Below are 72089 nucleotides of genomic sequence, written 5' to 3' on the forward strand. Positions count from 1 at the left end.
GTGACACCATCACACAGTGAGGGGGGGGTCAGTGTGACACCATCTCACAGTGAGGGGGGGTCAGTGTGACACCATCTCACAGTGAGGGAGGGTCAGTGTGACACCATCACACAGTGAGGGAGGGGTCAGTGTGACACCATCTCACAGTGAGGGAGGGTCAGTGTGACACCATCACACAGTGAGGGAGGGTCAGTGCGACACAATCACACAGTGAGGGAGGGGTCAGTGTGACACCATCTCACAGTGAGGGAGGGTCAGTGTGACATCATCTCACAGTGAGGGAGGGGTCAGTGTGACACCATCTCACAGTGAGGGAGGGGTCAGTGTGACACCATCTCACAGTGAGGGAGGGGTCAGTGTGACACCATCTCACAGTCAGTGGGGGTCAGTGTGACACCATCTCACAGTGAGGGAGGGTCAGTGTGACACCATCTCACAGTGAGGGAGGGTCAGTGTGACACCATCTCACAGTGAGGGGGGGTCAGTGTGACATCATCTCACATTGAGGTGGGGGGTCAGTGTGACATCATCTCACAGTGAGGGAGGGTCAGTGTGACACCATCTCACAGTGAGGGAGGGTCAGTGTGACATAATCTCACAGTGAGGGGGGGGGGGTCAGTGTGACACCATCTCACAGTGAGGGGGCGGGGTCAGTGTGACACCATCTCACAGTGAGGGGGGGTTAGTGTGACACCATCTCACAGTGAGGGGGGGTCAGTGTGACACCATCACACAGTGAGGGAGGGTCAGTGTGACACCATCTCACAGTGAGGGTGGGGGGGGGGGTCAGTGTGACACCATCTCACAGTGAGGGGGGGTCAGTGTGACACCATCACACAGTGAGGGGGGGGTCATTGTGACACCATCTCACAGTGAGGGAGGGTCAGTGTGACACCATCACACAGTGAGGGAGGGTCAGTGTGACACCATCTCACAGTGAGGGAGGGTCAGTGTGACACCATCTCACAGTGAGGGTGGGGGGGGGGGTCAGTGTGACACCATCTCACAGTGAGGGGAGGGGGGGGTCAGTGTGACACCATCTCACAGTGAGGGGGGGGGTCAGTGTGACACCATCTCACAGTGAGGGAGGGTCAGTGTGACATCATCTCACAGTGAGGGGGAGGGGTCAGTGTGACACCATCTCACAGTGAGGGGGGGTTAGTGTGACACCATCACACAGTGAGGGAGGGGTCAGTGTGACACCATCACACAGTGAGGGGGGGTCAGTGTGACACCATCTCACAGTGAGGGGGGGGGGGGTCAGTGTGACACCATCTGACAGTGAGGGGGGGGTCAGTGTGACACCATCTCACAGTGAGGGGGGGTCAGTGTGACATCATCTCACAGTGAGGGGGGGGTCAGTGTGACACCATCTCACAGTGAGGGGGGGTCAGTGTGACACCATCTCACAGTGAGGGGGGGTCAGTGTGACACCATCTCACAGTGAGGGAGGGTCAGTGTGACACCATCTCACAGTGAGGGGGGGTCAGTGTGACATCATCTCACAGTGAGGGGGGGTCAGTGTGACATCATCTCACAGTGAGGGGGGGGTCAGTGTGACACCATCTCACAGTGAGGGGGGGTCAGTGTGACACCATCTCACAGTGAGGGGGGGGTCAGTGTGACACCATCTCACAGTGAGGGAGGGTCAGTGTGACACCATCACACAGTGAGGGAGGGTCAGTGTGACACCATCACACAGTGAGGGAGGGTCAGTGTGACATCATCTCACAGTGAGGGGGGGGTCAGTGTGACACCATCTCACAGTGAGGGGGGGTCAGTGTGACACCATCTCACAGTGAGGGGGGGTCAGTGTGACACCATCTCACAGTGAGGGGGGGTCAGTGTGACACCATCTCACAGTGAGGGGGGGTCAGTGTGACACCATCTCACAGTGAGGGAGGGTCAGTGTGACGCCATCTCACAGTGAGGGAGGGGTCAGTGTGACACCATCTCACAGTGAGGGGGGGTCAGTGTGACACCATCACACAGTGAGGGGAGGGGGGGGTCAGTGTGAGGCCATCTCACAGTGAGGGGGGGGGGGTCAGTGTGACACAATCTCACAGTGAGGGGGGGGTCAGTGTGACACCATCACACAGTGAGGGGGGGGTCAGTGTGACACCATCACACAGTGAGGGGGGGGGTCAGTGTGACACCATCTCACAGTGAGGGGGGGGTCAGTGTGACATCATCTCACAGTGAGGGAGGGTCAGTGTGACACCATCTCACAGTGAGGGGGGGTCAGTGTGACACCATCTCACAGTGAGGGGGGGGGGTCAGTGTGACACCATCTCACAGTGAGGGGAGGGGGGGGTCAGTGTGAGGCCATCTCACAGTGAGGGGAGGGGGGGGGGGTCAGTGTGACACCATCTCACAGTGAGGGGAGGGGGGGGTCAGTGTGACGCCATCTCACAGTGAGGGGAGGGGGGGGTCAGTGTGAGGCCATCTCACAGTGAGGGGAGGGGGGGGGGGGGTCAGTGTGACACCATCTCACAGTGAGGGGGGGTCAGTGTGACATCATCTCACAGTGAGGGGGGGTCAGTGTGACATCATCTCACAGTGAGGGGAGGGTCAGTGTGACACCATCTCACAGTGAGGGGGGGTCAGTGTGACACCATCTCACAGTGAGGGGAGGGGGGGGTCAGTGTGACACCATCTCACAGTGAGGGGGGGGGGGGTCAGTGTGACACCATCTCACAGTGAGGGGAGGGGGGGGTCAGTGTGACACCATCACACAGTGAGGGGGGGTCAGTGTGACACCATCTCACAGTGAGGGGGGGAGGGGTCAGTGTGACACCATCACACAGTGAGGGGGGGTCAGTGTGACACCATCTCACAGTGAGGGAGAGTCAGTGTGACATCATCACACAGTGAGGGAGGGTCAGTGTGACACCATCTCACAGTGAGGGGGGGTAAGTATGACACCATCTCACAGTGAGGGAGGGTCAGTGTGACACCATCTCACAGTGAGGGAGGGTCAGTGTGACACCATCTCACAGTGAGGGGGGGTCAGTGTGACACCATCTCACAGTGAGGGGGGGTTAGTGTGACACCATCACACAGTGAGGGAGGGGTCAGTGTGACACCATCACACAGTGAGGGAGGGTCAGTGTGACACCATCTCACAGTGAGGGGGGGGTCAGTGTGACACCATCTCACAGTGAGGGGGGGTTAGTGTGACACCATCTCACAGTGAGGGGGGGTAAGTATGACACCATCTCACAGTGAGGGAGGGTCAGTGTGACACCATCTCACAGTGAGGGGGGGTAAGTATGACACCATCTCACAGTGAGGGAGGGTCAGTGTGACACCATCTCACAGTGAGGGAGGGTCAGTGTGACACCATCTCACAGTGAGGGGGGGTCAGTGTGACACCATCTCACAGTGAGGGGGGGTCAGTGTGACACCATCTCACAGTGAGGGGGGGTTAGTGTGACACCATCTCACAGTGAGGGGGGGTCAGTGTGACACCATCACACAGTGAGGGAGGGTCAGTGTGACACCATCTCACAGTGAGGGGGGGTCAGTGTGACACCATCTCACAGTGAGGGGGGGTTAGTGTGACACCATCACACAGTGAGGGAGGGGTCAGTGTGACACCATCTCACAGTGAGGGGGGGGTCAGTGTGACACCATCTCACAGTGAGGGGGGGTAAGTATGACACCATCTCACAGTGAGGGAGGGTCAGTGTGACACCATCTCACAGTGAGGGAGGGTCAGTGTGACACCATCTCACAGTGAGGGGGGGGGTCAGTGCGACACCATCTCACAGTGAGGGGGGGTTAGTGTGACACCATCACACAGTGAGGGAGGGTCAGTGCGACACCATCTCACAGTGAGGGGGGGTTAGTGTGACACCATCACACAGTGAGGGAGGGTCAGTGTGACATCATCTCACAGTGAGGGAGGGTCAGTGTGACACCATCTCACAGTGAGGGGGGGGGGTCAGTGTGACACCATCTCACAGTGAGGGGAGGGGGGGGGTCAGTGTGACACCATCACACAGTGAGGGGGGGTCAGTGTGACACCATCTCACAGTGAGGGGGGGGGGGGGTCAGTGTGACACCATCTCACAGTGAGGGGGGGGGGTCAGTGTGACACCATCTCACAGTGAGGGGGCGTTAGTGTGACACCATCACACAGTGAGGGAGGGGTCAGTGTGACACCATCACACAGTGAGGGGGGGGGGTCAGTGTGACACCATCTCACAGTGAGGGAGGGTCAGTGTGACACCATCTCACAGTGAGGGGGGGTCAGTGTGACACCATCTCACAGTGAGGGGGGGTCAGTGTGACACCATCTCACACTCAGGGGGGGTCAGTGTGACACCATCTCACAGTGAGGGGGGGGTCAGTGTGAGACCATCTCACAGTGAGGGCGGGTCAGTGTGACACCATCTCACAGTGAGGGGGGGTCAGTGTGACATCATCTCACATTGAGGGGGGGGTCAGTGTGACACCATCTCAAAGTGAGGGGGGGTCAGTGTGACACCACCTCACAGTGAGGGGGGGGGTCAGTGTGACACCATCTCACAGTGAGGGAGGGGTCAGTGTGACACCATCACACAGTGAGGGAGGGTCAGTGTGACACCATCTCACAGTGAGGGAGGGTCAGTGTGACACCATCTCACAGTGAGGGAGGGTCAGTGTGACATCATCTCACAGTGAGGGAGGGTCAGTGTGACACCATCTCACAGTGAGGGAGGGGTCAGTGTGACACCATCACACAGTGAGGGAGGGTCAGTGTGACATCATCTCACAGTGAGGGAGGGTCAGTGTGACACCATCTCACAGTGAGGGAGGGGTCAGTGTGACACCATCACACAGTGAGGGAGGGTCAGTGTGACACCATCTCACAGTGAGGGAGGGTCAGTGTGACACCATCACACAGTGAGGGAGGGTCAGTGTGACACCATCTCACAGTGAGGGAGGGTCAGTGTGACATCATCTCACAGTGAGGGAGGGTCAGTGTGACATCATCTCACAGTGAGGGAAGGTCAGTGTGACACCATCTCACAGTGAGGGAGGGTCAGTGTGAGACCATCTCACAGTGAGGGGGGGTCAGTGTGACACCATCTCACAGTGAGGGAGGGTCAGTGTGAGACCATCTCACAGTGAGGGGGGGTCAGTGTGACACCATCACACAGTGAGGGAGGGTCAGTGTGACACCATCTCACAGTGAGGGGGGGTCAGTGTGACACCATCACACAGTGAGGGGGGGTCAGTGTGACACCATCTCACAGTGAGGGGGGGTCAGTGTGACACCATCTCACAGTGAGGGGAGGGTCAGTTTGACACCATCTCACAGTGAGGGTGGGGGGGGGTCAGTGTGACACCATCACACAGTGAGGGAGGGTCAGTGTGACACCATCTCACAGTGAGGGGAGGGGGGGGTCAGTGTGACACCATCTCACAGTGAGGGGAGGGGGGGGTCAGTGTGACACCATCACACAGTGAGGGAGGGTCAGTGTGACACCATCACACAGTGAGGGGGGGGGGTCAGTGTGACACCATCACACAGTGAGGCGGGGTCAGTGTGACACCATCACACAGTGAGGGGGGGGGTCAGTGTGACACCATCACACAGTGAGGGGGGGTCAGTGTGACACCATCACACAGTGAGGGAGGGTCAGTGTGACACCATCACACAGTGAGGGAGGGTCAGTGTGACACCATCACACAGTGAGGGAGGGTCAGTGTGACATCATCTCACAGTGAGGGGGGGGGGGTCAGTGTGACACCATCACACAGTGAGGGGGGGTCAGTGTGACACCATCTCACAGTGAGGGAGGGTCAGTGTGACATCATCTCACAGTGAGGGGGGGGGTTCAGTGTGACACCATCTCACAGTGAGGGGGCGGGGTCAGTGTGACACCATCTCACAGTGAGGGGGGGGTCAGTGTGACGCCATCTCACAGTGAGGGAGGGGTCAGTGTGACACCATCTCACAGTGAGGGAGGGTCAGTGTGACACCATCTCACAGTGAGGGGGGGTCAGTGTGACATCATCTCACAGTGAGGGGGGGGGTCAGTGTGACATCATCTCACAGTGAGGGGGGGTCAGTGTGACACCATCTCACAGTGAGGGAGGGTCAGTGTGACACCATCTCACAGTGAGGGAGGGTCAGTGTGACGCCATCTCACAGTGAGGGGGGGGGTCAGTGTGACGCCATCTCACAGTGAGGGGAGGGGGGGGGGTCAGTGTGACATCATCTCACAGTGAGGGGGGGGGTCAGTGTGACACCATCTCACAGTGAGGGGGGGTCAGTGTGACGCCATCTCACAGTGAGGGAGGGTCAGTGTGACACCATCTCACAGTGAGGGGAGGGGGGGGGTCAGTGTGACATCATCTCACAGTGTGGGGGGGGGTCAGTGTGACACCATCTCACAGTGAGGGGGGGTCAGTGTGACGCCATCTCACAGTGAGGGGGGGGGTCAGTGTGACGCCATCTCACAGTGAGGGAGGGTCAGTGTGACACCATCACACAGTGAGGGGGGGTCAGTGTGACACCATCACACAGTGAGGGGGGGTCAGTGTGACACCATCTCACAGTGAGGGGAGGGGGGGGGTCAGTGTGACATCATCTCACAGTGAGGGGGGGTCAGTGTGACATCATCTCACAGTGAGGGAGGGTCAGTGTGACACTATCTCACAGTGAGGGGGGGTCAGTGTGACGCCATCTCACAGTGAGGGAGGGTCAGTGTGACACCATCACACAGTGAGGGGGGGTCAGTGTGACACCATCACACAGTGAGGGGGGGTCAGTGTGACACCATCTCACAGTGAGGGGAGGGGGGGGGTCAGTGTGACACCATCACACAGTGAGGGGGGGTCAGTGTGACACCATCTCACAGTGAGGGGAGGGGGGGGGTCAGTGTGACATCATCTCACAGTGAGGGGGGGTCAGTGTGACATCATCTCACAGTGAGGGAGGGTCAGTGTGACACTATCTCACAGTGAGGGGGGGTCAGTGTGACACCATCTCACAGTCAGGGGGGGTCAGTGTGACATTATCTCACAGTGAGGGAGGGGGGGGGTCAGTGTGACACCATCACACAGTGAGGGAGGGATCAGTGTGACACCATCACACAGTGAGGGAGGGTCAGTGTGACACCATCTCACAGTGAGGGGGGGGGTCAGTGTGACACCATCACACAGTGAGGGAGGGATCAGTGTGACACCATCACACAGTGAGGGAGGGTCAGTGTGACACTATCTCACAGTGAGGGGGGGTCAGTGTGACACCATCACACAGTGAGGGGGGGTCAGTGTGACATTATCTCACAGTGAGGGAGGGGGGGGGTCAGTGTGACACCATCACACAGTGAGGGAGGGATCAGTGTGACACCATCACACAGTGAGGGAGGGTCAGTGTGACACCATCTCACAGTGAGGGGGGGGGTCAGTGTGACACCATCTCACAGTGAGGGGGGGTCAGTGTGACACCATCTCACAGTGAGGGGGGGTTAGTGTGACACCATCACACAGTGAGGGGGGGTCAGTGTGACACCATCTCACAGTGAGGGGGGGGTCAGTGTGACGCCATCACACAGTGAGGGAGGGATCAGTGTGACACCATCACACAGTGAGGGGGGGGGTCAGTGTGACACCATCTCACAGTGAGGGGGGGGTCAGTGTGACACCATCTCACAGTGAGGGGGGGGTCAGTGTGACGCCATCTCACAGTGAGGGAGGGGTCAGTGTGACACCATCACACAGTGAGGGGGGGGGGTCAGTGTGACACCATCACACAGTGAGGGAGGGGTCAGTGTGACATCATCTCACAGTGAGGGGGGGGTCAGTGTGACGCCATCTCACAGTGAGGGGGGGGGGGTCAGTGTGACACAATCTCACAGTGAGGGGGGGGTCAGTGTGACACCATCACACAGTGAGGGAGGGGTCAGTGTGACACCATCTCACAGTGAGGGGGGGTCAGTGTGACACCATCTCACAGTGAGGGGGGGTCAGTGTGACACCATCTCACAGTGAGGGGGGGTCAGTGTGACACCATCTCACAGTCAGGGGGGGTCAGTGTGACACCATCTCACAGTGAGGGAGGGTCAGTGTGACATCATCTCCCAGTGAGGGGGGGGTCAGTGTGACACCATCTCACAGTGAGGGGGGCGTCAGTGTGACACCATCACACAGTGAGGGGGGGTCAGTGTGACACCATCACACAGTGAAGGGGGGTCAGTGTGACACCATCACACAGTGAAGGGGGGTCAGTGTGACACCATCTCACAGTGAGGGGGGGGTCAGTGTGACACCATCTCACAGTGAGGGGGGGGTCAGTGTGACGCAATCTCACAGTGAGGGAGGGGTCAGTGTGACACCATCACACAGTGAGGGGGGGGGGTCAGTGTGACACCATCACACAGTGAGGGAGGGGTCAGTGTGACATCATCTCACAGTGAGGGGGGGGGTCAGTGTGACGCCATCTCACAGTGAGGGGGGGGGGTCAGTGTGACACCATCTCACAGTGAGGGGGGGGGGGGTCAGTGTGACACAATCTCACAGTGAGGGGGGGGGTCAGTGTGACACCATCACACAGTGAGGGAGGGGTCAGTGTGACACCATCTCACAGTGAGGGGGGGTCAGTGTGACACCATCTCACAGTGAGGGGGGGTCAGTGTGACACCATCTCACAGTGAGGGGCGGTCAGTGTGACACCATCTCACAGTCAGGGGGGGTCAGTGTGACACCATCTCACAGTGAGGGGGGGTCAGTGTGACACCATCACACAGTGAGGGGGGGTCAGTGTGACATCATCACACAGTGAGGGGGGGTCAGTGTGACACCATCTCACAGTGAGGGGGGGTTAGTGTGACACCATCACACAGTGAGGGGGGGGGGGGGGTTTGTGTGACACCATCTCACAGTGAGGGGAGGGTCAGTGTGACACCATCTCACAGTGAGGGGAGGGTCAGTGTGACATCATCACACAGTGAGGGGGGGGGGTTTGTGTGACACCATCTCACAGTGAGGGGGGGTCAGTGTGACACCATCACACAGTGAGGGGGGGTCAGTGTGACACCATCACACAGTGAGGCGGGGTCAGTGTGACACCATCACACAGTGAGGGGGGGTCAGTGTGACATCATCTCACAGTGAGGGAGGGGTCAGTGTGACACCATCTCACAGTGAGGGGGGGGTCAGTGTGACACCATCACACAGTGAGGGAGGGTCAGTGTGAGACCATCTCACACTGAGGGGGGGGGTCAGTGTGACACCATCTCACAGTGAGGGAGGGTCAGTGTGACATCATCTCACAGTGAGGGGGAGGGTCAGTGTGACACCATCACACAGTGAGGGAGGGTCAGTGTGACGCCATCTCACAGTGAGGGAGGGTCAGTGTGACACCATCTCACAGTGAGGGGGAGGGTCAGTGTGACACCATCACACAGTGAGGGAGGGTCAGTGTGACGCCATCTCACAGTGAGGGAGGGTCAGTGTGACACCATCTCACAGTGAGGGAGGGTCAGTGTGACACCATCTCACAGTGAGAGAGGGTCAGTGTGACACCATCTCACAGTGAGGGAGGGGTCAGTGTGCCATCTTCTCAGTGAGGGAGGGTCAGTATGACACCATCTCACAGTGAGGGGGAGGGTCAGTGTGACACCATCACACAGTGAGGGAGGGTCAGTGTGATGCCATCTCACAGTGAGGGAGGGTCAGTGTGACACCATCTCACAGTGAGGGAGGGTCAGTGTGACACCATCTCACAGTGAGGGAGGGTCAGTGTGACACCATCTCACAGTGAGGGGGGGGTCAGTGTGACACCATCACACAGTGAGGGAGGGTCAGTGTGATGCCATCTCACAGTGAGGGAGGGTCAGTGTGACACCATCTCACAGTGAGGGAGGGTCAGTGTGACACCATCTCACAGTGAGGGGGGGGTCAGTGTGACACCATCTCACAGTGAGAGAGGGTCAGTGTGACATCTTCTCACAGTGAGGGAGGGTCAGTGTGACACCATCTCACAGTGAGGGAGGGTCAGTGTGACACCATCTCACAGTGAGGGAGGGTCAGTGTGACACCATCTCACAGTGAGGGAGGGTCAGTGTGACACCATCTCACAGTGAGGGGGGGGGTCAGTGTGACACCATCTCACAGTGAGGGGGGGGTCAGTGTGACACCATCTCACAGTGAGGGGGGGGTCAGTGTGACGCCATCTCACAGTGAGGGAGGGGTCAGTGTGACACCATCACACAGTGAGGGGGGGGGGGTCAGTGTGACACCATCACACAGTGAGGGAGGGGTCAGTGTGACATCATCTCACAGTGAGGGGGGGGTCAGTGTGACGCCATCTCACAGTGAGGGGGGGGGGGTCAGTGTGACACAATCTCACAGTGAGGGGGGGGTCAGTGTGACACCATCACACAGTGAGGGAGGGGTCAGTGTGACACCATCTCACAGTGAGGGGGGGTCAGTGTGACACCATCTCACAGTGAGGGGGGGTCAGTGTGACACCATCTCACAGTGAGGGGGGGTCAGTGTGACACCATCTCACAGTCAGGGGGGGTCAGTGTGACACCATCTCACAGTGAGGGAGGGTCAGTGTGACATCATCTCCCAGTGAGGGGGGGGTCAGTGTGACACCATCTCACAGTGAGGGGGGCGTCAGTGTGACACCATCACACAGTGAGGGGGGGTCAGTGTGACACCATCACACAGTGAAGGGGGGTCAGTGTGACACCATCACACAGTGAAGGGGGGTCAGTGTGACACCATCTCACAGTGAGGGGGGGGTCAGTGTGACACCATCTCACAGTGAGGGGGGGGTCAGTGTGACGCAATCTCACAGTGAGGGAGGGGTCAGTGTGACACCATCACACAGTGAGGGGGGGGGGTCAGTGTGACACCATCACACAGTGAGGGAGGGGTCAGTGTGACATCATCTCACAGTGAGGGGGGGGGTCAGTGTGACGCCATCTCACAGTGAGGGGGGGGGGGTCAGTGTGACACCATCTCACAGTGAGGGGGGGGGGGGTCAGTGTGACACAATCTCACAGTGAGGGGGGGGTCAGTGTGACACCATCACACAGTGAGGGAGGGGTCAGTGTGACACCATCTCACAGTGAGGGGGGGTCAGTGTGACACCATCTCACAGTGAGGGGGGGTCAGTGTGACACCATCTCACAGTGAGGGGCGGTCAGTGTGACACCATCTCACAGTCAGGGGGGGTCAGTGTGACACCATCTCACAGTGAGGGGGGGTCAGTGTGACATCATCACACAGTGAGGGGGGGTCAGTGTGACACCATCACACAGTGAGGGGGGGTCAGTGTGACATCATCACACAGTGAGGGGGGGTCAGTGTGACACCATCTCACAGTGAGGGGGGGTTAGTGTGACACCATCACACAGTGAGGGGGGGGGGGGGTTTGTGTGACACCATCTCACAGTGAGGGGAGGGTCAGTGTGACATCATCACACAGTGAGGGGGGGGGGGTTTGTGTGACACCATCTCACAGTGAGGGGGGGTCAGTGTGACACCATCACACAGTGAGGGGGGGTCAGTGTGACACCATCACACAGTGAGGGGGGGTCAGTGTGACATCATCTCACAGTGAGGGAGGGGTCAGTGTGACACCATCTCACAGTGAGGGGGGGGTCAGTGTGACACCATCACACAGTGAGGGAGGGTCAGTGTGAGACCATCTCACAGTGAGGGGGGGGGTCAGTGTGACACCATCTCACAGTGAGGGAGGGTCAGTGTGACACCATCTCACAGTGAGGGAGGGTCAGTGTGACACCATCTCACAGTGAGGGAGGGTCAGTGTGACACCATCTCACAGTGAGGGGGAGGGTCAGTGTGACACCATCACACAGTGAGGGAGGGTCAGTGTGATGCCATCTCACAGTGAGGGAGGGTCAGTGTGACACCATCACACAGTGAGGGAGGGTCAGTGTGACACCATCTCACAGTGAGGGAGGGTCAGTGTGACACCATCTCACAGTGAGGGGGGGGTCAGTGTGACACCATCTCACAGTGAGAGAGGGTCAGTGTGACATCTTCTCACAGTGAGGGAGGGTCAGTGTGACACCATCTCACAGTGAGGGAGGGTCAGTGTGACACCATCTCACAGTGAGGGAGGGTCAGTGTGACACCATCTCACAGTGAGGGGGGGGGTCAGTGTGACACCATCTCACAGTGAGGGGGGGGTCAGTGTGACACCATCACACAGTGAGGGGGGGTCAGTGTGACACCATCTCACAGTGAGGGAGGGTCAGTGTGAGGCCATCTCACAGTGAGGGGGGGTCAGTGTGACACCATCTCACAGTGAGGGGGGGTCAGTGTGACACCATCTCACAGTGAGGGGGGGTCAGTGTGACACCATCTCACAGTGAGGGAGGGTCAGTGTGATGTCTCACATTAAAGGTTTCTCTGGGAAAGGGTGATCACAATAAACTGAAGATGGTAATGAATTAAAGAAGTGACGTGCTCGAGACCAAAAGTACAAGTTTGCATTTTGAAACAAATCCAACCACATTGTTGTGAGGAGGGAGCTGGTGAGGTGTGTAATCAGTTCAGACCAAGACAAGGTGAATTATCTTCACTCAGAGAGTAGTGACACTTAGATTCCTCTCCAATAGGGTTTGTGATATGCCCTCATTGAGCTGATTTCAGAAGGAGGAAGTTAGAATCTTAGTGTCTCAGTGAATCCAGGAATATTGGAGCAGACAGGAAAGTGTCATTGAGGCAGTAGATCAGCAATCAGCACCTTTCTTTGATTGATTTCCTTATTTCAGCAAATCAGGAAGTTTATTAATAGCTTCTTCTCCATTCTTGGTAAACTCCTCTTGATTCTGAGTGACTTTGTTATGTGCTGCCTTTTTTGCTTCTTCACATTTTCTCTGAATCTCCTTAAACTTGTTGTCTGAGCCCTGTCCACCCAGCAATGAGCTCAGCTCACCCAGTGGCTGTTGAAAGTAGTCCTGATAAACCTGCACGTAGGTTTCAGACAGGGCCTTCACGCTGTCCAAGATACTGACTGCCTGGGACACCTGGATCTGATTGCTGGCTAAAATCTCTGGAGCACACTGTGAGCCTGCTTCACCCCCAGCACCAACCTTTGTAAATGTGCTCAGGCAACTTTCAGTTAACTTGGGGACAAATTGAATGAATTTGATCATGTCTGCCCAGTTGGATTGGATCTTCCCGAGTACCTTCAGACCTTCAACCATCAGCTCGAGATTGGTCTTGATAGACTCCTCCTGGGTCTGAGTGTCCTGTATCTCCTTCGATAATTGTTCACTCTCTTTATCCAAACATATAATCTCTTCATAACAAGCTTTGTACTTGTTTTGTGACGTCTCCAGCTCAGCTTGGACTTGCTTGATCTTCAGTTCTGCTTGTTCTTGAACCTCGCTGAGGAACTTCCTAATTTCCAAGTTGGATTCTGAGGCTTCTTTATTTTTTAAATCATCAATCAGCTTTATGAGGAACATTAACCCTTTCCCCAGCTCCACTGCAAACAGCAATGGGTTGCTCAGATTGCTCAACAAATCCATAATTTCTGGGATCTTCTCCATCATCTTCTTCAGTCCTTCCTCACAAAACCTATCAACGACAGCACTGGAGCTCACATCTTTGTATTGATTGAGGAGTTCCTCACGCCTTCGGGAAACCTCACTCCATTTATTATCCAAATCAACCTTCTCTTCCTCTATTGCGTCCTTCCTTTCTCTGGCTTTTTCCAGGAGTTTCCTTATTTCTTCCAGTTGATCCTGACTGGCAATCTGGGAGTCTTCACACATTTCCAGCAGCTCATTGTAAAGACTACTCAGCTCGGAGAGTTTCTGTTCCACTGAAGCTGCGTTTTCCTTGCACTGATTGACACAGACCTGAACTCTGGCCAGCTGCTTGGCGGAGGGTTGTACTTGAAGACTCCCCTTCAGTTGGTGACAACTCCTCTGGATGTTACGCAGGTTATTGCTGGTCGCATCAAGTGAGTTTATGGTTTCATTGCAAATCTTCATCAGGCAGCTCTTGAATGACTCTGGCTTTGGAAACAGGGATTTCTTGTCTGAACTGCTTCGCTTCAGTTCAACATCATTTATTTTTCTGACCTGTCGCACAAGGTCACTTAAAACGGTGACGGATGCAATCGTTGGTAACAGAAAATTCTCCACATTAACGTGGGACTGCACCATCAGGCCAAAGCAGTTAGAAATTTGCTTTTCAGGTGAGAGTTTGGATTGTCTGCCTGACATCGCTGATGTTGCCTGCAGTGAGGAAGGGCACAATGAGGAGAAAACACATGTCACTGATTATCCTCTTCCTGTCGTGATAGGATTGACATTGTGACCAAGATTACACTCAAAGGCCAGATTTTCACCTTAACGTCCTGACAATTAATCTAATCATAGAATCGTACAACACAGAGACCCTTCTGCCCATTGCATCAGTGTTCCCCCTGGGAGCTGAGCAGCTTGTGGTCATGAGCAATGCTGGCAGAAGGATTCCGAGCCAGGCCACGGTGGGAGTGGAATGGGGGAAGAGGGGAGTAGGGGATTGGGGAGTTGTGGGTCAGTGGCCCTGGGGTGGGCAGTGTGTCTGTCTGGAGTTAAAAGCCTGGGGAAAGCCAGTTTCTGTTCACTTATCACTTGCTGGAAGCAGCAGCCTTGAACCTTGGTTCCTCAGAGACTTTGTAGTTCACACAGCAGTCAATCTGTGCCTCCCGTGAAGAACTGTCACATACCTGGAGAAAAGAGACTGAGAAACAAAACGTTTTGGCAAGGAAACCATCCTCAGAGTAAACCCTGTGGTCTGGAGCCAAATGGGCTACTCTCTCAGCTTTTCCTCCTTCATCAATGACACCATTTTATTTTGGGCTGTTTGTGCCTCTCTCTTTGTGTAAGTGTGTGTGTGTGTGCGTAAGTGTGTGTATATGAATGTATGTGTGTGTGAGTCTGTGTGTGAGTCTGTGTGAGTGTATGTCTGTGTGTGTCTCTGTGTGAGTGTATGTGTGTGTGTGTGTGTGTGTGTGTGAGAGTGTGAGTGTGTATGTGTGGTGGGTGTGAGTGTGTGAATGTGTGTGTGTGAGTGTAAGGGTGTGTGTGAGTGTGTATTTGAGTGAGTGTGAGTGTGTGTGTGTGAGTGTGTGTGAGAGAGAATGTATGTGTGTGTGTGTATGCGTGTGTGTGTATTCTGTGTGTATGGTTGAGTGTGTGTGTAGGTATGTGTGTATGTGTGAGTGGGTGTGTGTGGGTGTCTCTGTGTGTGTCGCTGTGTGAGTGTGTGTGTGTGTGTGTGTCACTGCGTGTGTATTTCTCTGTGTGAGTGTGTGTGTCTGCGTGTGTGTGTGTCTGTGTGTGTGTGTCTCTGTGTGAGTGTGTGTGTGTCTGTGTGTGTGTGTCTGTGTGTTTGTGTGTGTGTGTGTGTGTGTCTGTGTGTGTGTGTGTGTGTCTGTGTGAGTGTGTGTCTGTGTGTGTGTGTGGGGGGGGGGGGCGGGGGTGTGGGGGGCTGGGTGTCTACAGTGGTTGGAGTTTTAATTAACAGAGTTACATACTGAGAATCCATAGTTGGTTACCTGTGGTTAGAATCTATTCACACGTAATCAGTAGTCAACCTGGTCTATGGTTTCTGTTCAACTGGAAAGAGTGAATTGGGGGATTTGATAGTTTGATAGTGCTCTAACTTTGTGCACAGTCCCAGGAATAGCAGAGTTCAGTTTCCACTCTCCAGTCTCAGTGAGGTGTGACATGGCATTACCTCTGAAGATGTGCTGCCCATATTGTGCCAGTCCCCTGGTCAATCCACATTGCATTGCAAACTTTCCCAAACCAATATTTCCCCAATTCTGATTTCAACTCTCACTGCCCTTTTCAGGCAGAATGTTCCAGATCACAACAGATCCCTGGGTAAGCTTTCCCCCACAGGGTCATGTCTGCTTCACTTACCTTCAATCTGTATTGATACGACACTGACCCTGCAGCCAATGGAAACCCTTTTACCTTATTTACACCATCAAAGGTCACCCAGGCTGAACACATCGATTCAATCTCCGATAACAGCCTCTGCTCGAATCACACTCTCTATATTCACTCAGGCTGTAGGCGTCACTGGCTGGGCCAGTCTTTATTGCCCGTCCCCAGTTGCCCCTTGTGAAAGAGGGGGTGAGCTGCCTTCTTGAACCGCTGCAGTCCAAGAACTGTAGGTTGTCCCACAATGTCCTGAGGGAGGGAATTCCAGGACTCTGACCCAGCGACACTGAAGGGACGGCGATATATTTGCAAGTCTGGATGGTGACTGGCTTGGAGGGGAACCTGCAGAGGGTGGTGTTCCCATGTATCTGCTGCCCTTGTCCTTCGAGATGAAAGTGGTCATGGGGTTTGGAAGGTGCTGTCTAAGGAATCTTGGTGAGTCTTGTGGATTGGACACACTGCTACTACTGAGCTTCAGTGGTGAAGGGAGTGGATGTTTATGGATGTGGTGCCAATGAAGCAATTATTTTGTTCTGGATGGTGTCGAGCTTCTTGAGAGTGTTTGGAGCTGCACCCATCCAGGCAAGTGGGGAGTATTCCCTCACACTCCTGACTTGTGCCTTGTTGATGGTGGACAGGCTTTGGGGAGTCAGGAGGGGAGTTACTCACTGCAGCATTCCTAGCCTCTGACCTGCTGTTGTAGCTACCATATCGCTAGTCCAGTTCTATTTCTAGTCAGTACCCCTGGCAATCCCCTGGGTGTAAGGAGTGAGGGATACAGTGATGGTAATGTCTTTGGATGTTATCGGGTGGTGATTTGATTGTCTCTTTAGGAGCAGGTCATTACCTGGAATTTAAATGGTATAATATTCCTTGCCATTTTGAAACCAAAGTTGAAAATGTGTTGCTGGAAAAGCGCAGCAGGTCAGGTAGCATCCAAGGAGCAGGAGAATCGACGTTTCGGGCATAAACCCTTCTTCAGGAATGAGGAAAGTGTGTCCAGCAGGCTAAGATAAAAGGTAGGGAGGAGGGACTTGGGGGAGGGGCGTTTGAAATGCGATAGGTGGAAGGAGGTTAAGGTGAGGGTGATAGGCTGGAGTGGGGGTGGGGACGGAGAGATCAGGAAGAAGATTGCAGGTTAGGAAGGTGGTGCTGAGTTCGAGGGATTTGACTGAGACAAGGTGGGGGGAGGGGAAATGAGGAAACTGGAGAAATCTGAGTTCATCCCTTGTGGTTGGAGGGTTCCTAGGCGGACGATGAGGCGCTCTTCCTCTAACCGTCATGTTGCTAAGGTCTGGCGATGGAGGAGTCCAAGGACCTGCATGTCCTTGGTGGAGTGGGAGGGGGAGTTGAAGTGTTGAGCCATGGGGTGGTTGGGTTGGTTGGTCCGGGTGTCCCAGAGGTGTTCTCTGAAACGTTCCACAAGTAGGCGGCCTGTCTCCCCAATATAGAGGAGGCCACATCGGGTGCAGCGGATGCAGTAAATGATGTGTGTGGAGGTGCAGGTGAATTTGTGGTAGATATGGAAGTGTCCCTTGAGGACTTGGAGGGAAGTAAGGGCGAAGGTGTGGGCGCAAGTTTTGCATTTCTTGCGGTTGCAGGGTAGGTGCCGGGAGTGGAGGTTGGGTGGGCGGGGGCGTGTGGACCTGATGAGGGAGTCACGGAGGGAGTGGTCTTTTCGGAACACTGATAGGGGAGGGGTGGGAAATATGTCCCTGGTGGTGGGGTCCGTTTGGAGGAGGCGGAAATGATGACGGATGATACGATGTATCTGGAGGTTGGTGGGGTGGTAGGTGAGGACCAGTGGGGTTCTGTCCTGGTGGTGGTTGGAGGGGCGGGGCTCAAGGGCGGAGGAGCGGGAAGTGGAAGAGATGCGGTGGAGGGCATCGTCGACCATGTCTGGGGGGACATTGCGGTCCTTGAAGAAGGAGGCCATCTGGGTTGTACAGTATTGGAACTGGTCCTCCTGGGAGCAGATGCGGCGGAGACGAAGGAATTGGGAATATGGGATGGCATTTTTACAGTGTGCAGGGTGGGAGGAGGTGTGGTCTAGGTCGCTGTGGGAGTCAGTCCGTTTATAGTAAATGTCCGTGTTGATTTGGTCGCCCGAGATAGAAATGGAGAGGTCTAGGAAGGGGAGGGAGGAGTCTGAGACGGTCCAGGTAAATTTGAGGTCAGGGTGGAAGGTGTTGGTAAAGTGGATGAACTGTTCAACCTCCTCGTGGGAGCACGAGGCAGCGCCGATACAGTCATCGATGTAGCGGAGGAAAAGGTGGTGTGTGGTGCCAGTGTAGCTGCGGAAGGTGGACTGTCCCACATATCCTACGAAGAGACAGGCATAGCTGGGGCCCATGTGGGTGCCCATGGCTACTCCTTTGGTTTGGAGGAAGTGGGAGGATTGGAAAGAGAAGTTGTTCAGGGTGAGGACCAGTTCAGTCAGTCGAAGGAGGGTGTCAGTGGAAGGGTACAGGTTGGTACGGCGGGAAAGGAAGAAGCGGAGGGCTTTGAGTCCTTCGTGATGGGGGATGGAGGTGTACAGGGACTGGATGTCCATGGTGAAGATAAGGCGTTAGGGACCGGGGAAGCAAAAATCATGGAGGAGGTGGAGGGCGTGGGTGGTGTCCCGAACGTAGGTGGGGAATTCTTGGACTAAGGGGGACAGGACCATGTCAAGATATGCAGAGATGAGTTCGGTGGGGCAGGAGCAGGCTGAGACAATGGGTCGGCCGGGGCAGTCAGGTTTGTGGATTTTGGGCAGGAGGTAGAAACAGGTGGTGCGGGGTTGTGGGACCATGAGGTTGGAGGCGGTGGATGGGAGATCCCCTGAGGTGATGAGGTTATGGATGGTCGGGGAGATGATGGTTTGGTGATTGGGGGGTGGGGTCATGGTCAAGGGGACAGTAGGAGGTGTCTGCTTTACACCGACCTTTACACCGCTGAGGCTAAACGCCAGCTCGCGGACACCTCCTCCTACTGCCCCCTTGACCATGACCCACAGCTACGTAGACTACACCTCCTCCCACCCTGCCCCCTGTAAAAACGCCATCCCATATTCCCAATTCCTTCGTCTCCGCCGCATCTGCTCCCAGGAGGACCAGTTCCAATACTGTACACCCCAGATGGCCTCCTTCTTCAAAGACCGCAATTTCCCCTCAGACGTGGTTGACGATGCCCTCCACCGCATCTCCTCCACTTCCCGCTCCTCCGCCCTTGAGCCCCGCCCCTCCAACCATCACCAGGACAGAACCCCACTGGTCCTCACCTACACCCCACCAACCTCCAGATACATCGTATCATCCGTCATCATTTCCGCCACCTCTATATGGACCCCACCACCAGGGATATATTTCCCTTCCCTCCCCTATCAGCGTTCCGAAAAGACCACTCCCTCCGCGACTCCCTCGTTAGGTCCACACCCCCCACCAACCCAACCTCCACTTCCGGCACCTTCCCCTGCAACCACAAGAAATGCAAAACTTGCGCCCACACCTCCCCCCTTACTTCCCTCCAAGGCCCCAAGGGACACTTCCATATCCACCACAAATTCACCTGCACCTCCACACACATCATTTACTGCATCCGCTGCACCCGATGTGGCCTCCTCTATATTGGGGAGACAGGCCGCCTACTTGCGGAACGTTTCAGAGAACACCTCTGGGACACCCGGACCAACCAACCCAACCACCCCGTGGCTCAACACTTCAACTCCCCCTCCCACTCCACCAAGGACATGCAGATCCTTGGACTCCTCCATCGCCAGACCATAGCAACACGACGGCTGGAGGAAGAGTGCCTCATCTTCCGCCTAGGAACCCTCCAACCACAAGGGATGAACTCAGATTTCTCCAGTTTCCTCAATTCCCCTCCCCCCCACCTTGTCTCAGTCAAATCCCTCGAACTCAGCACCGCCTTCCTAACCTGCAATCTTCTTCCTGACCTCTCCACCCCCACCCCACTCCGGCCTATTACCCTCACCTTAACCTCCTTCCACCTATCGCATTTCCAACGCCCCTCCCCCAAGTCCCTCCTCCCTACCTTTTATCTTAGCCTGCTGGACACACTGTCCTCATTCCTGATGAAGGGCTTATGCCCGAAACGTCGATTCTCCTGTTCCTTGGATGCTGCCTGACCTGCTGCGCTTTTCGAACAACACATTTTCAGCTCTGATCTCCAGCATCTGCAGTCCTCACTTTCTCCATTTTGAAACCAAGCCTGGATATTATTCAGATCTTGTTGTATTTGAACATTCCTTGCTTCAGTGTCTGAGGAGTTGGGAATGGTGCTGAACATTGTGCAATTATCAGTGAACATCCCCACTTCTGACCTTATGATGGAGGGAAGGTCCTTTCTGAAGCAGCTGAAGGTAATTGGACCTAGGACACCATCCACAGTAACTAGGACCGTTGGTGTGCGGTGGTAGTGTCCCTATCTCTGAGCCAGGATGTACTGCTTCTCCAGTGGTATGTCATAACTTCTATAGACAAATTAATTATTATAAAATAACTACTTTGAGGAACTCTTGCAGAGATTTCCTGGAGCTGAGATAATTGATCTTGTACCATAACCAAAGATCATTTTAAATTGAAGCGTGTCTTTTCACAATGAAAGATCGTCCCAGGAGTTGTGATCATAATAAAAAGTTTTCTGGGCAATCCAAGATGGAGGATGGGAAAACTTTGTGGCTGTGAGAGCTCCTCCTTTTTTGAGGTATTTTAGGTGTTAGAGGGGATTTCCTCGAAATCCAAAAGCAGCAATTGCTGTTTTATAGGTTGTTGCATTGTTTTGGAACTTTGGGGGGGGGATAAAGATCAAAACAACAGCACTTTAAAAAGGAGGAAACAGACAAAGGCAGTAACTACATGGTCAGAGAAGGACACCGACACTGCTGTCTGACACAACAGGGAATCGAGGAGAAGGTGAGGACTGCAGATGCTGGGGATCAGAGCTTAAAAATATGTTGCTGGAAAAGCTCAGCAGGTCAGGCAGCATCCAAGGAGCAGGAGAATCGACGTTTCGGGCATGAGCCCTTCTTCAGGAATGAGGAGGGTGTGTCCAGCAGGCTAAGATAAAAGGTAGGGAGGAGGGACTTGGGGGAGGGGCGTTGGGAATGTGATAGGTGGAAGGAGGTCAAGGTGAGGGTGATAGGCCAGAGAGGGGGTGGGGGGGCGGAGAGGTCAGGAAGAAGATTGCAGGTTAGGAAGGTGGTGCTGAGTCCGAGGGTTGGGACTGAGACAAGGTGGGGGGGAGGGGAAATGAGAACGCTGGAGAAATCTGAGTTCATCCCTTGTGGTTGGAGGGTTCCTAGACAGAAGATGAGGTGCTCTTCCTCCAGGAGTCGTGTTGCTATGGTCTGGCGATGGAGGAGTCCTTGGTGGAGTGGGAGGGGGAGTTGAAGTGTTGAGTCATGGGGCGGTTGGGTTGGTTGGTCCGGGTGTCCCAGAGGTGTTCTCTGAAACGTTCCACAAGTAGGCAGCCTGTCTCCCCAATATAGAGGAGGCCACATCGGGTGCAGCGGATGCAATAGATGATGTGTGTGGAGGTGCAGGTGAATTTGTGACGGATATGGAAGGATCCCTTGGGGCCTTGGAGGGAAGTGAGGGGGGAGGTGTGGGCGCAAGTTTATGCCCTCCACCGCATTTCCTCCACTTCTCGCTCCTCCGCCCTTGAGCCCCGCCCCTCCAATCGCCACCAGGACAGAACCCCACTGGTCCTCACCTACCACCCCACCAACCTCCATATACATCATATCATCAGCTGTCATTTCCGCCACCTCCAAACAGACCCCACCACCCGGGATATATTTCCCTCCCCTCCCCTATCAGCATTCTGGAAAGACCATTCCCTCCGCGACTCCCTCGTCAGGTCCACACCCCCCACCAACCCAACCTCCACTCCTGGCACCTTCCCCTGCAACCGCAAGAAATGCAAAACTTGCGCCCACACCTCCCCCCTTACTTCCCTCCAGGGCCCCAAGGGATCCTTCCATATCCACCACAAATTCACCTGCACCTCCACACACATCATTTACTGCATCCGCTGTAAAGCCACTGTGCCACCCCTATTATTATTTCATTCGGGGCGGTTCTGAGAAGCTTCACTAGGATGACAAAATCAGGAACTGCTGATGTTGGAAATCTGAAAAGGTTATTGGATGCAAAACATTAACACTGTTTCTCTCTACACACATGCTGCCTGACCTGCTGAGTTCCTTCAGTAATTTCTGGTTTTGTTTCACTAGGATGGAGGGATTGTCTTTTGAGCAAAAGCTGATCAGATTGGGGCTCTACTCACTGGAGTTTACAAGAATGAGAGGTGATCTCATTGAAACCTGCAGGATTCTGAAGGGGCTTGACAGGGTCAACGCTGAGAGGATGGTTCCCCTCATGGGAGTGTCTCGGACCAGAGGGCACAGTCTCAGAATAAAGGGGCACCAATTTCAGGCTGAGATCGGGAGGGATTTCTTGTCTTGGAGGGGTTGTGAGTCTTTGGAACTCCTTGCCCCAGAGAGCTGTGGGGGGTGGGGACGTGGGCAGTAGTGTGTATCTATTTAAGGCTGAGATAGACTCTTCATCAATCTTGGAATTGACGTTTATTGGGAATGGGAAGGAAAGTGACGTGAGGAATGTCGGATCAGCCGTGATCCTATGGAATGGTGGAGCAGGCTCAAGGAATCAAATGGCCTATTCCTGCACCTGTTTCTTATCGTCTTATCGTCATGGTCTTATTTGTGAGCCCTTGACTTAATAAAGCTACCTGTGTGAATGTTTGTGGCACAGGAATCATTCCCTTCCACTGAACAACAAGGCCTGGGTTCAAATCCCAACTGCTCCAGAGATCATCGAGTCACAGCATGGGAAATAGGCCCTTCAGCCCAACATGTTCATGGCTGCCCAGTTTTCACAATTAAGCTAGTCCCATCTGCCTGCATTACCTCTCCATAGCTATCCCATCCTTGTACCTGTCTAAATGTTTCTTAAATGACAGAATTGTATTCACCAATACCTCTGGCAGCCTATTCCAGACCTCACCACCCTGTGTGTGAAAAACAATTGCCCCTCTGGGCTCTTCTGTATCTCTCCCCTCTCACCTTAAAGCTCTATCCTCTAGTTTTAGACTTCCCCCATCCAGGGGTAAAGCTGTTGGTTTATCCATGCCTCTCATGATTTTATAGGACTCTACAAGGTCACCCTTCAGTCTGCTCTGCTCCAGGCAAAGAAATCCCAGCCTATCCAACCTCTCCTTATTCCTGACACCGTCCAGTCCAGGTATCATCCTCGTAAATCTCTTTTGCACTCTCTGTAGTTTAATCATATCCTTTCTATCATACAGTGACCAGAACTGCAACATCTTGTACAGCTAGCTGTCCCACCTCAGATACTCAGTGCTGAAGGTGCTCTTCACCACCCTGTCTACCTGTGACTCCACTATCTAGGAGCTATGAACATAGACCCTTGGATCTCTTTGTTCCAGAACACTCCCCAGGGTCCTACCATAATCTGTGTAAGTTCTGTCCGGTGTGACCCACCGAAATGAAACATCTCGCATTTGTCTAAATTAAACTCCATCTGCCATTCCTCAGCTCACTGTCCAGTTCTCAAGGTCTTGTAGCACTCCGAGGTAACCTTCTTCACCCTCCATTACATCACCAATTTTGGTGTCATCTGCAAACTGACTAACCATACCTCCCAAATTCTCATCCAAATTATCTATGTAAATGATGAATAACAGTGGAGCCAGCATCAATTCCTGTAACACACCATTAGACATAGGCTTCCAGTGTGAAAAACAACTCTCCACCACCACCCTCTGTCTTCTACTGTCACAATAATTTTAATTTTAATTGACTAAATCTCCCTAGATTCTGTGAGATTTAACCTTACTTAATAACCTATCATACAGTATCTTGTCAAAGGCCTTGCTAAAGTCCATGCAGAGCTGAAAATGTGTTGCTGGAAAAGCGCAGCAGGTCAGGCAGCATCCAAGGAGCAGGAGAATCGACGTTTCGGGCATGAGCCCTTCACACTTTCCTCATTCCTGAAGAAGGGCTTATGCCCAAAACGTCGATTCTCCTGCTCCTTGGATGCTGCCTGACCTGCTGCGCTTCTCCAGCAACACATTTTCAGCTCTGATCTCCAGCATCTGCAGTCCTCACTTTCTCCTTAAAGTCCATGCAGATAATATTTACCACACTGTCCTCATCCACAGCAGGTTAGAGTCACAGGCTTTCGGAGCACTGCCCCTTGGTCAGGTGATGTGAAAGAGAAGCAGACAGGCATAGAATTTGTAAACCAGGAGATAACTGCAAGATTATTCTAGTTAATTCAGAGTGTCAAAAGGTAACACAAATGGTTGGAGTGGAGTGTTAACAGGCTGAATTATAAATCTCCAAGGGTGATCAAAACTGTCAGGCAGTGTGAGTAACAACTGAAGGGCTGACCTATAATCCAATTAATTAAAGCAGAGAGATAATGACCAAAAATCACAAATAAGGTGGTGCTCGAGACAAACCAAATGGCTGGACTAAAACGATGGGTCTCACAGTCACATGATGAGGGTCTCACCAAAGTAACAAGTCATCCCAATCTGTACAAACTCATTAAAGTACAGAGAGTACAAGTTATCAACATAGGAACAGGACAACAGGGAAGAGTTTGCAAACACATACTACCAGTTTGTATTTCGTTAGCTATCTTTCTCTCAATCTCTATTTCCCCTCTGGATTAATGTTTTAATCATTTTTGCTGCCCTTCTTATTCTGTTAAATATTCTGACCTGCCTACCGTCTTTGTGCAGTTACTTTTTTCCCATTGTTATGATATTTAAGTTATTTATTTACATGGATGGCAGGGCCTCCCCTTGAATATTTTCCTTCTTTTTGAAATCTATTGTTTTGTGTATTTTGAAATATTTCCACAAATGTCTACCATTGGGTCCCTGTGGAACAAGCTCAGGACTTAATTTTACAAAATAAAAGCCAAAGGAATGACAGATGCTGTCAATCAGAGGCAAAAAAGAAATAGCTGGAAAAACTCAGCAGGTCTGGCAACATCTATGCAGAGAAATCATAGAACATAGACCATAGAGCAGTACTGTACAGTGCGGGCCCTTCGGCCCTCGATGCTGTGCTGGCCTTTTATCCTACTCTAAGGTCAGACTAACCTACGTACCTTTCATTGTACTATCATCCATGTGCCTATTTAAGAGTTGTTTAAATGTCCCTAAGGCATCTGAGTCTCCTACCACCGCTGCCAGTGCATTCCACGCACCTACTATTCTCTAAGTAAAGAACATACATCTGACAGCTCCCCTAAACCTTCCTCCAAACCCCTGAAAATGATGTCCCCTTGTGATAGCCCTTTCTGCCCTGGGTAAAAGTCTCTGGCTATCCACTCTATTTTTGTCTGTCAATATCTTGTACACTTCTATCAAGTCACCTCTCATCCTTCTTCACTATAATGAGGCGACTACAACTGAACACAAGATTCCAAGTGTGGCCTAGCCTGGGCTTTATAGAGCTGCAGCATAACCTCACGGCTTTTAAACTCAATCCCCTACTAATGAAAGCCAACACACCATATGCTTTCTTAACAACCTTATCACCTTGGATGGCAACTTTGAGGGATCTATGAACATGAACCCCAAGATCCCACTGTTCCTCCACACTGCCTTTAACCCTGTATTCTGCATTCAAATTCAACCTTCCAAAATGAATCACTTCACACTTTTCCCGATTGAACTCCATCTGCCACTTGTCAGCCCAGTTCTGTATCCCGTCAATATCCTATTGCAACCTACAACAGTCCTCCACACTATCCACAACTCCACCAACCATCGTGTCATTGACAAACTTACTAACCCACCCTTCCACTTCCTCATCCAAGTCTTTATAAAAATCACAAAGAGCAACAGTAATAATGAGTAATGTGCTAATGGTAAGATTCTAGGTCGTGTAGATGAGCAGAGAAATCCGTGCCCATGTACACAGATCCCTGAAAGTTGCCACCCAGGTTGATAGAGTTATTAAGAAGGCGTACGGTGTGTTAGCTTTTATTGGGAGAGGGACTGAGTTTCGGAACCATGAGGTCATGCTGCAGCTGTACAAAACTCTGGTGCGGCCACACTTGGAGTATTGTGTATAGTTCTGGTCACCTCATTATAGGAAGGATGTGGAAGTGTTGAAAAGGGTTCAGAGGAGATTTACTCGGATGTTGCCTGGTATGGAGGGAAGGTCTTACGAGGAAAGGCTGAGGGACTTGAGGCTGTTTTCATTAAAAGAAAAAGGTTGAGAGGTGACTTAATAGAAACATATAAGATAATCAGACAATTAGATACGGTGGTCAGGGAGAGCCTTTTTCCTCAGATGGTGATGGCTAGCACAAGGGGACATAGCTTTAAAGTGAGGGGTGATAGATACAGGACAGATGTCAGGGGTAGATTCTTTACTCAGAGAGTAATAGGGGCGTGGAATGCACTGCCTGGAACAGTAGTAAGACTTGCCAACCTTAAAGGGATTTAAATGGTCATTGGATAGGCATATGGAGGAGAATGAAATAGTGTAGGTTAGATGGGCTTCAGATTGGTTCCACAGGTCAGCACAACATCGAGGGCCGAAGGGCCTGGACTGTGCTGGAACGTTCTATGTTCTATGTTCTCGAGGTGAGGCCCTAATTGAATACTTTGTGCCAGTATTAACCAAAAAGAAGGAATTGGCGGAGGATCTCAGGGAAGGGAGTGTCAAATTTCTAAGCCAAGTTGCTATTAAAAAGGAAGATGTGTTGTGCATCTCAAAAAGTAAAAAGTATTAAAGTATGAAGCTTTTTCCCAGGGTGGAGGGGTCAATTACTCAGGGACACAGGTTCAAGATGCAAGGAGGGATATTTAAAAGAGATGGGTGAGGTAGGTTTTTCACACAGAGGGTGGTGAGTGCATGGAACGTGCTGCCAGAGGAGGGGGTGGAAGCAGACACAATAGCAGCATTTATGAAGGACCTGGACATATACAGGAATAGAGAGAGGAAAAGAGGGATACGGATCCAGTAAGTGAAGACAGTTTTAGTATGGAAGGTCAAACTGTGTTGGTGCAGGTTTAGAGTGCTGAAGGGATTCTGGATTCGTGGTGCTGGAAGAGCACAGCAGTTCAGGCAGCATCCGAGGAGCAGCGAAATCAACGTTTCGGGCAAAAGCCCTTCATCAGGAAGGGCCTGTTCCTGTGCTGTATCGTTCTTTGACATTTACAGCACAGAAACAGGCCATTGGCCCACTTGAGAGGGAGTCTGTGTGAATGTTTGCATGAGAGTGTGAGTGTGAGCAGTCAAAGACATTCAACCTTGGAGGCAGACTTTGGGCTATGCAACAACGCAGAGTCGCTGAGCAGAGGCCGATGGCCAAGTTTGTACCCATGGTGATGGCATCGACTAGGATCACATCATACTACAGGTGACTCCCCTCCCCCACACGATACACCCTCACACTCTCAAACTCTTTCACACACTCTCACTCTCACACTCACACTCGCACAGTCACACTCACACACACACTCACACACACACTCACATATACCCACACACTCATACTCACACAGACACATCACACTTTCACACACTCTCTCTCACACAAACAGACTCACTCTCACATTCTCAGTAAATGCGGCATTTTTAAAATAAATTCCTACTTTGGAAATAAAACCAGTCTGGTTCGAGGCTGAGATACAAACAGACCGGAGAAATGTGGCCTCACCAGTACACTGCCATGTCTGATCTGAGGTGTCACCGTTGTTCTGATAAAACTTGAAGTTATTTTGGGGCAGGGATTTACATAATAATCAATCAAAACCTGCAGCTCCATTTGAACCGATTAAAGACCTATAACTATCTCGGTGTGTTCAATACATTCACATCAGTTGAATGAGCCTTTGATCTTTTACTATAAATTTCGTGTGTGATGTATTCTCTCTCACTGGTTGCCTGAGGAAGGAGCCGGGGGTTCAAAAGCTTGTAGTTGGACATAAACCTGTTGGACTGTAACCCGGTGTCGTGTGAGTTTTGACTTTTCCTAATCAGTGTATTATTCTGATTGACACATCATCAAGCTCCAACAGCAACATTTACTTGTTCCCTATAATCACTTGTTCCTGAGTTCCATTTGACGTCAGGAACCCTGCCAGCCCATTTGAAATGAAAACAGATTCCACTAATTATTCTTTTTATAAAAGAGTTAACATAAAAACAAGAGTGAAGAGTATATACCAAACAGAAAAATGACAACACATTATGCAGGGGACAAAGTGAGGACTGCAGATGCTGGTGATCAGAGCTGAAAATGTGTTGCTGGAAAAGCGCAGCAGGTCAGGCAGCATCCAAGGAACAGGAGAATCGACGTTTCGGGCATAAGCCTGAAGAAGGGTTGATGCCCGAAACGTCGATTCTCCTGCTCCTTGGATGCTGCCTGACCTGCTGCGCTTTTCCAGCAACACATTTTCAATACATTATGCAGAGCAATGACAGAGTCAGCACAGAAACATCCAGAATGACCATGTATCCTAATCTAATCTCGACCCACCTGCCAGAACCCGGCCCATATCCCTCCAAACCTTTCCTATTCATTTACCCATCCAGATGCGTTTTAAATGCTGTAATTGTATCAGCCTCCACCACATCCTCTGGCAGCTCATTCCATACAAACACCACCCTCTGCATGGAAAAATTGCCCCTTAGATCTCTTTTACATCTTTCCCCTCTCACCCTAAACCTATGCCCTCTAGTTCTGGACTTGTTTATTGTTTAGCATCATTAGTGTAAAAAGAGCAATGCTTTGAATATTTCCAGTTTAATCATATAGCACAAAAAAGACCCGTGTCTCTGCACTGATCAAAAACAATCATATTGACCATTCTCCTCCCAAAGCCTTGTATGTCTCTGCATTGCAAGTACACATCTAAATCCATCTTCAAGTGACAAAGCTTTCCCTCACATTCCCTATAAATGCTTCTCTTCAATCTGGTCATTGATCCCTCCATCAAGGGGAAAAGGCCATTCCAGTCGACCCTATCAATGTCCCTCATAATGTTATCTATCTCAATCATGACCACCACTGCTCCCCCACCCTGACCAGGCTCCTCTGCGCTAAAGCAAACACCCCCAGTCTGTCCAATCTCTATATCATTGAAACGTTCCAGCCCAGATAAAGTAAAACTCCCGCTGCCCCTCCTCAAGAATTATCACTTCCCTCCTAGAATGTGGATTCCAGACCTGCACACTACACTCTCACCGTGAGACGGTGACACACTACACTCTCACCGTGAGACGGTGACACACTACACTCTCACCGTGAGACGGTGACACACTACACTCTCACCGTGACCTAACAAACATTTTATACAGTTCTAGGATCACCGTCCTGCTCTTAAGTTCTATGCTTCTGCTAATGAAGGCCTATAATCCACCTGGCCTGATACCTTAAGGAACAGTGTACATACTCACCAATGTCCCTCTGATCCTCGGTGTTTCTCAGGCCCTTACTGTTCATCATGTCATCCTGGGCCTTGTTTGTCCTGCCTGGTGCATTACCTCACTCTTATCCAGATTGAATTCCACTTGCCTCTGACCAACCTGTCCATATCCTCCTGTAATCTAAGCTATCCTCATCAGTAAGCATTCCACCAATTTTTGTATCACCCACAAACTTACTGACCAACCCTCCTACATTTAAGTCTCAGTCATTTCTATAAACCACAAACAGCAAGGGCCCCAACCCAATTCCCTGTGTGACTCCAGGTTTCCAGTTCCAAAGTTACCCCTCAACAATCACCCTCTGCTTCCTGCCACTCCATCAGTTATGGATTGAATCTGCCAAATGTCCTTGGATCCCCATGGGCACTAACCTTCACAATAGTCTCCATGTGGGACCTTATCAAACGTCTTGCTGGAGTCCAAGAAGACTACATCAAAAGCACTGTCCCATCCCCACACCCGGCCCCCTCTTCAATCGAGCTGGTCAGGTACGCCCTCCCCTTAATAAAACCATGATGTTTGTGCTTGATTGATCCCTGCCTCACCAAGTACAGGTTCATTCAATCTCTCAGAATTGTTCCCCATCGGTTCCCCATCACTGAGGCTAGATTAACAAGCCTGTCGTTTCCCAATTTATCCCTTTCTCCTTCCTTGAATAATGGAACCACATTAGCTCTCCTTCAGTCCCCTGACACTTCTCCTGTAGCCAGGCAGGAATTGCCAGTGTCCTGACTATTTTCCCCCATTGTCTCACTCAACAGCCTGGGACCCACTTCTTCCAGCTCGGAGATTTATCGACTTTTAAATCTGCCAAACCACTCAGAACCTCCTCTCTATTTCTTTAATAGGATCACTGACCTTCTCCCTGATTACTGTACTCACACTGTTCCTCTCACTAGTGAACAATGGCACAAACAGTCATACTGGCACACACACACACACAGAGACGCACACAGACACAGACACAGACACACACACACACACAGAGACGCACACACACAGACACAGACACACACACACACACACACAGACACACACACAGACACACACACAGACATACACACAGACACAGACACACACACACAGACACACAACAGACACACACACAGACACAGACACACACACACACACACACACACACACAGACACACACACAGACACACACACAGACACAGACACACACACACACACAGACACACACACAGACACACACACAGACACAGACACATACGCACACACACTCTCTCTCTCTCTCTCACACACTCACACTCACACACACACACACAGACACACACACAGACACAGACACAGACACACACAGACACACACACACAGACACAGACACACACACAGACACACACACAGAGACACACACACAGACACACACACACTCTCTCTCTCTCTCACACACTCACACAAACACACACAGACACAGGGTCTTACAGGAGGTCGTGGTGTTGATGCTAATTGCTGTAAATGCTTCTCCTGTGGTATGTGGTGAACCATGGAGTTTCGGTAACCCTGGTTACCAATTGTACAGGAAGTGTGTGCTGCTGCACCCTCCCCACTGCTCAGCTCACCCCCACCCCCACCCCCACCCCCAGTGCCCCAGGTCTCTGATGGACTTTGGTGAACAGGCTGTAGACACGAGAGAGCAGACCCTGACCCTTGTGGAGGATTTGCAATTTCCCTGTAGCTTACCCAGTCAGAGCAGGTTCCTGGTAGTGACCAGGTTCCTGGGCTGCATTCAATTTGTTCCCTTTTCTGAGTGCCTTGGCTTCCCCTGACCAGTGGTAGCCCCTTGCCTGGACTGAGCCTGAGGTCCCACAGAGTTCCCCACTTGGCAATTTGCTGAAAGAAAATGCAGGCAGCTGGCCCTCGCTCACGATGTGGGTGCACACCTCTGTATATCGTACAAGCCCTGTCCCTTAGCACTAACGGCTCTGGCAGCAGCCTCACAATGCCAGCGCCCCTGGAACTGCAGCTCTGTGTCTCTGACAGTGGTCTGCAGACGGGCTATGCGAATAGATCAGATGCCAATGTTTTTGGGCTCGGTAGGATGTGGTTGGTCCCCTTGGCGTGTGCCCTGTGAGGTTGATACTTGGTGACCAACATAGAGGCTTTTGGCAGCAAGTAGTGGGATGAAGTTTTGTTCACACATTCATAGAACAAGGGCATGACTGGCCTGGCATCATTTATTGCCCATCCCTGATTACCCACAGTGTAGTTAAGAGTCAGCTACATTACTGTGGGTCTGAAGTCATGTGTCGGCCAGACCAGGTAAGGATGGCAGTTTCCTTTCTGAAAGGACATTCATGAACCTAACGGGCTTTTCCCAACAATCGATAATGGACTCTGAGTTATCATTAGATTCTTAATTCCAGATTTTGACTAAATGCAAATTCCACAATCTTCCAGGGCAGGATTCAAACCCGAGTCCCTAGAACATCACCTGGGTCTCTGGGATAACACTCCAGTGATAAATCAATAGGCCATCCCCTTCTCACCAGGTATTTATTTTGACCTCCATGTCAAGAATTCTCAGCATCTAACTTGTTCATAGAAAGTGGCACATTAATTGAATCAAATTGTATTAATTGTCCCATGTACTGAGTCACAGTGAAAAGCATTGTCTCGTGATCAATACAGGCAGATCACAGAGTTAAGTACCATAGATAGGAAATAATAGCAGCAAAAACAGAAACACAGGTACAGGCGAATGTTAAGAATTTGAGAGTCCATTCAGTATTCTAACAACAGGAGGATAGAAGCTGTTTCAAAACCAGCTGGTGCGTGTGTTCAGGCTTCTGTACCTTCTCCCTGATGGTAGAGGTTGTAGAAAAACATTGCCAGGGTGGGATGGATCTTTGAGAATGCTGGCGGCCTTTCCCTGACAGCGGGCCTGGTAGATGGATTCTATAGATGGGAGGTTGGCCTTTGTGATTGTCTGGGCTGAGTTCACCACTCTCTGTAACCGGCTCCAATCTTGAATGGTACAGTTACCATTCCAGGTAGTGATAAGTCCAGACAGAATGCTCTCGATGGTGCACCTATAAAAGTTGGCAAGGGTATTCACCGTCATGCCAAATTTCCTCAGCTGCCTGAGGATGAAGAGACATTGTTGGGCCTTTGTAACCAGTGCGTCCAAGAAAGCTTGTTGTGGATGACCACTCCCAGGAGCTTGACACTCTGTACTCATTCCACCTGTGTGCTGTTAATGTGTAGGGGGGGCATGGGTAACATCCCACTGACAGTCAATAATGAGCTCCTTGGTTTTGCTGACATTGAGAGCTAGGTTGTTCTCTGTGGGTCTACCCACAGCACATGGACTGCAGGTTCAAGAAGGTGGTTGCATTTTTGAGAGCCACGATGATGCACTGTCAGTTCAGGAATGTACCGAATTAATTGTCCCATTAATTGTCCCATGCTGTCAAACTACACCTGATTCTGTAACATCCCGCTGACAGTCAATAATACGTTCCTTGACTTTGCCAGCATTGAGAGCTAGGTTGTTCTCAGTGCACCATTTTTCCAGGTCTTCCATCTCCCGTCTGTCGTCTGTTTCATCACCATCTGAGATTCAATCGACTATGGTGGTGTCACCAGTGAACTTGTAAATGGCATTAGCCTGGTATTTGGCAACGCAGACATGGGTACACAGTGAGTACAGTAGGGGGCTGAATACGCACTCCTGGGGGCTTCAGTGTTGAGTGTTAGTGAGGATGAAATATTGTCCCCAACCTTCACTGATTGTGGCCTGTGGGTCAGGAAACTGAGGATGGGGCTTAGTCCGAGATCACTAAGTTTAGTAATCAGTCTCAAGGGGATAATAGTGTTGAAGGCCGAGCTGTAGTCAATGAGTAGGATTCTTACATAGCTGTTCTTGGTGTCAAGATGTTCTAGGGAGGAGTGAAGGGCAAGGAATATGGCATCTGACATGGATCTGTTGGTTTGATAGGCAAATTGGAGTGGGTCAAGAATAGTGGGGAGGCTGGAGTTCATTAATGTCAAGATTAGAGTGTTGCTGGAAATACACAGCAGGTCAGGCAACATCCGAGGAGCAGGAAAATCGACGTTTCGGGCAGGAGCCCTTCATCATTGTTGATTAATGATTCATGCCATGACCAGTTTTTCGAAGCACTTCATGCCCACTGAAGTTAGGGCCCACTGGGCGGTCGTCATGGAGACATGCTGCATGAGCCTCCTTAGGCCCAGGGATGATGTTGGCCCTCTTGAAACAGGCAGGGACAGGGGCCTGCTGCAGGGAGAGGTTGGAGATGTCCAAGGTGACCTCTGCCAGTTGATCTGTACATGCTCTGAGTGCACGGCCTGGTACTCCGTCTGGTCCCATCACTTTCCTTGGATTCACATGAAGGAAAACTGACCTGCCCTCTGATGCAGTGACTGTTGGGATAGGCTCATCAGGACTTGTCGGGATAGGCTCATCAGGAATTGTCGGAATAGGTGTTACTTCTCAGCTCACAGCGAGCGTTAATGAGGTGAAATCTGCAGATATAGACTCTCTACAGGCCCGTCAAACCAATAAGTCTACGCTGACCTGGTGAAGAGTAACCACCCAGACCCATTCTCCTGCCCTGTTACTCTACATTGACCCCTGACTAATGCACCTAACCTACATATCTCTGAACACTATGGGCAATTTAGCATGGCTAATTCACCTAACCCGAACATCTTTGGACTGTGGGAGGAAACCGGAGCACCTGGAGGAAACCCACGCAGACACGGGGAGAATGTGCAAACTCCACACAGACAGTCTCCTGAGGCTGGAATTGAACCCGGGTCTCTGGCGCTGTAGGCAGCAGTGCTAACCACTGAGTCACCGTGCCACCCCTTAAGGTCATTAACAAGCAATAAGGTCCCATGTTAGACAATTTGTTGCTGCATAGTGAGAATCTTACCTTGACTCTTGGAAAAGATGCAGCGAGTTGTTCTGATGCCCCTATGAGATTCAACTTCCCAAATGTCTTTATGTCTGGGTGAATAAGTTGGAACTGTCCATCGTTCCTGGCTCGAACACATTGTTGCAAACAGAAAGGGGAGCTGGAAGATTGTCCGATGGAAGATGAAACTTCACGGCCAATTCTTGTTTGGGTTAGCACAGGATTCTAATGGTCATCCTCTCCTCATGTCTGAGAATCCTGGGTTGCTGCTTGTTCTCGTGCAAGGATTGATGTTGGAGCCATGACGTTTTACTGATCCTTGAACATTGCTGTTCACTCAGAGACCCACATACCTATCCACAGTCAGACCCGTCACAAGGACAGGCCGCATTGGAAACAGCACAGAAAGAAATGTAAAAATAGAACATGGTAATGACAAAGATGTTTAAATTTGAGCAAATATGGGGCGATCCACTTCAGACCTGACAAAGGCTGGTCAGGGAGACTTTCGAAAAGGAGGGAAAGTGACATTATAGCAAAGATGCAACTGCAATGGAGAAAGCTCACTAAATGACAGGAATGGTTCCTGTAGTGAGAAATGCCAGGGATTAGGAAAGGCTGGTGAACATGTGATTGTTTTCCTCAACAAGGTGAAGGGTAGGAGGAGATTCGATAGAAACTTTGCGAATCCTGATGGGACTAGACAGAGTGGATATGGAGAAGCACTTCCCCCTCGGAAATGGCTCAGGAACCAGAGGTAACAGTTAGCAATTATCTCCCTTAACGACCATTTATCAAGGAGCCACAACTATAATTCTAGTATTTATTACTAACCCTGAGAGAAGATGCAACATTTCACACTTACACTGACACATACACACACAGACTGACACACACGCACACAGACACACACTCAAACTGACACAGACTGACACACATGTACACAGACATACACTGACACACACACACAGACTGACACAGACTGACACACGCACACAGACACACACTCAAACTGACACAGACTGACACACATGTACACAGACATACACTGACACACAGACACACACACAGACACACACTCAAACTGACACAGACTGACACACATGTACACAGACATACACTGACACACACACACACACACACAGACTGACACACATATACATAGACACACACACTCAAACTGACACAGACTGACACACATGTACACAGACATACACTGACACACACACACACAGACACACACTCAAACTGACACAGACTGACACACATGTACACAGACATACACTGACACACACACACAGACTGACACACAGACACACACACACTGACACAGACTGACACACATATACATAGACACACACACTCAAACTGACACAGACTGACACACATGTACACAGACATACACTGACACACACATGCACAGACACACACTCAAACTGACACAGACTGACACACATGTACACAGACATATACATACACACATACATAGATACACACATACACACTTACACACAGACTGACACACATGTACACAGACATACACATACACACACACACTCACACACACTTACACACAGACTGACACACATATACATAGACACACACACACTGACACAGATTGACACACGTACACAGACATACACACACACACACACACTTACACACAGACTGACACACATGTACACAGACATATACATAAACACACACACACACACACACACTCACACACACTTACACACAGACTGACACACACACGCACAAGGTTATCAGTCCCAGTCTTGCCCAGGTGTAGACCGTCCAGTTTGTACAGGTCCCACCTCCCCCATCGACCCCAATGCCCCAGAGGTCTGAAACCCTCCTCCTGACACCATCTTTTCAGCCATGGATTCAAATGATCTACTCTGACATGCATGTGGCACTGGGAGTAATCCTGAGATCAGAAACGTTGGGGTCCCATTTCTCAACTTTCTTCCTAGCTCCCTGTATTCTGCTTTTAGGACCTCATCTCTTTTTTTATCCATGTTGTTTGTACCAATGTGTACCACAGCCACTAGCTGTTCACCCTCCCCCTCCAGAATGTCCTGCACCCACTTCGAGTCATCCTTGATGCTGGCACCAGGAGGCAATGTACCATCCTGAAGTCTTACTTGCAGCATGGAAACCTCTGTCTAATCCCCTTACAACTGAATCCCTTATTGCTAGTGCCCTGCCATGCGATTTCCCCCTCCCCTCTGCAGCAGATCCAACTGTGGTGCAATGAGTTTGGTTGCTGCTGCTTTGACTGAGAGGTGATTCCCTTCAACAGTAACCAGAGCAGTCCATCTGTATGACCTGAGGAGATCCCTGCACTCCCTGCGTATCTCTCTGGTTGTGTTTGGTGATTCCCCCATTCCCTTCCAGGTTGTGGAGTTTGAGTCTCTGGTGTGACCCCCTCTCTGTACGTGTGATCCACGATACTCTGTGCCTCGCAGATGTTCCACAATGTCCCCAGCCACTGCTCCAACTCTGAAACTCAAGCTTCAAGGAGCTGGAGCTGGAGACACTTCCCGCACACAAATTACAGCACAGGAACAGGCCCTTCGGCCCTCCAAGCCTGTGCTGATCCAGATCCTCTGTCTAAACCTGTCACCTATTTTCTAAGGATCTGTATCCCTCTGCTCCCTGCCCATTCATGTATCTATCTAGATACATTTTAAATCACGCTTTCGCACCCACCTTTACCACCTCTGCTGACAATACGTTCCATGCACCCACCACCCTCTGTGTAAAGTATTTCCACACATATTTCTCCTAAACTTTTCGCCTCTCACTTTGAACTTCTGACCCCTTGTAATTGAGTCCCCCACTCTGAGAAATAGCTTCTTGTTATCCATCCTGTCTATACCTCCCATGGTTTTGTAAACCTCAGTCAGGTCCCCACCCCCTCAACCTTTGTCTTTCTAATGAAAATAATCCTAATCGACTCAAACCTCTCTTCATAACTAGCACCGTCCATACCAGGCAACAACCTGGTGAACCTCCTCTGCACCCTCTCCAAAGCATCCACATCCTTTTGGTAATGTGGTGACCAGAACTGTATGCAGTGTTCCAAATGTGGCCGAACCAAAGTCCTATACAACCGTAACATGACCTGTCACTACCCTGTCCGATGAAGGAAAGCATGCTGTATGCCTTCTTGACCACTCGATCGACCTGCGTTGTCACCTTCAGGTTATAATGGACCTGAACACCCAGACCTCTCTGTGTAACCGTTTGACCCAGGGCTTTTCCATTTACTGTGTATGTCTTGAATTAGATCCTCCAAATGAATTACCTCATATTTGTCTGGATTGAACTCCATCTGCCATTTCTCTGCCCAACTCTCCAATCTTTGTATTTTGATTTATTCTCTGACAGTCCCCTTCACTGTCTGTTACTCCCCCAGTCGTAGAGTCATTTGCAAATTTACTAATCAGACCACCTATACCTTCCTCCGGATTATTTATATATATCACAAATAACACAGATCCACCATGGATCCCTGGGAAACACCACTGGTCACAGTCTCTATTTGAGAAATTCCCTTCCACTATTATGTCTCCTGCTGCCCAGCCAGTTCTCTGACCAGTACACCCTGGACCCCATATGACTTCACTTTCTCCATCAGCCTACCATGGGGAAAACCTTATCAAAATGCTGACACATGCTGACCCTGGAAGTGTCCCTGAGCTGCCGCATGGAGCAAGAGGAGCAATCCAAGACTTTGAGCTCTCCTGCCATGGTTTACCTCTTTAAATTAAACAGGTCTAGTCACTCTTCATCAGAACACCCCTCATCGTGAGAATCATGTGGTTACTCCCCTGATACAGAATGTGAACTCACAGATCATGTTAACTGACCCCTAGCCCTCTAACGCCACATGCGATTAAAAATCACACAACATGAGGTTATAGTCCAACAGGTTTATCTGGAAGTGTAAACTTTTGGAGCACTCCTCCTTTATCAGGGTAGAAGAGGCCACATTCCAAAAGCTAGTGTTTCCGAATAAACCTGTTAAACTATGGAACATAGAACATACCAGTGCAGTCCAGGCTCTTCGGCCCTCGATGTTGCACCAACCTGTGGAACCAATCTGAAGCCCATCTAAACAACACTATTCCATTCTCATCCATATGTTTATCCAATGGCCATTTAAATGCCCTTAAATTTGGCAAGTCTACTGCTGTTGCAGGCAGAACGTTCCACACCCTGCCACTCTCTGAGTAAAGAAACTACCTCTGACATCTGTCCTGTATCTATCACCCCTCACTTGAAAGCTATGTCCCCTCGTGCTCGCTGTCACCATCTGAAGAAAGTCTATGCTACTTTCTCCCCACCCTCCTCTAGCTTATCTCTCCACGCTTCAGGCTCACTGCCTTTATTCCTGATGAAGGGCTTTTGCCCAAAACGTCGATTTCGAAGTTCCTTGGATGCTGCCTGAACTGCTGTGCTCTTCCAGCACCACTAATCCAGAATCTGGTTTCCAGCATCTGCAGTCATTGTTTTTACCTCATTATGTTATATGTCTCAATTAAGTCACCTCTTAACCTTCTCCTCTCTAACAAAAACAGCCTTAAATCCCTCAGCCTTTCCTCATAAGACCTTCCCTCCAGACCAGGCAACATCCTTGTAAATCTCCCTTGAACCCTTTCCAAAGCTTCCACATCCTTCCTATAATGCGGTGACCAGAACTGTACGCAATACTCCAAGTGCGGCCGCACCAGAGTTTTGCACAGCTACAACATAAAACATATAACCTGGTGTTGTGTGATTTTTAAATTTGTCCACACCATTCCAACACCAGCATCTCCACATCATGACCACATGAGATAATTCTGATTAAATTTGGCGTAATTTCTCAGCTCATGTCCTTACTGATATTTATTCAGGGAATACAGACATCTCGCAAGCTTGATTAAAAACGAAAAAAATCCTGGAAATCACAGTGGGCCAGACAGTATCCACAGAGAACGAGCAAGCTAATGTTTTGAGGAAGAGTCATGTAGACTTGAAATGTCAGCTTGCTCCCTCTGCATGGATGCTGTCTGACCTGCTCTGATCTCCAGCATTTGGTGTTATCAGTACAGATTCCAGCGTCTGCACTCAGTTACAGCTGCCCCCGAGCTTACCTGTTTCCAGCTGATGTTGAACGATGATCTGAGGATAGTCTGCAGTCTCTCAGTCTGTCAGAGTCAGGGGTTTGGATCTGGCTCCGTGCTGTGCTGACCTTTATATGTGTCTCAAGAAGGTCCCATGTTACAGAGTGGAATGTGGGAGGTGGGAACATGTTATCAGTCACCTCTCAGTGTTTCGGTTCTGTTTTGGGATTTGAGCTGTGCCAAACAAAGTCAATATTTATTGCCCAAACATCATCCTGTATCAATCAATCACTGCACCTTCTTTCTTCAGAAACAGGTCACTGAAATTCCTGAGCCGAGCTGTTAATTATTCTCCCCAGGTTTTGGATCAGAGCCTAAACACATGAATCCCTCTGAGTCTGACACTCTGAGCAGGGCCTGGTCCTCTCCCCAATCCCTGATGGGGTCTCTGTTCCAGTTGCTCCTCCTGCTCAGCCCTGACTCTTTGTGAAACTGAGCTGCTACTATCACAGCTCAGCTCGCACTGCCTCCCCCCACTCCACCACCCCCCTCTCCCACCGGGTTCACACTCTGTACTGGGGGAGGTCCCACATGATACTCCATGGGGTGCAGGCAGCACTGTAATCCCCACCTGCTTTCAAACACTTAGTTCCTGGTGAAGGGCCTGTACTAGGCTCTGCTATTCTATGTTCAACAGTGGAGTCTTGACCTGGGACATGCCCATTCACAGGAAATGAAGATCAATCTTAGTGAGAGCATGTGTGAGGGTGAGTGTGTGAGGGTGAGTGTGTGAGGGTGAGTGTGTGAGGGTGAGTGTGTGAGGGTGAGTGTGCGCGGGTGAGTGTGTGAGGGTGTGAGTGTGTGAGGGTGAGTGTGTGAGGGTGAGTGTGTGAGCGTTAGTGTGTGAGGGTGAGTGTGTGAGGGTGAGTGTGCGCGGGTGAGTGTGTGAGGGTGTGAGTGTGTGAGGGTTAGTGTGTGAGGGTGAGTGTGTGAGGGTGAGTGTGTGAGGGTGAGTGTGTGAGCGTTAGCGTGCGAGGGTGAGTGTGTGAGGGTGAGTGTGTGAGGGTGAGTGTGTGAGCGTTAGCGTGCGAGGGTGAGTGTGTGAGGGTGAGTGTGTGAGGGTTAGTGTGCGCAGGTGAGTGTGTGAGGGTGAGTGTGTGAGGGTGAGTGTGTGAGCGTTAGCGTGCGAGGGTGAGTGTGTGAGGGTGAGTGTGTGAGGGTGAGTGTGTGAGGGTTAGTGTGTGAGGGTGAGTGTGTGAGGGTGAGTGTGTGAGCGTTAGCGTGCGAGGGTGAGTGTGTGAGGGTGAGTGTGTGAGGGTGAGTGTGTGAGGGTTAGTGTGTGAGGGTGAGTGTGTGAGCGTTAGCGTGCGAGGGTGAGTGTGTGAGGGTGAGTGTGTGAGGGTTAGTGTGCGCAGGTGAGTGTGTGAGGGTGAGTGTGTGAGGGTGAGTGTGTGAGGGTTAGTGTGTGAGGGTGAGTGTGTGAGCGTTAGCGTGCGAGGGTGAGTGTGTGAGGGTGAGTGTGTGAGGGTGAGTGTGTGAGGGTGAGTGTGTGAGCGTTAGCGTGCAAGGGTGAGTGTGTGAGGGTGAGTGTGTGAGGGTGAGTGTGTGAGCGTTAGCGTGCGAGGGTGAGTGTGTGAGGGTGAGTGTGTGAGCGTTAGCGTGCGAGGGTGAGTGTGTGAGGGTGAGTGTGTGAGGGTGAGTGTGTGAGGGTGAGTGTGTGAGGGTTAGTGTGCGCAGGTGAGTGTGTGAGGGTGAGTGTGTGAGGGTGAGTGTGTGAGGGTTAGTGTGCGCAGGTGAGTGTGTGAGGGTGAGTGTGTGAGGGTGAGTGTGTGAGGGTTAGTGTGCGCAGGTGAGTGTGTGAGGGTGAGTGTGTGAGGGTGAGTGTGTGAGCGTTAGTGTGTGAGGGTGAGTGTGTGAGGGTGAGTGTGCGCGGGTGAGTGTGTGAGGGTGTGAGTGTGTGAGGGTGAGTGTGTGAGGGTTAGTGTGCGCAGGTGAGTGTGTGAGGGTGAGTGTGTGAGGGTGAGTGTGTGAGGGTGAGTGTGTGAGCGTTAGTGTGCGAGGGTGAGTGTGTGCGGGTGAGTGTGTGAGGGTGAGTGTGTGAGGGTGAGTGTGTGCGGGTGAGTGTGTGAGGGTGAGTGTGTGAGGGTGAGTGTGTGCGGGTGAGTGTGTGCGGGTGAGTGTGTGAGGGTGAGTGTGTGAGGGTGAGTGTGCGAGGGTGAGTGTGCGAGGGTGAGTGTGTGAGGGTGAGTGTGTGAGGGTGAGTGTGTGCGGGTGAGTGTGTGAGGGTGAGTGTGTGCGGGTGAGTGTGTGAGGGTGAGTGTGTGAGGGTGAGTGTGTGAGGGTGAGTGTGTGAGGGGATAATTGGCAGTAAATTGTTGCATTGTAAATGAAGGTTTCGATGATTTTATTTTGAATCTGAGTTTGGAATGTTGGTTTGGAATGTTGGTGGTTCCTCTCTCATCCTTCTGTCCAAGAGAACACTGTCATGCTCACTACCAGAGGGATGGTATGATCAGGGATTGGTTGGTGAGCGGTGAATTGGAGCTGTCCTTACTGGAGTCGAGCGCGATCAGCCAATCACAGGTGGGCTAGGTGGGGTTGATGGGCAAGTGGCCTCCTCCTCATGTTCCAGGCTCTCAGTCTGTCTCTGTGTCAACCTGATGGTGCTGGATACAGGGTTGAACTGACAGTGACCCTGGGGGGGAATAGCAGAGTCAATACCGGGAGTGGGGAGGGTGTGGGGGGGTCAGTCAGAGTGACCCAGGGGGTGAACAGCAGGGTCAATACCTGGGGAGGGGGGTCAGTCAGAGTGACCCTGGGGGGGAACAGCAGGGTCAATACCTGGGGAGGGGGGTCAGTCAGAGTGACCCTGGGGGTGAACAGCAGGGTCAATACCTGGGGAGGGGGGTCAGTCAGAGTGACCCTGGGGGGGAACAGCAGGGTCAATACCTGGGGGGGGGGGTCAGTCAGAGTGACCCTGGGGGTGAACAGCAGGGTCAATACCTGGGGGGGGGGGGGTCAGTCAGAGTGACCCTGGGGGTGAACAGCAGGGTCAATACCTGGGGAGGGGGGTCAGTCAGAGTGACCCTGGGGGGGAACAGCAGGGTCAATACCTGGGGGGGGGGGGTCAGTCAGAGTGACCCTGGGGGGGAACAGCAGGGTCAATACCTGGGGAGGGGGGTCAGTCACAGTGACCCTGGGGGGGAACAGCAGGGTCAATACCTGGGGAGGGGAGCTGGGGGGGTTCAGTCAGAAAGTCACTGGGGGTGAGCAGCAGGGTCAATACCTGGGGAGGGGGGTCAGTCAGAGTGACCCTGGGGGGTGAACAGCAGGATCAATACCTGGGGAGGGGGGTCAGTCAGAGTGACCCTGGTGGGGAACAGCAGGGTCAATACCTGGGGAGGGGGGTCAGTCAGAGTGACCCTGGGGGGGGACAGCAGGGTCAATACCTGGGGAGGGGGGTCAGTCAGAGTGACCCTGGGGGTGAACAGCAGGGTCAATACCTGGGGAGGGGGGTCAGTCAGAGTGACCCTGGGGGGTGAACAGCAGGGTCAATACCTGGGGAGGGGGGGTCAGTCAGAGTGACCATGGGGGTGAACAGCAGGGTCAATACCTGGGGAGGGGGTCAGTCAGAGTGACCCTGGGGGGGAACAGCAGGGTCAGTACCTGGGGAGGGGGGTCAGTCAGAGTGACCATGGGGGTGAACAGCAGGGTCAGTACCTGGGGAGGGGGGGTCAGTCAGAGTGACCCTGGGGGTGAACAGCAGGGTCAGTACCTGGGGAGGGGGGTCAGTCAGAGTGACCCTGGGGGTGAACAGCAGGGTCAATACCTGAGGAGGGGGGGTCAGTCAGAGTGACCATGGGGGTGAACAGCAGGGTCAATACCTGGGGAGGGGGGGTCAGTCAGAGTGACCCTGGGGGGTGAACAGCAGGGTCAATACCTGAGGAGGGGGGGTCAGTCAGAGTGACCCTGGGGGTGAACAGCAGGGTCAATACCTGGGGAGGGGGGTCAGTCAGAGTGACCCTGGGGGTGAACAGCAGGGTCAATACCTGGGGAGGGGGGGTCAGTCAGAGTGACCCTGGGGGTGAACAGCAGGGTCAATACCTGGGGAGGGGGTCAGTCAGAGTGACCCTGGGGGGGAACAGCAGGGTCAGTACCTGGGGAGGGGGGTCAGTCAGAGTGACCATGGGGGTGAACAGCAGGGTCAGTACCTGGGGAGGGGGGGTCAGTCAGAGTGACCCTGGGGGTGAACAGCAGGGTCAGTACCTGGGGAGGGGGGTCAGTCAGAGTGACCCTGGGGATGAACAGCAGGGTCAATACCTGGGGAGGGGGGGTCAGTCAGAGTGACCATGGGGGTGAACAGCAGGGTCAATACCTGGGGAGGGGGGTCAGTCAGAGTGACCCTGGGGGTGAACAGCAGGGTCAATACCTGGGGAGGGGGTCAGTCAGAGTGACCCTGGGGGGGAACAGCAGGGTCAATACCTGGGGAGGGGGGTCAGTCAGAGTGACCATGGGGGTGAACAGCAGGGTCAATACCTGAGGAGGGGGGGGGGGGGTCAGTCAGAGTGACCCTGGGGGTGAACAGCAGGGTCAATACCTGGGGAGGGGGGGTCAGTCAGAGTGACCCTGGGGGTGAACAGCAGGGTCAATACCTGGGGAGGGGGGGTCAGTCAGAGTGACCCTGGGGGGTGAACAGCAGGGTCAATACCTGGGGAGGGGGTCAGTCAGAGTGACCCTGGGGGGTGAACAGCAGGGTCAATACCTGGGGAGGGGGTCAGTCAGAGTGACCCTGGGGGGTGAACAGCAGGGTCAATACCTGGGGAGGGGGTCAGTCAGAGTGACCCTGGGGGGTGAACAGCAGGGTCAATACCTGGGGAGGGGGGTCAGTCAGAGTGACCCTGGGGGTGAACAGCAGGGTCAATACCTGGGGAGGGGGTCAGTCAGAGTGACCCTGGGGGTGAACAGCAGGGTCAATACCTGGGGAGGGGGGGTCAGTCAGAGTGACCATGGGGGTGAACAGCAGGGTCAATACCTGGGGAGGGGGGGTCAGTCAGAGTGACCCTGGGGGGGAACAGCAGGGTCAGTACCTGGGGAGGGGGGTCAGTCAGAGTGACCCTGGGGGTGAACAGCAGGGTCAATACCTGGGGATCAGGAAGGAATTGCTCCTGACAGTGCTGAGCTGGTGCTGGACACAGGATTGAACTGACAGTGACCCTGGCTCTGCCAAGTGATGTGGAGCTCATTCAGGCCTCTCCTGGTGAACACAAACACTGGGTGATATTTCAGCGATCTGCCCGATGATGCCTTGTCTGGCAGTTTGTTGCCAGTTTCTACCCTCTGGCCACTCGTCATAGCTCAGGGACAGATGGCAGGGTGGGCTGGCAGTTAATGAGCGTGTTGCGACTGCTCCAGTGTTGGGCTCTCACTATCCTGACAGGCTGACCATTGGCATATACCCACTGGGGTAGACATTCAGGGACCTGACCCCTCCTCTGTGGTTGTGGTGAATGCCAGGATTAAGATGTGTTGCCTATTGGTTCACATCTGTGCCATCACTGCGACCCCCTGTACCATGGGAGTGTTCGCTATCTGGGTGATGCTAATCCCTCCCTCCATCTGATTCCCCCAGGAAAGACACATGCAATTGATTGCCATCTGTTTGTGTAAAGACTCTGTGCCTGCAGTTATCCTGCTATCGACGGTCAACTGAGAGATGTTACCTGGAGGAGGAGGGGGATTGAGGAGAAATTTATCCTGGTATAGTCTATCCACATGGGCAGGACAAGTCTAACCCGGCCAATTCCTGCCCCATCAGTCATGTCTTCACCATCAGAAAAGTGATGGATGGTGGGCGCTGGTGAGGATTGACTGCCCAAGGGGTTCTGGGAGAGGTTGAGAGAAGCAGAACAGGCCAAGGGTGGAGCTGATAGGTGGGAAGGGAGATAGGCAGCTCGGACAGATCATGGGGACAGTGCTGAGCTGGAAGGTAGGAACGAGGGTAATGTGGGGGGAGGGGAAATGAGGATGTGTTTGAGGAGCTTCAGGGCAGAGGAGATGACCTGGGAGTTGGAGTGAGAGAATGACTCGCTGAGATTCTTGTAGAGAGAGGAGAACTTCTTCAAGGCAGGCATCCTTGTGAGAGGATTCGCAGTCAGGTTAAAATCAACGAGGCAAAAGTGAGGACTCTGGAAACCAGAGTCTAGATTAGAGTGGTGCTGGAAAAGCACGGCAGGTCAGGCAGCATCCAAGGAGCAAGGAAATTGATGTGTTTGGCAAAAGCCCTTCATCAGGAATAGAGGCAGGGAGATAAATGAGAGGGGGGTGAGGGGGGGGAGAAAGTAGCATAGAGTACAATAGGTGAATGGGGGCATGAGCGGGTCAATCCACAGCATACGGACTGCAGCAATTCAAGAAGGCAGCTCACCCCCACCTTGTCAAGGGGCGAATAGGGACCGGCAATAAATGCAGTCCCAGCCAGAGATGCCCCTCTCGAATGAATGAATTGAAAGCATGATCCGAGCAGATAGTAAATTGGGGCAAGTCAGATTGAAACCTGGCTTGATAGGTCAAAGGTTTGAATTTTGGAATTTGGTTCAAATGGTGTTTTGAATTTTAACATATTAGCAATTAGATTCTACGAGGTGAGATGATGTATGGTTAGGAGAGTTCTCTGGAGCAATATCTTGTGGAGCTGCCTTGGAACAGAGATCCGAGATCCATTGTTGTGGATTATTCTGCAAAACATAACAGGGATGGGGATTCTTCAGATCTCAGCCCCTTAATCTGCTCCAGTATATTTTCGCTGCTCATATTAATTCCCTTAACTTCCTCACACTCTCAGATTACACCTTCAGCTACCCTCCATTTCTGGCAAGAATATTTTGCCTATGACTGTGAGGAGAGTCAGGAAGCAGTGGTTCAGTTTCTCTCTGATTTTCTCAGCCTGCATTATGTTCTGTTTTGTTCCAGCTTTAAATGTTCAGTTTAACTACTATCCTCCTTTTGACATGTTTGTAAGATATCTGAAGGAATGTTTCTGTCTTCCTGACAAGGTAATGAACACATTTTCATGCACCCTTTTCATCAACGTTTTGTTCACCTCATGGTGAGTTCTGAAAACCAAAATTATCAACAGGTCTCTACTTGTTTAACATTATAATGTTGTCTGTTTAACTAAAACCACTGTTAACCTTCTTTAGAAATGACAATTGGATCATTCTTGCAGAGTTTTTGTTTACCAATGGAAGTTCTTTTCATTGGTTTCCCGCTGTGTATTATTGGCTGTTCCCTTATCACCAATTTACTGATTTATCCAGATTGTGACCAGCCTGGGCTGTAATTGCCTTCAGATAAGATTAATTGATTGATTATGACTTGATTCAATTGTTTTCAAATGCAATGTCTTGTACAATGAGAACCGTGCATCAGCCCGAGACATGCAAGATAATTGCATTTATGAAGGGGAGCCAGAAATTGCTGAGATATGAGATTACAATAGTTTAACCGATCAGAGAGATTAATGATTTCTGTACATTATTATAGATCAAACTCAGATTGTGATCCCCCTCCCCTTTCATTTTGTATTTCATCCAAGTCAAAGGACAACATTTTGTATTGGGAAAACATCCCACAGCAATATGGTCAAATCCGAGATCCCTCTCGATGTTCAAGAGCATTGCGATCACTGAATCCCTCTTTATCAACATGCTGGGGGTCACCATTGGTTAGACACAAATACCTACATATGCTGGAAACCAAGGTAAACAAAGAGGAGGCTGGGGGAACACAGCAAGGCAGGCAGCATCAGGAGGGAGAGGGGACACAGCAAGGCAGGCAGTATCAGGAGGGAAGGGAACACAGCAAGGCAGGCAGCATCAGGAGGGAGGGGGGACACAGCAAGGCAGGCAGCATCAGGAGGGAGGGGGAACACAGCAAGGCAGGCAGCATCAGGAGGGAGACGGAACACAGCAAGGCAGGCAGTATCAGGAGGGTGGGGGAACACAGCAAGGCAGGCAGCATCAGGAGGGAGAGGGGAACACAGCAAGGCAGGCAGTATCGGGAGGGAGAGGGACACAGCGAGGCAGGCAGCATCAGGAGGGAGAGGGAACACAGCAAGGCAGGCAGCATCAGGAGGGAGGGGGAACACAGCAAGGCAGGCAGCATCAGGAGGGAGGGGGACACAGCAAGGCAGGCAGTATCAGGAGGGAGGGGGAACACAGCAAGGCAGGCAGTATCCGGAGGGATGGGGGAACACAGCAAGGCAGGCAGCATCAGGAGGGAGAGGGAACACAGCAAGGCAGGCAGTATCAGGAGGGAGAGGGACACAGCAAGGCAGGCAGTATCAAGAGGGAGGGGGGACACAGCAAGGCAGGCAGTATCCGGAGGGATGGGGGAACACAGCAAGGCAGGCAGCATCAGGAGGGAGGGGGACACAGCAAGGCAGGCAGTATCAGGAGGGAGGGGGAACACAGCAAGGCAGGCAGTATCCGGAGGGATGGGGGAACACAGCAAGGCAGGCAGCATCAGGAGGGAGAGGGAACACAGCAAGGCAGGCAGCATCAGGAGGGAGGGGGAACACAGCAAGGCAGGCAGCATCAGGAGGGAGGGGGGACACAGCAAAGCAGGCAGCATCAGGAGGGAGAGGGACACAGCAAGGCAGGCAGCATCAGGAGGGAGAGGGACACAGCAAGGCAGGCAGCATCAGGAGGGAGGGGGGACACAGCAAGGCAGGCAGTATCAGGAGGTAGAGGGAACACAGCAAGGCAGGCAGCATCAGGAGGGAGGGGGGACACAGCAAGGCAGGCAGTATCAGGAGGGAGTGGGAACACAGCAAGGCAGGCAGTATCAGGAGGTAGAGGGAACACAGCAAGGCAGGCAGTATCAGGAGGGAGAGGAACACAGCACGGCAGGCAGTATCAGGAGGGAGGGGGAACACAGCAAGGCAGGCAGCATCAGGAGGAAGGGGGAACACAGCAAGGCAGGCAGCACCAGGAGGGTGAGGGAACACAGCAAGGCAGGCAGTATCAGGAGGGAGAGGGGACACAGCGAGGCAGGCAGCATCAGGAGGGAGGGGGAACACAGCAAGGCAGGCAGCATCAGGAGGGAGAGGGACACAGCAGGGCAGGCAGCATCAGGAATGAGGGGGAACACAGCAAGGCAGGCAGCATCAGGAGGGAGGGGGAACACAGCAAGGCAGGCAGCATCAGGAGGGAGAGGGACACAGCAAGGCAGGCAGCATCAGGAGGGAGAGGGACACAGCAAGGCAGGCAGCATCAGGAGGGAGGGGGGACACAGCAAGGCAGGCAGCACCAGGAGGGAGAGGGAACACAGCAAGGCAGGCAGTATCAGGAGGGAGAGGGACACAGCAAGGCAGGCAGCATCAGGAATGAGGGGGAACACAGCAAGGCAGGCAGTATCAGGAGGGAGAGGGACACAGCAAGGCAGGCAGCATCAGGAGGGAGGGGGGACACAGCAAGGCAGGCATTATCAGGAGGGAGGGGGAACACAGCAAGGCAGGCAGCACCAGGAGGGTGAGGGAACACAGCAAGGCAGGCAGTATCAGGAGGGAGAGGGGACACAGCGAGGCAGGCAGCATCAGGAGGGTGAGGGAACACAGCAAGTCAGGCAGTATCAGGAGGGAGAGGGGACACAGCGAGGCAGGCAGCATCAGGAGGGAGAGGGACAGAGCAAGGCAGGCAGCATCAGGAGGGAGAGGGACACAGCAAAGCAGGCAGCACCAGGAGGGAGAGGGAACACAGCAAGGCAGGCAGTATCAGGAGGGAGAGGGACACAGCAAGGCAGGCAGCATCAGGAATGAGGGGGAACACAGCAAGGCAGGCAGTATCAGGAGGGAGAGGGACACAGCAAGGCAGGCAGCATCAGGAGGGAGGGGGGACACAGCAAGGCAGGCATTATCAGGAGGAAGGGGGAACACAGCAAGGCAGGCAGCACCAGGAGGGAGAGGGAACACAGCAAGGCAGGCAGTATCAGGAGGGAGAGGAACACAGCAAGGCAGGCAGCATCAGGAGGGAGGGGGAACACAGCAAGGCAGGCAGCATCAGGAGGGAGAGGGAACACAGCAAGGCAGGCAGTATCAGGAGGGAGAGGAACACAGCAAGGCAGGCAGCATCAGGAGGGAGAGGGAACACAGCAAGGCAGGCAGTATCAGGAGGGAGAGGAACACAGCAAGGCAGGCAGCATCATGAGGGAGAGGGAACACAGCAAGGCAGGCAGCATCAGGAGGGAGAGGGAACACAGCAAGGCAGGCAGCATCAGGAGGGAGAGGGAACACAGCAAGGCAGGCAGCATCAGGAGGGAGGGGGGCACAGCAAGGCAGGCAGTATCAGGAGGGAGTGGGACACAGCAAAGCAGGCAGTCTCAGGAGGTAGAGGGAACACAGCAAGGCAGGCAGCATCAGGAGGTAGAGGGAACACAGCAAGGCAGGCAGCATCAGGAGGGAGGGGGAACACAGCAAGGCAGGCAGCATCAGGAGGGAGGGGGAACACAGCAAGGCAGGCAGTATCGGGAGGGATGGGGGAACACAGCAAGGCAGGCAGTATCCGGAGGGATGGGGGAACACAGCAAGGCAGGCAGCATCAGGAGGGAGGGGGAACACAGCAAGGCAGGCAGCATCAGGAGGGAGAGGGACACAGCAAGGCAGGCAGTATCAGGAGGGAGGGGGACACAGCAAGGCAGGCAGCACCAGGAGGGAGAGGGACACAGCAAGGCAGGCAGTATCAGGAGGAAGGGGGAACACAGCAAGGCAGGCAGCATCAGGAGGGAGGGGGAACACAGCAAGGCAGGCAGCATCAGGAGGGAGAGGGACACAGCAAGGCAGGCAGTATCAGGAGGAAGGGGGAACACAGCAAGGCAGGCAGCATCAGGAGGGAGGGGGAACACAGCAAGGCAGGCAGCATCAGGAGGGAGAGGGACACAGCAAGGCAGGCATTATCAGGAGGGAGAGGGAACACAGCAAGGCAGGCAGTATCAGGAGGGAGGGGGAACACAGCAAGGGCAGGCAGCATCAGGAGGGAGGGGGAACACAGCAAGGCAGGCAGCATCAGGAGGGAGAGGGACACAGCAAGGCAGGCATTATCAGGAGGGAGAGGGAACACAGCAAGGCAGGCAGTATCAGGAGGGAGGGGGAACACAGCAAGGGCAGGCAGCATCAGGAGGGAGGGGGGACACAGCAAGGCAGGCAGTATCAGGAGGGAGAGGGACACAGCAAGGCAGGCAGTATCAGGGGGGAGAGGGACACAGCAAGGCAGGCAGCATCAGGAGGAAGGGGGAACACAGCAAGGCAGGCAGTATCAGGAGGAAGGGGGAACACAGCAAGGCAGGCAGCATCAGGAGGGAGGGGAACACAGCAAGGCAGGCAGCATCAGGAGGGAGGGGGAACACAGCAAGGCAGGCAGCATCAGGAGGGAGGGGAACACAGCAAGGCAGGCCGTAACAGGAGGAAGGGGGAACACAGCAAGGCAGGCAGCATCAGGAGGGAGAGGGACACAGCAAGGCAGGCAGTATCAGGAGGGAGAGGGACACAGCAAGGCAGGCAGTATCAGGGGGGAGAGGGACACAGCAAGGCAGGCAGTATCAGGAGGGAGAGGGACACAGCAAGGCAGGCAGCATCAGGAGGAAGGGGGAACACAGCAAGGCAGGCAGCACCAGGACGGAGAGGGAACACAGCAAGGCAGGCAGCATCAGGAGGGAGAGGAACACAGCAAGGCAGGCAGCATCAGGAGGGAGAGGGAACACAGCAAGGCAGGCAGTATCAGGAGGGAGAGGGAACACAGCAAGGGCAGGCAGCATCAGGAGGGAGGGGGGACACAGCAAGGCAGGCATTATCAGGAGGGAGAGGGAACACAGCAAGGCAGGCAGCATCAGGAGGGAGAGGGACACAGCAAGGCAGGCATTATCAGGAGGGAGAGGGAACACAGCAAGGCAGGCAGTATCAGGAGGGAGAGGAACACAGCAAGGCAGGCAGCATCAGGAGGGAGAGGGAACACAGCAAGGCAGGCAGTGTCAGGAGGGAGGGGGAACACAGCAAGGCAGGCAGTATCAGGAGGGAGAGGAACACAGCAAGGGCAGGCAGCATCAGGAGGGAGGGGGGACACAGCAAGGCAGGCATTATCAGGAGGGAGGGGGAACACAGCAAGGCAGGCAGCACTAGGAGGGTGAGGGAACACAGCAAGGCAGGCAGCATCAGGAGGGAGAGGGACAGAGCAAGGCAGGCAGCATCAGGAGGGAGAGGGACACAGCAAGGCAGGCAGCACCAGGAGGGAGAGGGAACACAGCAAGGCAGGCAGTATCAGGAGGGAGAGGGACACAGCAAGGCAGGCAGCATCAGGAATGAGGGGGAACACAGCAAGGCAGGCAGTATCAGGAGGGAGAGGGACACAGCAAGGCAGGCAGCATCAGGAGGGAGGGGGGACACAGCAAGGCAGGCAGTATCAGGAATGAGGGGGAACACAGCAAGGCAGGCAGCACCATGAGGGAGAGGGAACACAGCAAGGCAGGCAGCATCAGGAGGGAGGGGGGCACAGCAAGGCAGGCAGTATCAGGAGGGAGTGGGACACAGCAAAGCAGGCAGTATCAGGAGGTAGAGGGAACACAGCAAGGCAGGCAGCATCAGGAGGTAGAGGGAACACAGCAAGGCAGGCAGCATCAGGAGGGAGAGGAACACAGCAAGGCAGGCAGCATCAGGAGTGAGGGGGGACACAGCAAGGCAGGCAGTATCAGGAGGGAGAGGGACACAGCAAGGCAGGCAGTATCAGGAGGGAGAGGAACACAGCAAGGCAGGCAGCATCAGGAGGGGGAGGGACACAGCAAGGCAGGCAGTGTCAGGAGGGAGGGGGAACACAGCAAGGCAGGCAGCATCAGGAGGGAGAGGGACACAGCAAGGCAGGCAGTATCAGGAGGAAGGGGGAACACAGCAAGGCAGGCAGCACCAGGAGGGAAGGGGGACACAGCAAGGCAGGCAGTATCAGGAGGGAGGGGGAACACAGCAAGGCAGGCAGTATCAGGGGGGAGAGGGACACAGCAAGGCAGGCAGTATCAGGAGGGAGAGGGACACAGCAAGGCAGGCAGTATCAGGAGGGAGAGGGGACACAGCAAGGCAGGCAGTATCAGGAGGGAGGGGGAACACAGCACGGCAGGCAGCATCAGGAGGGAGGGGGAACACAGCAAGGCAGGCAGTATCAGGAATGAGGGGGAACACAGCAAGGCAGGCAGCATCAGGAGGTCGAGGGAACACAGCAAGGCAGGCAGCATCAGGAGGGAGGGGGGACACAGCAAAGCAGGCAGTATCAGGAGGTAGAGGGAACACAGCAAGGCAGGCAGCATCAGGAGGTCGAGGGAACACAGCAAGGCAGGCAGCATCAGGAGGGAGGGGGAACACAGCAAGGCAGGCAGCATCAGGAGGGAGAGGGACACAGCAAGGCAGGCAGTATCAGGAGGGAGGGGAACACAGCAAGGCAGGCAGCATCAGGAGGGAGGGGGAACACAGCAAGGCAGGCAGCATCAGGAGGGAGAGGGACACAGCAAGGCAGGCAGTATCAGGAGGGAGGGGAACACAGCAAGGCAGGCAGCATCAGGAGGGAGGGGGAACACAGCAAGGCAGGCAGCATCAGGAGGGAGGGGAACACAGCAAGGCAGGCCGTATCAGGAGGAAGGGGGAACACAGCAAGGCAGGCAGTATCAGGAGGGAGAGGGACACAGCAAGGCAGGCAGCATCAGGAGGAAGGGGGAACACAGCAAGGCAGGCAGCATCAGGAGGGAGAGGGACACAGCAAGGCAGACAGCATCAGGAGGGAGAGGGACACAGCAAGGCAGGCAGTATCAGGAGGAAGGGGGAACACAGCAAGGCAGGCAGCATCAGGAGGGAGAGGGACACAGCAAGGCAGGCAGCATCAGGAGGGAGAGGGACACAGCAAGGCAGGCAGTATCAGGAGGGAGAGGGACACAGCAAGGCAGGCAGCACCAGGAGGGAGAGGGACACAGCAAGGCAGGCAGTATCAGGAGGGAGAGGGAACACAGCAATGCAGGCAGCACCAGGAGGGAGAGGGACACAGCAAGGCAGGCAGTATCAGGAGGGAGAGGGAACACAGCAAGGCAGGCAGCATCAGGAGGAAGGGGGAACACAGCAAGGCAGGCAGCACCAGGAGGGAGAGGGACACAGCAAGGCAGGCAGTATCAGGAGGGAGAGGGAACACAGCAATGCAGGCAGCATCAGGAGGGAGGGGGAACACAGCAAGGCAGGCAGCATCAGGAGGGAGAGGAACACAGCAAGGCAGGCAGCATCAGGAGGGAGAGGGAACACAGCAAGGCAGGCAGTATCAGGAGGGAGAGGGAACACAGCAAGGCAGGCAGCATCAGGAGGGTGAGGGAACACAGCAAGGCAGGCAGTATCAGGAGGGAGAGGGGACACAGCGAGGCAGGCAGCATCAGGAGGGAGAGGGACAGAGCAAGGCAGGCAGCATCAGGAGGGAGAGGGACACAGCAAGGCAGGCAGCACCAGGAGGGAGAGGGAACACAGCAAAGCAGGCAGCATCAGGAATGAGGGGGAACACAGCAAGGCAGGCAGTATCAGGAGGGAGAGGGACACAGCAAGGCAGGCAGCATCAGGAGGGAGGGGGGACACAGCAAGGCAGGCATTATCAGGAGGGAGGGGGAACACAGCAAGGCAGGCAGTATCAGGAGGGAGAGGGGACACAGCGAGGCAGGCAGCATCAGGAGGGTGAGGGAACACAGCAAGGCAGGCAGTATCAGGAGGGAGAGGGGACACAGCGAGGCAGGCAGCATCAGGAGGGTGAGGGAACACAGCAAGGCAGGCAGTATCAGGAGGGAGGGGAACACAGCAAGGCAGGCATTATCAGGAGGAAGGGGGAACACAGCAAGGCAGGCAGCACCAGGAGGGAGAGGGAACACAGCAAGGCAGGCAGCATCAGGAGGGAGAGGGACACAGCAAGGCAGGCAGCACCAGGAGGGAGAGGGAACACAGCAAGGCAGGCAGTATCAGGAGGGAGAGGGACACAGCAAGGCAGGCAGCATCAGGAATGAGGGGGAACACAGCAAGGCAGGCAGTATCAGGAGGGAGAGGGACACAGCAAGGCAGGCAGCATCAGGAGGGAGGGGGGACACAGCAAGGCAGGCAGTATCAGGAATGAGGGGGAACACAGCAAGGCAGGCAGCACCATGAGGGAGAGGGAACACAGCAAGGCAGGCAGCATCAGGAGGGAGGGGGGCACAGCAAGGCAGGCAGTATCAGGAGGGAGTGGGACACAGCAAAGCAGGCAGTATCAGGAGGTAGAGGGAACACAGCAAGGCAGGCAGCATCAGGAGGTAGAGGGAACACAGCAAGGCAGGCAGCATCAGGAGGGAGAGGAACACAGCAAGGCAGGCAGCATCAGGAGTGAGGGGGGACACAGCAAGGCAGGCAGTATCAGGAGGGAGAGGGACACAGCAAGGCAGGCAGTATCAGGAGGGAGAGGAACACAGCAAGGCAGGCAGCATCAGGAGGGGGAGGGACACAGCAAGGCAGGCAGTGTCAGGAGGGAGGGGGAACACAGCAAGGCAGGCAGCATCAGGAGGGAGAGGGACACAGCAAGGCAGGCAGTATCAGGAGGAAGGGGGAACACAGCAAGGCAGGCAGCACCAGGAGGGAAGGGGGACACAGCAAGGCAGGCAGTATCAGGAGGGAGGGGGAACACAGCAAGGCAGGCAGTATCAGGGGGGAGAGGGACACAGCAAGGCAGGCAGTATCAGGAGGGAGAGGGACACAGCAAGGCAGGCAGTATCAGGAGGGAGAGGGACACAGCAAGGCAGGCAGTATCAGGAGGGAGGGGGAACACAGCACGGCAGGCAGCATCAGGAGGGAGGGGGAACACAGCAAGGCAGGCAGTATCAGGAATGAGGGGGAACACAGCAAGGCAGGCAGCATCAGGAGGTCGAGGGAACACAGCAAGGCAGGCAGCATCAGGAGGGAGGGGGGACACAGCAAAGCAGGCAGTATCAGGAGGTAGAGGGAACACAGCAAGGCAGGCAGCATCAGGAGGTCGAGGGAACACAGCAAGGCAGGCAGCATCAGGAGGGAGGGGGAACACAGCAAGGCAGGCAGCATCAGGAGGGAGAGGGACACAGCAAGGCAGGCAGTATCAGGAGGGAGGGGAACACAGCAAGGCAGGCAGCATCAGGAGGGAGGGGGAACACAGCAAGGCAGGCAGCATCAGGAGGGAGAGGGACACAGCAAGGCAGGCAGTATCAGGAGGGAGGGGAACACAGCAAGGCAGGCAGCATCAGGAGGGAGGGGGAACACAGCAAGGCAGGCAGCATCAGGAGGGAGGGGAACACAGCAAGGCAGGCCGTATCAGGAGGAAGGGGGAACACAGCAAGGCAGGCAGTATCAGGAGGGAGAGGGACACAGCAAGGCAGGCAGCATCAGGAGGAAGGGGGAACACAGCAAGGCAGGCAGCATCAGGAGGGAGAGGGACACAGCAAGGCAGACAGCATCAGGAGGGAGAGGGACACAGCAAGGCAGGCAGTATCAGGAGGAAGGGGGAACACAGCAAGGCAGGCAGCATCAGGAGGGAGAGGGACACAGCAAGGCAGGCAGCATCAGGAGGGAGAGGGACACAGCAAGGCAGGCAGTATCAGGAGGGAGAGGGACACAGCAAGGCAGGCAGCACCAGGAGGGAGAGGGACACAGCAAGGCAGGCAGTATCAGGAGGGAGAGGGAACACAGCAATGCAGGCAGCACCAGGAGGGAGAGGGACACAGCAAGGCAGGCAGTATCAGGAGGGAGAGGGAACACAGCAAGGCAGGCAGCATCAGGAGGAAGGGGGAACACAGCAAGGCAGGCAGCACCAGGAGGGAGAGGGACACAGCAAGGCAGGCAGTATCAGGAGGGAGAGGGAACACAGCAATGCAGGCAGCATCAGGAGGGAGGGGGAACACAGCAAGGCAGGCAGCATCAGGAGGGAGAGGAACACAGCAAGGCAGGCAGCATCAGGAGGGAGAGGGAACACAGCAAGGCAGGCAGTATCAGGAGGGAGAGGGAACACAGCAAGGCAGGCAGCATCAGGAGGGTGAGGGAACACAGCAAGGCAGGCAGTATCAGGAGGGAGAGGGGACACAGCGAGGCAGGCAGCATCAGGAGGGAGAGGGACAGAGCAAGGCAGGCAGCATCAGGAGGGAGAGGGACACAGCAAGGCAGGCAGCACCAGGAGGGAGAGGGAACACAGCAAAGCAGGCAGCATCAGGAATGAGGGGGAACACAGCAAGGCAGGCAGTATCAGGAGGGAGAGGGACACAGCAAGGCAGGCAGCATCAGGAGGGAGGGGGGACACAGCAAGGCAGGCATTATCAGGAGGGAGGGGGAACACAGCAAGGCAGGCAGTATCAGGAGGGAGAGGGGACACAGCGAGGCAGGCAGCATCAGGAGGGTGAGGGAACACAGCAAGGCAGGCAGTATCAGGAGGGAGAGGGGACACAGCGAGGCAGGCAGCATCAGGAGGGTGAGGGAACACAGCAAGGCAGGCAGTATCAGGAGGGAGGGGAACACAGCAAGGCAGGCATTATCAGGAGGAAGGGGGAACACAGCAAGGCAGGCAGCACCAGGAGGGAGAGGGAACACAGCAAGGCAGGCAGTATCAGGAGGGAGAGGAACACAGCAAGGCAGGCAGTATCAGGAGGGAGGGGGAACACAGCAAGGCAGGCAGTATCAGGAGGGAGGGGGAACACAGCAAGGCAGGCAGTATCAGGAGGAAGGGGGAACACAGCAAGGCAGGCAGCACCAGGAGGGAGAGGGAACACAGCAAGGCAGGCAGTATCAGGAGGGAGAGGGACACAGCAAGGCAGGCAGCATCAGGAGGGAGAGGGAACACAGCAAGGCAGGCAGCATCAGGAGGGAGGGGGGCACAGCAAGGCAGGCAGTATCAGGAGGGAGTGGGACACGGCAAAGCAGGCAGTATCAGGAGGTAGAGGGAACACAGCAAGGCAGGCAGCATCAGGAGGTAGAGGGAACACAGCAAGGCAGGCAGCATCAGGAGGGAGGGGGTACACAGCAAGGCAGGCAGCATCAGGAGGGAGGGGGAACACAGCAAGGCAGGCAGTATCGGGAGGGATGGGGGAACACAGCAAGGCAGGCAGTATCCGGAGGGATGGGGGAACACAGCAAGGCAGGCAGCATCAGGAGGGAGGGGGAACACAGCAAGGCAGGCAGCATCAGGAGGGAGAGGGACACAGCAAGGCAGGCCGTATCAGGAGGAAGGGGGAACACAGCAAGGCAGGCAGTATCAGGAGGAAGGGGGAACACAGCAAGGCAGGCAGCATCAGGAGGGAGGGGGAACACAGCAAGGCAGGCAGCATCAGGAGGGAGAGGGACACAGCAAGGCAGGCAGTATCAGGAGGAAGGGGGAACACAGCAAGGCAGGCAGCATCAGGAGGGAGGGGGAACACAGCAAGGCAGGCAGCATCAGGAGGGAGGGGGGACACAGCAAGGCAGGCAGCATCAGGAGGGAGAGGGACACAGCAAGGCAGGCCGTATCAGGAGGAAGGGGGAACACAGCAAGGCAGGCAGTATCAGGAGGAAGGGGGAACACAGCAAGGCAGGCAGCATCAGGAGGGAGGGGGAACACAGCAAGGCAGGCAGCATCAGGAGGGAGGGGGAACACAGCAAGGCAGGCAGCATCAGGAGGGAGGGGAACACAGCAAGGCAGGCAGCATCAGGAGGGAGGGGAACACAGCAAGGCAGGCAGCATCAGGAGGGAGGGGAACACAGCAAGGCAGGCAGTATCAGGAGGAAGGGGGAACACAGCAAGGCAGGCAGCATCAGGAGGGAGGGGAACACAGCAAGGCAGGCAGCATCAGGAGGGAGAGGGACACAGCAAGGCAGGCCGTATCAGGAGGAAGGGGGAACACAGCAAGGCAGGCAGCATCAGGAGGGAGAGGGACACAGCAAGGCAGGCAGTATCAGGAGGGAGAGGGACACAGCAAGGCAGGCAGTATCAGGGGGGAGAGGGACACAGCAAGGCAGGCAGTATCAGGAGGGAGAGGGACACAGCAAGGCAGGCAGTATCAGGAGGGAGAGGGACACAGCAAGGCAGGCAGTATCAGGAGGGAGAGGGACACAGCAAGGCAGGCAGCATCAGGAGGAAGGGGGAACACAGCAAGGCAGGCAGCATCAGGAGGAAGGGGGAACACAGCAAGGCAGGCAGCACCAGGAGGGAGAGGGACACAGCAAGGCAGGCAGTATCAGGAGGGAGGGGGAACACAGCAATGCAGGCAGCATCAGGAGGGAGGGGGAACACAGCAAGGCAGGCAGCATCAGGAGGGAGAGGAACACAGCAAGGCAGGCAGCATCAGGAGGGAGAGGGAACACAGCAAGGCAGGCAGTATCAGGAGGGAGAGGGGACACAGCGAGGCAGGCAGCATCAGGAGGGAGAGGGACAGAGCAAGGCAGGCAGCATCAGGAGGGAGAGGGACACAGCAAGGCAGGCAGCATCAGGAGGGAGAGGGACACAGCAAGGCAGGCAGCATCAGGAATGAGGGGGAACACAGCAAGGCAGGCAGCACCAGGAGGGAGAGGGAACACAGCAAGGCAGGCATTATCAGGAGGAAGGGGGAACACAGCAAGGCAGGCAGCACCAGGAGGGAGAGGGAACACAGCAAGGCAGGCAGTATCAGGAGGGAGAGGAACACAGCAAGGCAGGCAGTATCAGGAGGGAGGGGGAACACAGCAAGGCAGGCAGCATCAGGAGGGAGAGGAACACAGCAAAGCAGGCAGTATCAGGAGGGAGGGGGACACAGCAAGGCAGGCAGTATCAGGAGGGAGGGGGAACACAGCAAGGCAGGCAGCATCAGGAGGGAGAGGAACACAGCAAAGCAGGCAGTATCAGGAGCGAGAGGAACACAGCAAAGCAGGCAGTATCAGGAGGGAGGGGGACACAGCAAGGCAGGCAGCATCAGGAGGGAGAGGAACACAGCAAGGCAGGCAGTATCAGGAGGGAGAGGGACACAGCAAGGCAGGCAGTATCAGGAGGGAGAGGAACACAGCAAGGCAGGCAGCATCAGGAGGGAGGGGGGACACAGCAAGGCAGGCAGTGTCAGGAGGGAGGGGGAACACAGCAAGGGCAGGCAGCATCAGGAGGGAGAGGGAACACAGCAAGGCAGGCAGCATCAGGAGGGAGAGGGAACACAGCAAGGCAGGCAGCATCAGGAGGGAGAGGGAACACAGCAAGGCAGGCAGCATCAGGAGGGGGAGGGACACAGCAAGGCAGGCAGCATCAGGAGGGAGAGGGACACCGCAAGGCAGGCAGCATCAGGAATGAGGGGGAACACAGCAAGGCAGGCAGCATCAGGAGGGGGAGGGACACAGCAAGGCAGGCAGTATCAGGAGGGTGAGGGAACACAGCAAGGCAGGCAGTATCAGGAGGGAGAGGGGACACAGCGAGGCAGGCAGCATCAGGAGGGAGGGGGAACACAGCAAGGCAGGCAGCATCAGGAGGGAGAGGGACACAGCAAGGCAGGCAGCATCAGGAATGAGGGGGAACACAGCAAGGCAGGCAGCATCAGGAGGGAGGGGGAACACAGCAAGGCAGGCAGCACCAGGAGGGAGAGGGAACACAGCAAGGCAGGCAGCATCAGGAGGGAGAGGGACACAGCAAGGCAGGCAGTATCAGGAGGGAGGGGGAACACAGCAAGGCAGGCAGCATCAGGAGGGAGAGGGACACAGCAAGGCAGGCAGTATCAGGAGGGAGAGGGACACAGCAAGGCAGGCAGCATCAGGAGGAAGGGGGAACACAGCAAGGCAGGCAGCATCAGGAGGAAGGGGGAACACAGCAAGGCAGGCAGCACCAGGAGGGAGAGGGACACAGCAAGGCAGGCAGTATCAGGAGGGAGGGGGAACACAGCAATGCAGGCAGCATCAGGAGGGAGGGGGAACACAGCAAGGCAGGCAGCATCAGGAGGGAGAGGAACACAGCAAGGCAGGCAGCATCAGGAGGGAGAGGGAACACAGCAAGGCAGGCAGTATCAGGAGGGAGAGGGGACACAGCGAGGCAGGCAGCATCAGGAGGGAGAGGGACAGAGCAAGGCAGGCAGCATCAGGAGGGAGAGGGACACAGCAAGGCAGGCAGCATCAGGAGGGAGAGGGACACAGCAAGGCAGGCAGCATCAGGAATGAGGGGGAACACAGCAAGGCAGGCAGCACCAGGAGGGAGAGGGAACACAGCAAGGCAGGCATTATCAGGAGGAAGGGGGAACACAGCAAGGCAGGCAGCACCAGGAGGGAGAGGGAACACAGCAAGGCAGGCAGTATCAGGAGGGAGAGGAACACAGCAAGGCAGGCAGTATCAGGAGGGAGGGGGAACACAGCAAGGCAGGCAGCATCAGGAGGGAGAGGAACACAGCAAAGCAGGCAGTATCAGGAGGGAGGGGGACACAGCAAGGCAGGCAGTATCAGGAGGGAGGGGGAACACAGCAAGGCAGGCAGCATCAGGAGGGAGAGGAACACAGCAAAGCAGGCAGTATCAGGAGCGAGAGGAACACAGCAAAGCAGGCAGTATCAGGAGGGAGGGGGACACAGCAAGGCAGGCAGCATCAGGAGGGAGAGGAACACAGCAAGGCAGGCAGTATCAGGAGGGAGAGGGACACAGCAAGGCAGGCAGTATCAGGAGGGAGAGGAACACAGCAAGGCAGGCAGCATCAGGAGGGAGAGGGACACAGCAAGGCAGGCAGTGTCAGGAGGGAGGGGGAACACAGCAAGGGCAGGCAGCATCAGGAGGGAGAGGGAACACAGCAAGGCAGGCAGCATCAGGAGGGAGAGGGAACACAGCAAGGCAGGCAGCATCAGGAGGGAGAGGGAACACAGCAAGGCAGGCAGCATCAGGAGGGGGAGGGACACAGCAAGGCAGGCAGCATCAGGAGGGAGAGGGACACCGCAAGGCAGGCAGCATCAGGAATGAGGGGGAACACAGCAAGGCAGGCAGCATCAGGAGGGGGAGGGACACAGCAAGGCAGGCAGTATCTGGAGGGTGAGGGAACACAGCAAGGCAGGCAGTATCAGGAGGGAGAGGGGACACAGCGAGGCAGGCAGCATCAGGAGGGAGGGGGAACACAGCAAGGCAGGCAGCATCAGGAGGGAGAGGGACACAGCAAGGCAGGCAGCATCAGGAATGAGGGGGAACACAGCAAGGCAGGCAGCATCAGGAGGGAGGGGGAACACAGCAAGGCAGGCAGCACCAGGAGGGAGAGGGAACACAGCAAGGCAGGCAGCATCAGGAGGGAGAGGGACACAGCAAGGCAGGCAGTATCAGGAGGGAGGGGGAACACAGCAAGGCAGGCAGCATCAGGAGGGAGAGGGACACAGCAAGGCAGGCAGCATCAGGAGGGAGGGGGGACACAGCAAGGCAGGCAGCATCAGGAGGGAGAGGGAACACAGCGAGGCAGGCAGCCTCAGGAGGGAGAGGGAACACAGCAAGGCAGGCAGCATCAGGAGGGAGGGGGGACACAGCAAGGCAGGCAGCATCAGGAGGGAGGGGGGACACAGCAAGGCAGGCAGTATCAGGAGGGAGAGGGGACACAGCAAGGCAGGCAGCATCAGGAATGAGGGGGAACACAGCAAGGCAGGCAGTATCAGGAAGGAGAGGGAACACAGCAAGGCAGGCAGCATCAGGAGGGAGAGGGACACAGCAAGGCAGGCAGTATCAGGAGGGAGGGGGGACACAGCAAGGCAGGCAGTATCAGGAGGGAGAGGGAACACAGCAAGGCAGGCAGCATCTGGAGGGAGGGGGGACACAGCAAGGCAGGCAGCATCAGGAGGGAGGGGGGACACAGCAAGGCAGGCAGCACCAGGAGGGAGGGGGGACACAGCAAGGCAGGCAGTATCAGGAGGGAGAGGGGACACAGCAAGGCAGGCAGCATCAGGAATGAGGGGGAACACAGCCAAGCAGGCAGTATCAGGAGGGAGAGGGACACAGCAAGGCAGGCAGCATCAGGAGGGAGAGGGAACACAGCAAGGCAGGCAGTATCAGGAGGGAGAGGGGACACAGCAAGGCAGGCAGCATCAGGAATGAGGGGGAACACAGCCAAGCAGGCAGTATCAGGAGGGAGAGGGACACAGCAAGGCAGGCAGCATCAGGAGGGAGAGGGGACACAACAAGGCAGGCAGTGTCAGGAGGGAGGGGAACACAGCAAGGCAGGCAGCATCAGGAGGGAGAGGGACACAGCAAGGCAGGCAGCATCAGGAGGGAGAGGGGACACAGCAAGGCAGGCAGTATCAGGAGGGAGGGGGAACACAGCAAGGCAGGCAGTATCAGGAGGGAGGGGAACACAGCAAGGCAGGCAGTGTCAGGAAGGAGAGGGGCACAGCAAGGCAGGCAGTATCAGGAGGCTGGGGAACACCGCAAGGCAGGCAGCATCAGGAGGGAGAGGGACACAGCAAGGCAGGCAGTATCAGGAGGGAGGGGGAACACAGCAAGGCAGGCAGTATCAGGAGGGAGAGGAACACAGCAAGGCAGGCAGCATCAGGAGGGAGAGGGACACAGCAAGGCAGGCAGCATCAGGAGGGAGGGGGAACACAGCAAGGCAGGCAGCATCAGGAGGGAGGGGGAACACAGCAAGACAGGCAGCATCAGGAGGGAGAGGGACACAGCAAGGCAGGCAGCATCAGGAGGGAGAGGGACACAGCAAGGCAGGCAGTATCAGGGGGGAGGGGGAACACAGCAAGGCAGGCAGCATCAGGAGGGAGAGGGACACAGCAAGGCAGGCAGTATCAGGAGGGAGGGGGAACACAGCAAGGCAGGCAGCATCAGGAGGTGGGGGGAACACAGCAAGGCAGGCAGCATCAGGAGGGAGGGGGAACACAGCAAGGCAGGCAGCATCGGGAGGGAGAGGGAACACAGCAAGGCAGGCAGCATCAGGAGGGAGAGGGGACACAGCAAGGCAGGCAGTGTCAGGAGGGAGAGGGACACAGCAAGGCAGGCAGCATCAGGAGGGAGGGGGAACACAGCAAGGCAGGCAGTATCAGGAGGGAGAGGGACACAGCAAGGCAGGCAGTATCAGGAGGGAGGGGGAACACAGCAAGGCAGGCAGTATCAGGAGGGAGGGGGAACACAGCAAGGCAGGCAGTATCAGGAGGGAGGGGGAACACAGCAAGGCAGGCAGTATCAGGAGGGAGAGGGAACACAGCAAGGCAGGCAGTATCCGGAGGGAGGGGGAACACAGCAAGGGTCGGTTAGCTCAGTTGGCTGGATGGCATGTTATAGGAGAAAGTGAGGACTGCAGATGCTGGAGATCAGAGCTGAAAATGTGTTGCTGGAAAAGTGCAGCATGTCAGGCAGCATCCAAGGAGCAGGAGAATCAACGTTTCCAGAGGGGTCATGCCCGAAATGTTGATTCTCCTGCTCCTTGGATCCTGCCTGACCTGCAGCGCTTTTCCAGCAACACATGTTGAATCTCTTGTTGTAGAGTGCAACAGCCCTGGACTCTACCTACAACACCACCCATCTTTGTGTCATCAGAAAAGGTACTAACCTACCCTTCCACTTCTTCATCCAAGTCATTTACAAAACCTACAAAGAGCAGAGGCCCAAGAACCGATCCCAGCGGGACACCACTGGTCACCGACCTCCAGGGGGAATATTTTCCATCCACTACCACTCGCTGTCTTCTTTCGGCCAGCCAATTCTGTATCCAGACAGACACATTTCCCTGTATCCCATACCTCCTAACTTTCTGAATGAGCCTAGCGTGGGGAACCTTCTCAAAGGCCTCACTGAAATCCATATACGCCACATCCACTGCTCGACCTTCATCAACTTGTCTCATCACATCCTCAAAGAACTCAATTAGGTTTGTGAGGCATGACCTGCCCTTAACCAAACTATGTTTTTCCAAATAGTTATAAATCCTGTCTCTCAGAATCCTTCCCCATACCTTGCTTATCACAGATGTAAGAATCACTGGTCAGTGATTCCCAGGAATTTCCCTATTCCCTTTCTTGAACAGAGGAATAACATTCGCCTCTCTCCAATCATCCGATACTATTCCCGTGGAAAGATCATCACCAGAGACACAGCAATCTCATTCCTCACTTCCTGTAGTAACCTTGGATATATCTGGTCTGGCTGCGGGGACTTATCTATCTTGACACTTCCCAGAATTTCCAGCACATCCCATTCCTTAATATCAATCTGTTCAATCCCATTAACCTGGACCATGGTGTTCTCACTCTCAACAAGGCCCCTCTCTCTCGTGAATACTGAAACAAAAAACCCATTTAGAGCCTTCCTTATCTCTTCAGACTCCAGGCACAAGTTCCCTCCACTATCCCTGATCGACCTTACCCTCACTCTGATCATTCTCTTATTCCTCATGTAAATGTAGAATGCCTTTGGATTTTCCCAATCTTTCCTGCCAAGGCTAAATCGTGCCTCCCCCCAGCTCTCCTCAGTCCATTTTTGAATTCTTTCCTGGCTACCGTGTAGGACAGTTACCCTGATTTCAATGGTGGGGAAAATGCTGGAGCCAATCATTATTGAGCATTTGGAAAGTGATGACAGAATGAATCCTGGACAGCATCGATTCACTAAAGGGAAATCAGGCCTGACAAATCTTCTGGACCTTTATTGGGAATGTGACCAGGAGAGTGGACAAGGGTGGGGCAGTAAATGTTGTTATGTCTGGACTTTCAAAAGGCTTTGACAAGGTTCCAGACATGAGATTCGTCAGGAAAATTGAAGCTCATGGTATTGGAGGAAACGTATTGACATGGATAAAGAACGAGGCCGAAGTGGGTACTGCAGATGCTGAAGTCTAGAGTCTAGATTAGAGTGGTGCTGGAAAAACACAGCAGGTCAGGCAGCATCCGAGGAGCAGGAAAATTGACGTTTCGGGGAAAAGCTCTTCATCAGGAATGAACTTAAATTCCTGATGAAGGGCTTTTGCCCGAAATGTCGATTCTCCTGCTCCTCGGATGCTGCCTGACCTGCTGTGTTTTTCCAGCACCACTCTCGTCATGGGTAGAGAACTGATTGACAGACAGGAAGCAGAGAGTTGGAATGAACAGGTACATTTCAAAGTGGCAGGAAGTGTCAAAGTGGGGTACTGCAGGGTTCAGTGCTGGGACCCTAGCTGTTCACAATATACATTAACAATTTGCAGTAAGCTGGGTGGCAGGGTGTGCTGTGAGGAGAATGCTAAGAATCTCCAGGGTGATTTGGACAGACTGACTGAGTGAGCAAATACTTGGCAAATGTAATTTAATGTGGGTACACGTGAGGTTATCTACATTGGTCCCAAAAACTGGAAGGCGGATTATTAACTGAATGGTGGCAGTTTAGGAAAACGTGAGGCGCAATGAGACCTGGGTGTCATGGTGGAACAATCGCTGAAGTTTGTCATGCAGATGCAGCAGGCAGTGAGGAAAGCTAATGGCGTGCTAGCCTTCATAGTGAGAGGACTGAAGTATCAGAGTAAGGATGTCTTGCTGCAGTTATACAGGGTTTTGGTGAGGCCATGCCCTGAGTATTGTGTGCAGTTTTGTTCTCCTAGTCTGAGGAAGGACATTGTTGCTATTGAGGGAGTCCAGTGAAGGTTCATTGGATGGATTCCTGGGATGGCAGGGCTGAAATATGAGGAAAAACTGGAATGACGGGGCTTGTATTCAATGGAATTTAGCAAAATGAGGAAGTATTTCATAGAAACATATAACATCCTGAAGGGGCTGGACAGGCTAGATGTGGGAAGAATATTCCCAATGTTGGGGAAGTCCAGAACTAGGGGTCACGGTTTAAGAATAAGGGGTAAACCACTCAAGACTGAGATGAGGAAGAATGTCTTCACTCAGAGAGTTGTGAACCTGTGGAATTCTCCACCACAGGGAGCTGTTGGGGCCAGTTCATTGGATACATTCAAGAGGGAGCTGGAAATGGCCCTTTGTGGATCAGAGGGTGTGGAGAGGGGGCAGCAAAGGGATACAGAAATTACATGATCAGCCATGATTGTTTTGAATGGTGGGGCAGGCTCGAAGGGCCAAATGGCCTACGCTTCCTCCCATGTTCTAGTTTTTATGTTTCTATCAGGCAACACCTGCCCAGCAATAACGTGCTCAGTGACCCCCAGCAGGGTGTACCATCAACAAGATGCAGTGCAGTAACTCACCAAGGATCCTTAGACAGCAAGTTCCAAGCCCATGTCCATTTCTGTTTAGAAGTTGTGGAAGTGCTGGTGTTGGACTAGGTTCGACAAGGTCAGAAGTCACACGACACCAGGTTATAGTCCAACAGGTTTATCTGAAATCGCAAACTTTTGGTGCACTGCCCCTTGGTCAGGAGCAGTGAGAGAGAAGATGACACAGACACGGAGTTTATGAGCAGAGAGATTAATAGATTAGACTACTGATGTGAGTGGAATGTCATCAGGTTGAATATTAAGTCTTTGTAGGTGATCAAGAGTGTCGGACAGTGTGAGTAAAGTGTCAACAGCTGAAACACATGCAAAGGAATGATCTATAATCCAATTAATTGAGGCAGAGCGATAATTACAAAGAAATTAATATGGAGACAAACCCAATGACTGGAATAACATGGTGTGTATAAGAGTCACATGCCGAGGGTCTAAGCAAAATAATAGTAATCGAAAACTGTACAAACTAATTAGAATGATCATAACAACTGATCAAGGTGTGTCGGGGCACATACTGGAATGACTGGGCTTCTATTCAATGGACTTTAGCAAAATGAGGAAGTATTTCATAGAAACATATAAAATCCTGATGGGACTGGACAGGCTAGATGTGGGAAAAATGTTCCTGATGTTGGGGAAGTCCAGAATTAGGGGTCACAGTTGGAGAATGAGGGGTAAATTATTTGCAGTTAATGCTCTGCTCTTTCAGTTGGATTATGGGTCATCCCTTTGGTTGTTATTCAGCTATGATGTGTTACTCACACAGTCTGACACTCGTAGTCACCTGCAGAGTCAAAGAGCATACTGCTGGAAAAGCACAGCAGGTCAGGCAGCATCCGAGGAGCAGTCCTTCATCAGGAATGTCGATTTTCCTGCTCCTCGGATGCTGCCTGACTGGCTGTGCTTTTCCAGCAACACACTCTTCGACTCTGATCTCCAGCATCTGCAGCCCTCACTTTCTCCTCCTTGGTCACCTGCAGAGACTCGTTATTCGACATTCCACACACACCATTTGTCTGATTTTTTTATCTCTCTGAACATAAACTCTGTGCCTGTGTGCTCTTCTCTCTCACTGCACCTGACAAAGAGACGCTGCTCCAAAAGCTTGTGATTTCAAATAAACCTGTTGGACTATAACCTGGAGTCATGTGACTTCTGACCCTGTCCAAGTGGAAGGACAAGGGCAGCAGATACACAGGAACACCAGCCACTGCAAGTTCCCCTCCAAGTCACTCCCCATCCTGAATTGGAAATATATCACCATTCCTTCAGTGTCACTGGGTCAAAATCCTGGAATTCCCTCCCCAAGGGCATTGTGGATCTACGTACATCACATGGACTGCAGCGGTTCAAGAAGACAACTCACCCCCACCTTCTCAAGGGGCAACTAGGATGAGTAATACATACTGTCCCAGCCCGAGATGCCCCTCTCGAATGAATGAATTAAAAACATGATCCGAGCAGATGGTAAATTGAGGCAAGTCAAATTGACACCTGGTTTGATAAAGTTTTAATTTTGGAATTTGGTTGCTATGGTGTTTTTAATTTTTATTTTATTTGGGACACAAAATTGGCAATTAGAGTCTACGAGGTGAGATGATGGATGTTTTTGGAGAGTTTTCTGGAGCAATACCTTGTAGAGCTGCCTTGGAACAGAGATCCGAGATCCATTGTTGTGGATTATCCTGCAATACATAACAGGGATGGGGATTCTTCAGATCTCAGCCCCTTAATCTGCTCCAGTATATTTTCGCTGCTCATATTAATTCCCTTAACTTCCTCGCACTCTCAGATTACACCTTCAGCTGCCCTCCATTTCTGGCAAGAAACTTTGGTGTTTGATTGTGAAGAGAGGCAGAGAATAGTGGTTCAGTTTCTCTGTGATTTTCTCATTCTCCATTATGTTTTCTCTTGTTCCAGCTTTCAGGCACCAATGTTTAATTTAACTACTCTCCTCCTTTTTCCATGTTTGTAAAATATGTGAAAGTATGTTTCTGTATTCCTGACAAATTAAGCAGTATATTTTAAGTCATCTTTTCCATTAAGTTTTTGTTAGCGTCTTGTTGAATTCTGAAACAGATAATTATCAACAAGACTCTATTTGTTTAACTGTATAATGTTGTACTTTTAACTAAAACCACTGTTAACATTCTTTGGAAACCACAATTGGATCATTCTTGCAGAATTTTTGTTTTCAAATCTTTTTTTCATTGTTTCCCCCTGTGCGTGATCTACTTGGGCTGTAATTGTCTTTAGGTAAGGTTAATACATTTGGTTTTGATTAGATTCAATTGTTTTTAAATGTAGTGTGCAATGAAAGCTGTGTATCAGCCTGGGAATTGCATGTTTATTGCAAATGATCAGATATGAGATTACAACAATAGTTTCACTGTTCAGTGAGATTAATGATTTCTGTACATTGTTACTGATCAAACTCAGATTGTATTCCCCCACCCCTTTCCTTTTGTATTTCATCCAAGTCAAAGGCAACATTTTGTAATTGGAAATCATCCCACGGCAAAGTGGTCAAATCCTCAACACCTCTTGATGTTCAATTGCAATACCACCACTGAATGCGCCATTATCACCATTCTGGAGTTTACTATTGAGCAACTTCTAAACATAGGTCACCATACACATCCTGGAGGGTCGGTTAGCTCAGTTGGCTGGATGGCTGGTTGGTGATTTTGAGTACAGGTTGAATTCCCACAATGCCTTGAGCTTGTTGTGAAGGTCACACCTCGTCGTGTTCCTCTGGAGCTCAGACTGAGCAGCAACAGAACAAAGGAGAGTGACCCTGGGGGGGGAGCAGCAGGGTCAATACCTGGGGGGTGGGGGTGGTCAGTCAGAGTGACCCTGGGGGGGAGCAGCAGGATCAATACCTGGGGAGGGAGATCAGTCAGAGTGACCCTGGGGGTGAACAGCAGGATCAATACCTGGGGAGGGGGTCAGTCAGAGTGACCCTGGGGGTGAACAGTAGGGTCAATACCTGGGGAGGGGGGTCAGTCAGAGTGACCCTGGGGGTGAACAGTAGGGTAAATACCTGGGAAGGGGGGTCAGTCAGAGTGACCCTGGGGGTGAACAGCAGGGTCAATACCTGGGGAGGGGGTCAGTCAGAGTGACCCTGGGGGTGAACAGTAGGGTCAATACCTGGGGAGGGGGGTCAGTCAGAGTGACCCTGGGGGGGAACAGCAGGGTCAGTACCTGTGGAGGGGGGTCAGTCAGAGTGACCCTGGGGGTGAACAGCAGGGTCAATACCTGGGGAGGGGGGGTCAGTCAGAGTGACCCTGGGGGTGAACAGCAGGGTCAATACCTGGGGAGGGGGGTCAGTCAGAGTGACCCTGGGGGTGAACAGCAGGGTCAATACCTGAGGGAAAGAATCTGGTTGCAAAGCCTAACATCATGAGTCAAGCAGTGACCCAGATGTGGCTCCTCAGGAACAAGGTTTGCTGACTAAGACAGTCATGTTTCAGGCTCAACAGAGAGCGATGTCAAAGGGTCGGGGAGTTCTGTTACTAATAAAGGAGAATATCTCAGCTTCACTGAGGGAGGACACCTTGGAGGAACCATCCAGCGTGGCTGTATGTATAGAGCTCCAGAGTAGGAAGGGTGCAGTTCCTTTGAAGGGGTTGTACCTACAGATCTCCCAATGAGACAGTGGGAGATAGAGGAACGGGGATGTGGACAGATTCTGGAAAAATGTGGAAACAACAGGGTTGTTGTAGTGCTTGAGTTTAACTTCCACTTTATGGATTGGGACTTGCTTGGATTGGGGAGGTAGGGTATTTGCTAGATTTGTCCAGGACAGTGTTTTGAAATAATATGTGAATAGTCCAATGAGAGAAGAGGCCATAACTATACATGGAGCTGGGGAATGAGTCCTTCCAGGTCATTGAAGCTACAGTAGGGGAACATTTCAGGAGCCGTGACCATGTTCTGTAAGCTTTTAGTTACTCATGAAGACGGACAAGATCAATCCTCAGGTAAAAGTACTAAATAGGGGAACGCCACCTACCACAATATTAGACAGGAACTGGGGAATGTAGATTGAGGGACAGCTGTTTGGGTGTAAATCCAAGTTTGATATGTAGGAATCTTTTAAAAGCAATTTGATTAGAGTTCAGGACCAGCATGCCCTCGTGAAAGTGAAGGATAAAGATGGGTGGACGCTAGGAAATTGTTTCCGTTAGGTGAGGAGACTAGGACCCGTTGACACAGCCTTAGAATTAGAGGGGGTAAATTTAGAACAGAAATGCGGAGACATTTCTTCAGCCAGAGAGTGGTGGGCCTGTGAATTCATTGCCGCAGAGTGCAGTGGAGGCCGGGACGCTAAATGTCCTCAAGGCAGAGATTGATAAATTCTTGATGTCACAAGGAATTAAGGGCTACAGGGAGAATGCGGGTAAGTGGAGTTGAAATGCCCATCAGCCATGATTAAATGGCAGAGTGGACTCAATGGGCCGAATGGCCTTACTCCCACTCCTATGTCTTATGGTCTTAAGATTCAGGGATCGTGGATAATGAGAGAAATTGAGAGCTTAGTCAAAAGAGAAAAGTGGCATTTGTAAGGTTTCGAAAACTGAAGACAGAGCTCTCGAAAAATATAAAGATAGCAGGAAAGAACTTAAACAAGGAATTAGGATGGGTGAAAGGGGTCTTGGCAAACAGGATTAAGGAAAGTCCCAAGGCATTTTATCCATATACTGTAAAAGGAGCCACAGGGTAGCTAGGGAAAGGGTAGGTCTATTCAAGGACACTGGGGGGAATTTATGCATGGAGCAAGAGAAAGTGGGTGAGGTCCTTAATAAATACTTTGCATCGGAATTCACCAAGGAGGAAGAGATGGTGGACGGGGAGTCTCGGGAGGGGTTTGCTGGTATTCTAGGGCATGTCAATGTAAAACAGGAGGTTTTGGAAGTTTTAAAAAGCGTTAAGGTAACATATCCCGAGGGCCTGATTGGATCTATCCCAGGATGCTGAGGGAGACAGGTGAGGAAATTGCTGGGGCCTTGTACAAACTCCTTGTGTCTGTATTATCCACAGGAGAGGTCCCAGAAGATTAGAGAATAGTCAATGTTGTTCCTTTGGTTAAGGGCAAGTGGGATAATGGGCTTATTAGTGAAAGGCAGCATGGGTTTCTGTGGGAAAGGTCATGTCTCACAAATGTTGTGGAGGTTTCTGAGGAAGTGACAAAGATGATTGGTGAGGGTAGGGTGGTAGTTGTTGTCTGTGTGGACTTTAGCAAGGCCTTTGACAAGGTGCCTGACGGCAATCTGGTACAGAAGTTGAAGTCACATGGGATCCGTGGTGAGCTGGTAAGATAGATTCAGAACTGGCTTGGTCAGAGGAGACAGGGATTAGCAGTGGAGGGGCGTTTTTCTGACTGGAAATCTGACCAGTGGTGGACCATAGGGATCAGTGCTAGGCCCCCTGTTGTTTGCAATGTTTATAACTG

The 72089-nt window shown here is 53.2% G+C and overlaps 1 protein-coding gene across 2 annotated transcripts; it reads right to left on the reverse strand.

Annotated features, from left to right (window-relative positions):
- Positions 1–12260: 12260 nt before the first annotated feature.
- Positions 12261–39622, reverse strand: LOC140482683 (uncharacterized). 2 transcript variants are annotated; one of them, XM_072580195.1, is made up of 2 exons: positions 39485–39622; positions 12261–14228 (listed from the first exon to the last, which is right to left on the reverse strand). In XM_072580195.1, the coding sequence occupies exon 2, from the start codon at positions 14214–14216 to the stop codon at positions 12744–12746; it is 1473 nt and encodes a 490-aa protein (XP_072436296.1). In that variant the 5' UTR covers positions 14217–14228; positions 39485–39622; the 3' UTR covers positions 12261–12743. The 2 variants fall into 2 exon arrangements, with proteins under 2 accessions (XP_072436296.1, XP_072436297.1); XM_072580196.1 differs by lacking the exon at positions 39485–39622 and adding an exon at positions 29407–29509.
- Positions 39623–72089: the final 32467 nt, after the last annotated feature.

This window comes from Chiloscyllium punctatum, chromosome 11 (assembly GCF_047496795.1).
Source record: "Chiloscyllium punctatum isolate Juve2018m chromosome 11, sChiPun1.3, whole genome shotgun sequence".
In the NCBI taxonomy this organism is placed as follows: domain Eukaryota; kingdom Metazoa; phylum Chordata; class Chondrichthyes; order Orectolobiformes; family Hemiscylliidae; genus Chiloscyllium; species Chiloscyllium punctatum.

Excerpts from the sequence above, each read along its gene's own strand:
- LOC140482683 (XM_072580195.1), bottom strand. The coding sequence starts at position 14,216 with ATGTCAGGCAGACAATCCAAACTCTCACCTGAAAAGCAAATTTCTAAC.